The following is a 72,089-nucleotide window of genomic DNA, read 5'->3' on the forward strand; positions in this document are numbered from 1 at the left end:
GGCCAAGAAGAGCACCTCCAACCTCGTAAAGCGGCAAACGAGATCTGGAGAGTTGCACCACTGCATCATGGGATACCTACCTGTCACGAGCCAAGTTTGAGTCTTCCAGCTGCGTATTCAGCTGAGTTGGAGCCGAGGATTGGCTCTGACCCCATCCAAGTAAAATGAAGGTGAGATTGGACAACATAACATCAAAGGGTTCCTCACCCCTGACTCTAGAAAAACACTAGCCAGTGCTTATCTCCTTCCCAACCTCTTCTATAGCTCACAAATCTTTGCTAACCTTTAGTCTACTCTTCTCTCCAAACTTGAATCTACTTATAACAAAGTGGCCCGATTTGCTGCTAACTTGCCCTCCAAATCACCACTGTCTGGCACTAAGTTCACTTAACTGGCTGGAGTTTCCAAACCACATCAAACTATCCAAACTTCTCACTATTCACTTCATCAGTAGACCCTCTGACTGTCCAAGCATCTCCTCATGTGTCTCGCCTTATATCCCTGCCCATCCTCTCAGGAGCTCTGACCAACACCTTCTTCAAATACACAAACCTAACAAATCATTGCAGCTACTCTTCCCCCATCCAATGGAACAAGCTTCCCTTTATGCTAATAAGCATACCCCAGATTTATACATTTAAAAACTCACTCAGACAATACCTAATCAACCTCAGGATTTGTCCCTGTAATCTCACTCCTTGAATCTAGTCCTACTCTGGCTCACTCCTCTTCTCCCCTATCTTCCTCCTCATGCTCTATTTACTATCCCTCTTGTATATGCCACTTATATTACTACCTGCTTCAGACACTAACTATGATTAAACCTCTCCTCCCATCATCATTGTAAATGCTTCTGCTGACAGTCTCACTGCATCTCTCACTTACTGTATTCAGATCTATTATAGTTTTTGCCTTGAGCCTTACATATATATCTCATTGTATGGCACATGTACTGTAATGCTGATCTTTGTTATTATATGTACTTTGGAGCTTTTCTCCCCAGGCTTCCACTGAAAGAGGGCTTTGACCTAGTCAGACTATCCTGGTCAACAAATATCAAATAAATAAAATAAAAAATAAATAAGTAATTAAGTGACCATAGGACAAAGGTCGCTGACACATAGAAGCACTTTACAAACCTGTCAAATGCCCTAGACTCTCTATTATGAGGATGGACAGAGGTGCTACGCTCAGCTAGTTCATTTTCTGTGGCTGCCACAATAACCATGGCATCTACGGGAATTCCCTTACTCCAAAAGGGTCTGTCCTTGGGTGGAACTAGGATTTTGTCTCGGCAATGGGACATTGGTTCTGCAGTATCTGGTTCCTTTCATGCCCTGCGGTAGACAAGGTCTATTAATTCATCTGCTGAGGGGAGCTCAGGACACAGATAGGCTAGACCCTAATGCTTCTAGGAAAATCAACTCCTCCTGGGAAGGGGGTTTGGAGGACCAATCACATTTCTGGCAAAAGACCTCTAGAATGTCTTCAAAGGAGATATCTTCTGGTAATGACATGGTGGACCCCTCCCCTTCATCAAAATTGGTGTCTTCAGTTAGAGACTCCTGCGGGGAATGTAAATGTTTCCTTTTACACAGCCTCTTCTGGGGAATCTCTTCAGTGGGATGGTCTGGAGAGGTACTGGAAGAGATGGGAAGTTCCTGGACTGAAACTGCCTAGAAGCTCATAATGGCAAGTTGTACCTGTGGAATAGCATTTGAGACTCAGAAGCTGGTTTCAATGGGGGAATGGGGTTAGGATCCTCGAAAGCAGAGGGACTAGAAGAAGAAGAAGATGTCAACCTCATCAGAGCTGAAACTCCCAGTGTCGTCAAGCCCCGTCCTTGCCCAGATCTCTGCTTCACAGGAGGAGTCAGACCCAATCTGTCCAGTGCTGAAGCTCCAAGGAGAAGTGATGTCTCCAACAATCTCAGAGTCAAAGACAATCCCGCAGATCTGGCTCAGATGCTTTGGCTCCAAGACTCACTGTGCTCAAGGGGTGTTGGTGCCGAACAAGTCAGGGATGTGGTCAGAGTTGAAGATGAAACCATCTTCAGATCCCACATCTCAATTCTCTGGGTTTTCAAATCCAATGGCTCTGAAATCATTGGTCAGATCTGAGAAGATGTTGATGATGGGATAGAAAACAGGTTGTAGACAAACATTCCTCTTATGATGTGCTGATGATGCCATAAGAAGGCAGAAACATGCATGTCCACAGCTGGAGGGTTTGGCTTTATTGGCTTTAAACTGTTGATAAATAGACTTAAAAGTAATAAGTCACGGACATTCAGAATTGCCATTTAGCTGAAACACCTGATATCCTTAAAGATTAATTTGCATATATCCCATGATGCCTCTGTTACAAGAGGTTTAGGGTATCACACAGTGGAAAAGTCTAGCTTTACTATATTTTTCTTTTTACATTTTTTTAACCAATTGCTTTTCCTGTGTGATCTTTTTACTCATTGTTTTAGTTTATTAGTTGGGATATTTTGAAGACAGTCTCCAAACCTTATTTGTTAGTCCAGTGTATATGAAATAACTATTGAAATGCCACAGCACAAACAATTCCACAAGAAGTTCAGGCTCCAAATTTTTTAATAGTCCAGGATATATGAAAAAAAACCTTTAACATGTCTCAGTATAAACAATTCCACAAGAAGTTTAGTCCAGGATATATGGAAAAACTGTTAAAATGTTACAGCACACTCAATTCCACAAAAAGTTAAGTGCTTTCACTTAGGGCTATCCCAAGCTTCGTCAGAACATGCCATAAGAAGGTAGAAACATGCATGTCCAAAGCTTCAGGTTTGGATTTATTGGCCTGAAATTTTTCATATATAGACTTAAAAGTAAAAATTTGTAGATGTTTAGAATTGTCATTTAGCTGAAACACCTGATATTCTTAAAGGGTAATTTGCATATATCCTATGGTGTCTTTGTTACAAGAGGTTTAAGATATAATACAGTGGAAAGTATAGCTTTACTAGATTTGTCTTTTTGTGTTTACTTACAGACGTTGCAAAAGTAAAACTTTCCCATAGCTCAAGAGAGTGTGATCCATGTCTTAACTGTTTTAGTAGCAAATGATATTTGAGGAAAATAGTAGTAAGGGGTATTATGGCTAAGGGAGGTGCTTAAGAATTGGATTCAGAGTCTGGAAGAAAAGCATCTGAGTCAGATCCAAGGTTGGATCCAATAGCCATTCATTGAGAAATTAATGAAAATGACAATATCAGATCCTCTTTTGTTTACTAAGGTCAACATTTATAGTACCTGATTTTTGACAAACTAACAAAATATGAACCCCCTGAGCAGAAAGTCTGGCATCTCTGGCACAGTTAAAATTGAAGGTTAGCTTGAAGGTCTCTGGATATGGGATAGGTGAATCAGGAGATCTGTATGGCAGTCCAGTGTTCAGGGAGGATGTATCAGATACGGCCAAAGATAGGGTAACCAAACTTGATGGGGCCAAAAGGGAGCAATGAGGATTACTTTTGCCTTGCACCTCCCGTTTTTTGAAGAAGGTTTGTTATTGGAGGAAAAAGGGGGAAAGTCATACAGGAGATGCAGGGGCAGGTTTTGAATGAGAGCATCCCTCGGTGACTAACCCTGTGGAGGAATTAAGGAACGTAACTGTTGCATTTCTAGTTTAAGTAAGAGGAAAACAGGTGACAGCATGGTGGACCCCAGTGACTGAAGATTTGGTTTGTCACTTTCTGATTGAAGAACAATTCATGAAGCAGGAGAATGGATCTGCTCAGCTTGTGTTTTAAAACACTGACAGCCCCTGGGATATTTGTTGCTATTAAAAAAAAAGAAAGTGATGGGAAGACATCACCCATTGCCACACTCTTGGCTTCTGAGCATAAGAGATATACTGATATGTTGTCTGTCTTGACTGCAATCACACCTTCAGGAATACAGTCTTGAAAAGCATACAACACTAAGAGGACTGCTCTCATCTACAAAATGCTGATGTGAAGACTGGCTTCCATTTGTGACCAAGAACCATGGATCATCTTCCTTTCCCAGTGCTTCCCCACCCACTCCAACAGGGAAGTGTCCGTGGTAACTGTGGCTGTTAGAAGGGATGGAGAAAATAAGTCACCCTTCCAGGGTCAACCACCACTTGAAGTCAGACCTGTAAATTGGCATCAGATGAATACAAGTGTGAAGACAATGCAAAATCTGGGACCACTAAACTGACAGGGTCCACTGAAGAATTCTCATGTGATATCTAGACAGGGGAACTAACATGGCTGCCAAAGCCATCAGTCCTAGTAATCTTAGAATTAGTCTGTGGGAAGAAAAGGGTGATGCAGTACTTGAGCAGCTACCTGACACAGAGATAAAAGCCTGGACTCTGGAAGTTTGGGTATTCGACTAGTTGTATCCAGGTGACATCCAATGAACTCTATTTGTTGTGCAGGCATTGACTGACTCGTTCTTTCACTGGGATGCCTAGTTGAAGAAGAAGCTGAAGCAAAATGTCCTGTTGCTGGGTCAGAATATCTCTGGTTGGGGAAGTGAGGATTCAATTGTCTAAGCATGGAAAATGAGAGTACCTAGCATACCCACATCAGAAATGACAATCCTTTATACTTGGATTCTGACTGTGCCCCTTACTCTCTCAATTGAGTTCCTTACTCTCTCAATTACAACTATATCAGATTGGAATGAGTCTAGGAGCTGAGGGTCAGTGTCGGAACTCAGGGAGTTGAAAACCATAGCAGTCTGAGGTACACTGCCACTACTGCCATGCATTTGGTGAACACCCAGTGTGGCTGTGATGTGCCCAAAAGGCAGGGCTATGAATTGGAAATAACTGTTTCCTAGCTGGAAATGGAGAAATCTCCTTGACTGCCTAGCTATTGTGATATGGTAGCAGGCATTCTGGAGATCAATAAATCACATCCAGTCATCCTTCTTCAGTAGAGGCAGAATGGACTAAACTGTCACCATCTAGAACTTTGTCTGCCTGGTGGGACCTGCTGGATGACTTTTTCCAGCAGCATTAAAACTTCTAATGTTGTGGAGTTCATCTGAGTGGGTAATATTGTGAGAATCCTGCTGTTCTTTTGCAGAGGGGAAACAAACAGAATGATGTATCCTCTGGTGATTATCTTTAGCACCCAAGGATGGCCTGGCAGGCTTGAGGGTAAAGGGATAAGTACCCCAAGACTCCCTCTGAAGTGTGGCTGTCAGGCAACCCTTCAGGAACTATGGACAGATTTCTCATTAAAGTGACCATAAAATCCCTGGTTCTGAGGTCCACCCCTGCCCCTAGAATGATATTAATTCAAACAGCCCCCAACACCACCTTGGAAGGATTTGTCTGCAGAAGCATCTTGGTGAAACCCTTCAGATTGCCTAGAACATATCAGAACACATCCTCTTTCTCCCATCTGTTGTTCTTGGCAAAGATCCCTTGAGGGGGTAGAGAAGCAGATTTCAAAAGCAGATAAGGTCTTACCAACTTGTTTGCTCTGGTAACAGTCTCCTTTACCTTTGGTCTGAAAGGTGTTCGAACTGTCAAAAGCAGCATTAAGAAAGGACATCTTGAAGCCTTCCACAAAGTCACGCAATCCCATACAGCCATGTCGGCAGACAGCTATGCCAGTGCCTGCAGCTCTAGTCATACCACTGTCTACATTAGAAAGCAGACGCATGGATTCTTTAGATATTGAATGCAAGGTAGACAACTTGGACTCCACTGTTTTCTGTATATCCAACAGCAAGTTACCTGAGAAGGACTTGGTGAGCTCTTGATTCAAGTCCCTCTGGAACAGAGTCATACATGCAAGGTAGTTCAGCTCTCTGAGAGTGAAAGTTCTTGATGCATAAGCCTGTTTCTCAAATCTGTCCAATGATCCTGACTATCTTTTAGGAGGATGTACATAGGTACTCTCTTTGGATCGTTCTTTCTCAATGGCCACCACCACAACAACAGCGTCTACCTTTGGACCCCTGCTCCAGTGAGCTCCATCTTTCAATGCAACTAAAATCCTGTCTATTTTTTTAGGTATGGGCTTTGCCATATTAGGACCTTTTCAAACCCTCTGAGCAGCTATATCTTTCCATGCATCAGCAGGAGGTACCACCCAGGAAATAGAGCCATCTCCAAAGTCTTGAGGAACACAGACTCTTCGGGGGAAGGTGTATCCATAGACCAACCTGATTATTGTTTCATCAGTTCTAAAATGTCACTGAAGTTGACATCTTCTAGAGAGGATCTTGGGGAGTTTTCCCTTTCATCCAAGTCTGTGTCTTCTGTGATTGATTCTGGGGAGGAATCCAAATGTCTCATCTTGCAAGTCTATTTTCTGTGAACCTGCTCCAGTGAGATTTATGGAGATGGTTCAGAATCAGTCTGGCAGCCAAATGGTGAGCAGACCCAAGACTCAAAGAAACTGACTGTTTCTGTTGACCTGGATAGGGAGAGTCAGGCAAAGTGTCCAAAAAGGCTTAGGATGGAGTAGACCATGAGGTGACTGTAAATTCACCATGGGGGTGGTACCTATGCCGCTCATGGACTGGGCAGTCAGTGCTGATCACAAAATTACTCTGCTAACAGCGACCATCTAACTATGGTCAATAAGGGTGCTCAGGTTATTACATAGCTAGGCTTGTAAAGGCCCTAGGACCATTAGCCTAGTAACCGCCTATGAACCAATAAAATACCAGTTCTCTTGGCCTGACAAGAATCCTTTTGAAGGTCTCAGACACCAAAGTGGAGATCAGGGACACGGAGGCCTCCATATGATCTGGAACAGGTGTAGGAATAACTTCCACTGCCTTGACCCACCCCGACAACAAAGTCGCTATCAGAGTTGAGCTATCTAATGCTGAAGCCCTGAGTCGATATTGCTCCAAAAAGTTTGGAGTCGACTCGGATTCCCAAGTTCTGACACTGATGCCTCAGCTCCAAGACTCATCACAATCTGACAGAATTAGAGTAGAGACAGTAAGGGACACAGTCAGAGTTAAAGACTAAAGGACTGTCATCTCTGGAGTTGGTTGGTACTCTGGGTACACTCAGGCCTGAGGTCTTTGAAACCAATGGTCAGACCGAAATTTGAGGCTTTAATCACATTAATGAATGGGTGGTTGGAGCCGTTCTTAACATGTCCAGAGGAGACAGTACTGGGAGAACTCCTAGTTGTAGTTCTGTTTGAAGGAATCTCTGCATCATTTTGTCAACATCTTCCTCAGTCAGGCTACTCGTAGAATGAAAACATCAATAGGATGATACAGCTGAATGTGGTCTTGACAAGTGCCTCACCTAGAGAAAAGGAGAATGGAGTCAAGGACTTATTGGGTCTGGCAAAAATCAGGGTGGAGGTGTTTATGATCAGATCTGAGGAATTAGTGGATCCATTTGTCTGGGGACTTTCGGGGTCAGACCAGAGGGTTCTGATGTGACAAAGGACAGTTTTCTACACTTCTCTGTTTTTGTTTTGTTTTTTCAGAAGCCTAGTCCTTGTCCCTTGATTTCATTTTGTCTTTCTGTTTTAGTTTTTCACCCATTTTGGCAGGTGAATCAGATGAAGTAGAAGTAGACTAGGAAAAAGTACTTGGCTGTGCAGGTATGAGGCCCTTCAAACCTAGCTTATCCCTATGTCCCTGTAGGGCTCTGGTACCAAAAAAAGCACACACTTCGCACTCTACTTCCGAAAGTGCTGCTTCTAGGCAGTACATAAACATAGGGAGTGTGGGTCCTATGATGGAATTCTGTGGTCACAGACTGTACATTTTTTAAAGCCCTGAGCTTTGTCTGATATAAATTAGCAGATTATATACTGCATCACTTTACTAGAACCAGAGAAACAAACTCAAAACCAATATGCAAAAATGCACTATACGTATACTGACAAGTAGATAAATTCTAACAAAAAGAAATAGAAACAACTGTCATTAAAGACTAAAGATAGAACATAAAAGATTTTTTAGACAAGATTAATGAAAATGTGGGGAGATTTAGAAAGGGAATAAGTGTCAATATATGGTGCTAAATAGATGAAAATAGATAAAACACAGCTTAACCACAAAAATTGTCAAAGCCCTCATATACACAACTGTCTTGATCAGTTGGCAAATGAGATCTGTAGTATTTTGAGGAAAAGAAAGAATTATGATTGAAGAGGAGTCAGAGCCCTGGATCAGCAAATTATGAAAGGCGCTGAAGCCGGATCCACTTGGATCGGATATACCCAAAGGCTGAATTGGACGAAAAGAGACAACCATTGGATACAGTTTCTCAGCAGAAAAAATGGTTTTCAGTCACTATATACAACATTCAAACTCAAAAGAAAAAAAGAGTGTTCCCATTTAAAAGTACAGTACCGTCTCCTGGCAGTCCATTAAAACACAAACGCCTAGCTTTAAAATAACTTTCATGAAGAGTAAAGTATTAATAATAAATTTATTAAATGGAATTTTTCCCCCAAAGGGAACTTGTCTGCCCAGCAAAGGAACAACAAAAGTCAACCATCAATCCTTGAAAGTCACTGAGGAACATACTCTTCAAAAGCAGTAAAGCTCTGAAGGGTCCTGGCACCCAAAAATTGCATTTTAGTCAGCTCAGCTCATGCTGACTGACAGTTTGGGTGCATAGAAGGTGCCCTGAAGTTCAGAAGCTGTCCAGCTGTTATATCCTTGGCAGGAAATAACCTATACAGCTAAGGGCACTGCAGCACATAGTTGAAATCAAAGGAGGAGCAACTTGTTTACAAGGAGCCCTCAAGTGAAAAACTCCTTTCAAAAGCTGTATCACAACAAAAAGAAAAGAGGAGGATCCATAGGTAGACATGCTGAACTGGCTGCAAGATTAAATTTTACAGAGGAATAAGTAAGGCCAGAGGAAAGTAACTCACAAAAATATATGAACACCAGTAGTACAGAATCTCCGATGGTCTCTGGTTATTGGTTAGACACCAACTAGAAAATCACTTCCACTTGCCACTTTAGGAATTTTTAGTAGCAGGCTTGTTTTTGGCTCCTTTAGTACCTGCTGCACCAACTTTCGAAATAAGTGCCTAAAAGTTGATTGATATTGGGGTATACAAATCTCCCTCTGTCTGTGTGGTAAATGCCCTTGTCCAATTCCATAAGAAGGGAGAATCCATGTTGCCTGGGCCAAAAGGGGAACCTGCAATGATTTTGGGTACAGGCAGTCCACGGGTTAAGGATGAGAACCATTTTTAGTCTGTCCTTAAGTCAAATTTGTATGTAAGTAAAAAAACGTACATATGGTTCTTATTAAATGTCACCTAATCAGATGGTTGCCTCAGTCTATTATTTGTTTTACTTTTCTTTGCATATAAAACACTTTAACAACACTTTAAAAACACTTCCAAATAAACAAAAAAAATCTTAAAGATAATACTGTATACTGTAGCTATGCTTCCTTGCTTCCTATTAGCTATGCTTCCTTACTTCCTGTCAACAAAGCTGGTTTAAGGCATCTTGTTATTAAATGCAGTGTTTATGAAGACTTACACACACACACACACACACACACACACACACACACACACACACACACAAACACACACACACACACACACACACACACACACAAACACACACACACACACACAACTTTCACAGAATGTCCAGATTTTGGCCTCATATTTTTGGTCTCTTTTTCATATACTTCTGGTTTTCTGGCAAATTAGTGGTAAATCATTACATATTGCAGTTAGAAAATAATGACAGACATTTGAGTTCCAGACTTTATATCCTTCAGAAAATTCATGCCAATGCAAATCTTGTTATTCTATCAACTTTCTAAATTTGTAACAGCAATATATAAAAATTGTCCCTATTTTTGGGCCTTTGTCCCACTTTTATTTATGGCATTGTCCAGATTTATTGCTCTAAGATGTTGAGAGGTATGTCGCACACCCACCAGTGGCGGCTGGTGACTTCAAATCAAAGGGGGTCTTCAGGAGACAGCTAAATGGGTGGGGTCAATGGGAAGGGGTGTGACCAACTAGAAAGGGGAGGGGCTATGCTCAAAACCACAAAAACTAACTAAATACACTGCCCTGGGTGCCAAACCATCATTATGAGAGTCTAATCAAGACAAAATGAAGTGTAGAAGAATAAAAATATTTCAATGCATTGGCTGCATGACAGCTTACTTAATATCTAGATGGAAACAAAAAGGCTGCGAGGCATGAAAAAATAAATTACTTTTTAAATACATTAATGGAATGCCAGTCAAAATCAAGTATAAGAAAAACAAGCAGCACTCAACTCAAACCACTTCTTGCACTGCAGTTCTAATTATAATTTATATTCAGCTTTATTAAAGTACCAAGTAACATGCTGAAGGTAAAAATATCTGATGCCCCCACTTGTAAAAATGTTTCTTATCCAAAAAAAGACCTGCTGCCTGACAACTATCTACTTGTTTCATGGGGAAAACATGATCAAAGTAAAAGAAAAGCAAACAAGAAATAAGCTCAAGATACATTGCTTAAAAGGATTACTGTACAGGTTATGGACCATACGACTGGCAGTCTGTTTAGTTTACGGGTAAAGCCTGCAGAGATGACTGGAAGTCTCCAAGTGTAATGAGCTTCTTAAAATAATGTAATCCTGTCCTTTATTACAGATACTGTCATATGCATTTCAATACCCAAGGCTTATACATTATCTAGTTATTCTCTACATGGCAACAACAGAAAGGCTTTCAATGTTGGCAATTCTTTAACAGTATGCTTATTAAAGCTTACTTGCATCTTACGATCTCAGCCAAGCTTACCTGATGGTCATTAAAGTATTGCTACTTAAACGCAGAGCAACAGGCACTTTGAGTAATAAGCATAAATAAACAGTACAAAAAATATGACAGAAACCAAACCATTCTGCAAAAATCAAGGACAGATGAAAAGCCACTCTAGTACTTGTGTCTACCTTGGATGGGGGGATACTCTGCACATCTACACTGCATATCTACTCCTTGCCTTGCTTCGACACATCCAGAGTCACTACATGGGGGAGTGGGGTGCAACAAGTATATCACAATTTGAAATGTCTCTGGCTGACTGTGATGGCCCTGACACATTTGTCATACCTCTCAACCTCAGAGCAATAAATCTGGACAAAGCCATACAAAGAAGTGGGACAGAGGCCCAAAAATAAGGACAATTTTTAAATATTGCTCTTATAAACTTAGAAAGATAATAGAATAGGTCTTGCATTAGTATGAATTTTCTGAATGGTATGAAATCTGAAACTCAAATGTCTGTCATTATTTTCTAACTTCAGTCTTTAATGATTTGTCACTAATTTGCCAAAAAAAACACAATTTTATGAAAAATGGACCAAAAATGTGATGTAAAACTATAAAATAGCCACACAATACAGCTGGGAACCTGTCAAAGAAGGGACACTTTAATATTAGTACTGCTAACTTGAGCAGCAGACAAAATAAAATAATCTACATGCATTTCTGAAATAAAAGTAATCTATAACTCTGATTATTACAGTTATTTCTTAATTGTAAACCCTCCATGTTTTCTTCCAAAATTGCTATTTTGCAGAGGGATTATTAGGGGGAAGAGCAACATTTTGAGCCAAAATCAGGGACAGTTGAGAGGTTTGGCTATGCCTAATTCTATAAAGCAATTTATTTGCATATACCTCTCAACCTGTTAATGCAATAAATCTGGACAAGGCCAAATATATTGGGGGAACATATAAACAGTACTAAAAATTGCTCTTGTATAAACTGAGACAGTTAATAGAACAACAGGTCTTACTTCAGTATGCATTTTTCTGAAGGTTATGAAGTGTGAAACTCAGTGTGTCATTATTTAGTGCCTTAATTCCTAAATGATTTGCCAGAAAACCACAAATTTTATGAGGAACAAACCAAAAATAAGAAGCAAAAATCTATTCATTCTTTGAAAATCTGGACAGTTGGGAGGGATAGTTCAACTGGGGCTGTCTTTAAGTTTGCCACCCTTCCCCCTCACAAAATCATGGTCGAATGGAGCCTCCCCCTGCAGCCCTTCCAATGATCCATTAGTTGGCTATTTCACTCCATTTACCATAAACACTAATGTGCATACTGATTTACTTCTATGATTATTTGGACTTCATTTGAAAGTTTTATTTTGCATTTTACAGCACAAACACTAAGACATCTGCTAAACAAATGTAGCATTAAAACTTCTCTGCCCTTGAAACTCACATTCATTGAAACAGCATTGAAACCCACATTCAAAGAAAATACATTTTACCAGTGTCAGATAAAGATTAATTCTGGGCTGTTTTCAAATCATAGGCCCCTTGCATATGAAACATACATGTGCTCTTTGATACACCTTCCTATTGTTTTGAACATTTTTCCAGTAAACTATGAAACAAAACACATGCACCAATAATGACAAAATGGCCCAATTCAGAACATCTTTCCAGTAAACAATGAAACAAAATGCATGCACCCATAATGACAAAACTGCCCAGTTCAGAACATTTCCATCATCAAAGTCTACCCAAACTTCTACAGTCCACCATTATCAGTAAATATGCACAATTCTACAGTCCACCATTATCAGTAAATATGCACAATCTCTGAAGAAGTAAAAAAGTCATCTACATAATTCCACATTAAATAAATCTGTACCTAATGAAGAGGTTGCTGCTAGCTAACACCTTTATATTTCATGGTTTCATTGAAAAATAAAGTGTCCCTGAGGAATAAATTGCCTATATTACATTAAAAATGATAAGCTAGTAATATTGCAATAGGAAAGGGATGGCAAACTGATAACAGGCTCAAAGTTAGTATCTTAACTTTTTCAGTACGGCAGCATTCACCCCTTGTGGGAGTAGAACCAACAACCTTCTGCATCAAAAGCAAGTATACAACCTGTTGTGCTATTAACAATGCAAGCTGACTTAGCATAAGCAGCACTAAACGTCTCTTCCCCTGCAGCTCTCAGCTCCTTGTAAAATCTACTCAATACTCAACTGCATCTCAACTTCACAGCACAAGAAATCTGGAAAAAGCCAAATTTATTGGGGGGGGGGTCAAAAGTCCAAAAACCAGCGACACATTAAACATTGCTTGTATAATCTTGGAAAGTTGCTAGAATAAAATGCTGTGTTACCACCATAACTTTTACTGCCAAGGTCTCTGTGCAAAAGAGTCAGAGCAACATACCACTATGCCATATCAGCTGCTTTGTGAAAGAAAAATGCTGTGTTACCACCATACATTTTACTACCAATGTCCCTGTGCAAAACAGTCAGATCAACATACCACTATGCCAAATCACCTGCTTTGTGAAAGAAAAATGGTGTGTTACCACCATACATTTTACTGCCAAGGTTCCTGTGCAAAACAGTCAAAGCAACATAAGACTACGCAAAATCAGCTGCTTTGTGAAAGAGCGGAAGACTGAAACTTAAATGGCTATCATTTAATTAATTAATTTCTCACCATAGCTGTCGACCTCTTAGCACAAAACACCTGGACAAACCCAGTAATGAGTGAATACAGCCCTCAAACATATTCAGTGAATTCAATTCTTGCCATAGCTGTCAACCTTAGCACAAAAAACCTGGACAAAGCCAATAATGGGGTAATACAGTCCCAAACATAAGGACAGATTTCAAATATTCATCTTATAAACTTAGAAAATTGCTAGAATAAAAGGTTGTGTTACTATGTATTTTCTGAAGAATATGAAGTCTGAAATTCAAATGCCTGTCAATTTTACTTCTGATGGAACAAAAACAATTTTCAGCAGAGGCCCAGGGAGAAATACTGCAGACACATGTCTTTGTAAAATGTCAGGACACCAGAGCAAATCCACACAAACACAGGGATGAGATGCAGACTACACACAGAAGGCACCCCAGTCAAAAATCAAACCAGAAAACCTATAGCTATGAGGCAACAATGCTACCACTGTACCATAAAATATGTAAGGAATTAAACATTCAGAAACCTGAAGTCTGAAATTCAAATGCCTGTCAATTTTATTTAACATTTGTTAATCAGGACAGTCTGACTTGGAATAAAAAAACAATTTTCAGTAGAGGCCCAGGAAGAAATAATGCAGACATGTCTTTGTAACATGGGAGGACACAAAAGCAAACCCACACAAACACAGGGAGAAGATGCAGACCCCACACAGAAGGCACCCCAGCCAAGAATCAAACCTAAAAACCTGCAGCTGTGAGGCAACAGCACTACCACTGCACCATCAAATATCAAGCATTACAGCATTTAGAAGCCACAGATATTATGAGGAACAGATCAGCTCAAATATGAGGCAAAAATCTGCAATTGTTTTACAAATGGTGGTGGGTAGGGAATTCAGGTCCTTAACACCTGCATACATGTTACAGGATTCAAGCCTGAGGTGTTCCCTACCACACCACCATGAGTTTGTTCTAGCCACCAGTATATGCAACTGGGGCATTTACACACACGCACTTTCTCTCTCTCATTCACATGCAGTCACTTCCTGCATTCACTCTCCCGATCTCTCTCTCTCATACACACATTTGGGCAAATGTTTAACTACTTTAATATCAGGTTATTTAGACATTGCAACAACCTGTTCTTATCTATGGGTTATCCACATGTTGGATGTCTGTAACCCTGGGACTGTCTGTATCCTTTGAAATCTCCAGAATTACTCTGGATATTAGTGAAATGAGTGGAAATGTATAAAGGAACATTCCCTTGCAAGGGAATGAAAATCATCTATTTTCTAGGCTTGTTTGCAAGGAGCCCTGGAATAAAACTTGTTTAGTCATCTCTTTCAAAAGGAGGCAAACAGATCTATTTAAGGTGTTCCCCACAACTGGATCAACTACTGGAAGACTTTCTTGTTCAATTTCTATTTGTGAGGGTCTGTCCTGGTACTACTCAGCTTGTCTGTCACTATGTTTTATTCTTATGGAATGTAATTTCCTTGTAGGGTTAAGAAATGCTAATGAGCTAACTTCGAAGTCACTACTGACATCCTGCAGAGGGAATATGATCTTGTACCACCCTGTTAATTAGATACTACATGACTCTGGTATGGTTTATAATAATTTGAAGAGGTACTGAAAACTGAAAGTGATGGAGAGACTAAAAGGCATGGATCATAGCCAACATCTCTTTTAAGCTGACGTGCTTTGCCTTGTCAGAAGGATTCCACAGGCCTTGCACTTTTACTCCATGCATTTGGTGTGACAGATTGGTTTGGTGTCTGAGAAGAGAAGGGAGACCTGGCTTCACTTGAATTTGTTGTCTCCATAAATGCAGTTTACTTTTTTATAAAGTCTCCAAACTGGAGTTAGATATTCCAGTGCATGCAAATCCTGGGCCCATGTATTTCAAAACCATTGTATCATTTTCATGTGCAATCTGATTAGAGGTATGTCTTGTGTTAAAAAGGCCTTTTGAAGAGAAGAATCTAAAATGTAACCCAGAATCAAAATCCTCTGAGCTGCAATATTTATCTGTAAGCCCAGATTGGTCAGAAGAGACTTAGTCCATGTTAATGACACTAAACATATGGATAAAGACTCTGTAAAGATAAACAAGTTGTTTAAATAAGGAAAGATGTCAATGCTATTCAGTCCGCAGTGTTATGACTGGAGCTACACATTTTATGATTACCTTTACTGCTGTAGATAACCAAATGGGCAATGCAGAGAACTGATAATGTGATCCAGAAATAAAAAGCCTTAACATATTTTCTGAAGCCTATGGCCATAAGAATGTGATAGAGAGAGCATCTTTTAGGTCTAGACATGCCAAGTAGCTCATGTGAGGAATGAGGGGTTAACAGGTTCCATTAGAAAAACATTTACAACTTTGGAACTTTCACATACACATTTATAAATGAAAGATCTAGTACTGGTTTCTAAGAGGCCTTTTTCTTTAGTACCGGAAACATTAGGGAGTAGACGCCTCTGCCTTTTTGAATTCAAGACACTGGTTCTATGATCCCTGGGGGTGTGAAAACTGAAGAATCTTAGGAAACAATTCTATTTGGCTTGGGAGGACTGCCCTGAAAGGAGTTTTTTGTATCCAGTGCCATCTGTAAACCTCTTGCACCAGTTTTAACTCTCAGGAGACTTGAAACAATATTTTGCCAAAGGGGGATGTTAAGGTTCAGTTTTGGGACAGATTTGTAAATATATTGGCCAGGGCAGAGGAAAGAAGGTAAAGAATGCTGGCATGGTCATTCTGACTTTTGGTCTGCATCTTTTTCTGGAAAAAATGTATTTGATGTTGTTACCCACTGGCCATCTCTTTTTTGCATTTTGTTTGCCAGAAAAAAAGGCTGTTTCTGTTTATCTGGCTTTTTTATGTGTAAGAGAAGGAAGGCCTATAAGATTTGTATTTGGATTCCTGAAATATCTTAGAAACTCCCTGAATTAACTTCCCTCTTTCGTCATATTGTTTGAATCCAAGACTTCAGACTTTACCTCATCTGCAAACTTTTGATTATGTACCCAAGCATATTAGTAGTAGTGGTCCTAGACAGTTTTTTGCACAATTATGCACACTCTTCAAAGGGTGTTTAAATACCTGAAAAAGGCTAGAAACAGTTTGGTTAAAAAAACAACTGTTTTCTGTAGGAAGAATGGAAGTCATATCCCCCAGATTGTCTGAGACATAGCATACATTTACACATATATGCCTTATAATTCTGAATTCTGACAGATAAAGTGGAAGATACGGTCCAACACTTTACCCTCTTTATCACCAGGTGAAAGGTTCATATTGAGCATCAGTCTAATGCCAATATGAGACACAGTTGAAATGGTAGCTGGATCTGATCTAAGGTGAGAGAAAAGAAATGTATTAACTTGAAGTACCTTGTGCAGCTTATCTGCTGTTTTTAGGGACAGATGGCTGAGTATCAGGATGAGTACAGGCAACATTCAACACATCCTCCAGGGCTAGAGGCATGAGGTATATCCATTTGGAATGTATCATAATATCTGTTCAGAAGAATATGAAATTTATGTACTTACCTTAATAATAGATTTATGTTGTCTGATTTTCATCTGGTTCAACACTTGGGTTGTTGGATCTGACTGGATCTGACCATGGCACCAACTTTGAAGCTTCTCAGATCCAGGGCTCTCACTCTTCCCCTACCCATAATTCCCTTCACCCTACCTTAGTACCTCAGATTGACTTTGCCACAATTAAAGGTAACTTGTAATAATGACACTGTATTCAAGCTAAAACACTATCAGAAGTAATAAGCAGGACAGATGGTATTCTTTTAGGACTATACACAGACAGGGTGAAAATGAGAACTACCCGGTCACCAGAAGCCCATCTGTGCCATTCTGGAAGGGGCGGTAGGGAGGAAGGTTTGAGCTGTATGAAAATCAGACAACATGGATCTATCGTTATGATAAGTACATAACTTTTGTTTTCAATGCTGTTCATTTTCATCCAGTCTAACCATGGGACAGATTCCCAAGCTGCTTTACCTGGGTGGTATCACGGAAGACCATTCCTGAGACTGTTGGAACTGAAAGAAGAACATGACCTGGAATGTACATCCAGTCTGTAATGAGATACAAAAGTGTAAACTGTTGACCAAGTTGCTGCAACACAAATATCATCAATAGGTAGTTCACTAGTAAAGGCTGTTGACTTGGCCAATGCATTTGTGGAATGAGCTTTAGGTTTAGATTGTAGGGATAGCCCCTTTCTGTTATACACAAAGAAAATGCAGTCTGATAGCTATTTTGAAGAGTAACCTTGGAAACTGCTTTGCCTAAATTTGGTTTTGAGAAAGCAACGTACAATTAATCAGGTTTTCTGAACTGTTTTGTCCTGCTAAGGTAAAACCCGTGTTATTTATTATTGCTTATTTATTTGTCTTTGTTTACTGGGAAAGTCTGACTGGGTAGTACTTATTTTCATCAGAGGCTCAGGGAGAAAAGCTCCATTTGTTTACATTGTATTATTGTTAGTTCCAGTCAAACACAGAGTAGTTACATTTCTATTTACATTTATACACATACAGTAGTTACATTTATACATTCTAAGATTTTACAGAGATAGAAGTTGCTAAAGAGAAAGCCCATGTACAGCTTAGTGGATTGTACATGCAGTGGTTATGTATACATTTTTTTGCCATTTCAATGAGAGATTGACAGTATTCTGTTTAAGAAGAGTATTTGAAGATTATTGTACAGTGAGCAGAAAATCATGAGCATGTGCAGGACCAGGATTGGTTAAGACGTAGTGGTTTAAAACTATTGAGTTTATTGGAGAGTTTTATTTGTGTGGGGATACTATTCCAGAGTTTAGTAATGTTGGTGATGAATGCCCGGCATATATAGAATGCATTCACCTTTGTTTAAGAATTTGGGGAAAAAGGCTACTAGATTCACTGTGTGATTTAAGTTTGTTTCGGATGCCACCTTAGGGAGGAAGGATATGTTAGTCTTCGAGGAGAGGCTTTCTTTATGGAATAAGAAATAAGGAGATTTGCAAGAAAGGGTCTGTAACTCTGAGATCCATCTGGCTGACATAACAGTCACCAGAAAGATTATTTCCCAAGAGTTAATGCTTGTAGCATGATTGTAATATCTCATGGGTGTACTGGGTCTTTGACAGGTGATCATAGGGGAGTTACTCTCAAAAAGGCTTTAGAGACTCTTAAGGAAGCTATAGAATTGTCATTTTGCCCTATGTGGAACTTGAGATTGCAACCATTTGTACTTGGATAGTAGAATACCTTGAGCCACTGTTGAAAAGTTCAGACAAGAATTTCAATACAGAAGGAATGGGAGCAAAAAAGAGTCCAACCCCTTTGACATAGCCCAAATAAAAAATATCTTTCATTTGCTATGATAGACCTTTTCTGTGAATTGTTTTTGAGAGCCTGAATGATTTGAATAACTAATACTTAGAGCCTGGCATCTCTAGCTAAGGTTAGAAACCGGGGGTTCCAAACACTTAATTTCATGGATCTTTGGTCCAGAGGAGGCAATCCAGATGGGTGAGTTCATTAAGGGCAATGGGAGAAAGGCATAAAGGTTATCTGGGAGCCAAATGTGGCCCACAGCAACCCTTGGTGACCATTCTTGTGGAGGGATCAGGGCAAAGTTACTGCTGCATTTTTTGTTTAAGTAGGATGTAAAGAGGCTGCAGCAAGGTTGGCCCCAATGATGAAAAATCAGGGTTGTTACTGCTAGATTGAGGGATCACTCAGGAGGCATAAAGATAGTTCTGTTCAGTTTGCCCACTAGTACACGGGACATCCATAGTATGGCTGTTGCAATCAGAAAGCGGTGTGAAAACATAGTCCACTGCCAAACTCTTCTGGCCTCTCGACAAAGGTGACAGAAGTGGGTTCCTCACTGTTTGCTGATGTACCAGACTACTACCTTGTTGTCTGTTTGCATGTAAATCACTTCCTTGGGGAGAACATCCTGGAATGCCTACAGCTCCACAAGGACTGCCCTCATCTCCAAGATACTGATGTAAAGATTGATGTCTATATGTGACCAAGTCCCTTGGAATGTCCTCCCTTCAAAATGCCCCCCACTCTCACCCTAGAAAAGACGTGTCTGTAATCACTTCAGCCTCAGGTGGATCCATATGGAATAGACAAAGTTCTGTCTCTGAAGGAGACTTTATCCACCAAGAGATGTGATCTCTGCATATTTGAGTGATGTGATTTTTTTACATGCAGTAGATGAATGCTTTGAGACCATTGTACTGAGACAATCCATCAAAGTATTCTTATGTGAAAAGTGGCTAATGAAACCATTAGAATTGTGGAGGCCATCAAACCTAAAACAAAAGAATCACCTTTGCTGGAGGAGAAAGGTGTTGAATTACTTGTGTAGCTGTGAGACGCAGAGACAGAACTCTGAAGTGGGGAAGACTGGCAATCTGTTGTGCTGAGTCCAGGTGGCATCTGATGAATTATATTCATTGTGCTGGGTTTGGTAGCTTTTGGTCAGAATGAATTTAATTCCTAGATTCGGCATTAAGTGGAAAAGAAAGTCCAGATGATGTAACAGCAGTTCCTTCGAGGCAGCAGTTAGGAGACAATCGTCAAGATACAGGAAAACTTGGATCCCTAACAGACATAGAAGTGCTGCCATCACTGCTATTATCTTGATAACATCCTGGAGGCTGTGGTGAGACCAAAAGGCAGTGCTCTAAATTGATAGTAATTGGCTCCCAGCTGGAAATGGAGGAATCTCCTGGATCACTTCTCTATTTTTACATGATAATAAGTGTCCTGGAGATCTACAGAGCACATCCAATCACCTTTCCTTGGTGGAGGCAAAATGGACTGAATCATGGACATCTGCAATTCTGTCTGTTTTACAAACTGATTCAGATGATTCAGATCAAGAATGGGTCTGAGGTCCCCTGTTTTCCCGGGTACTAAAAAGAACCTTGAATACACTCTGTACTCTATTTTGTCTTTGGGAACTAGTTGGATTACTCTTTTTTCTAGCTTGGAAACTTCTGCTGCTGGTTCCCAATGATTAAGTGGAAGGATGGGATAATGGAACTAAATAGCCTTTGGAAATTATATTTAGCATCCAGGAATCTGTTGTTATACTCTTCCAGGCTTGTGGGTGCACGGATAAGTGCCTAACAATGGCCACCAGAGTGCAGCAGTCAGAGAATAATTCAAGACCACTGATAAGGCTTCTCATTGAAGGGACCACGAAAGACCTGGTTGTGCAGTCTGCCTCTAGGGTGATGTCCATTAGTGCTACCCCTTCCTCTGCCATGAGAAGGTCTATTCCCAGTTGTGCCCAGATAAAAAACACTTGTGATTTACAGAGCCACATCATCTTAACAGCCCTCTGATTCCTAAAAAAATGTTCTCTGTGGGGTGGAAAAACAGATACCCACTGCTGAGAGACAGTTTTACCATCCTGTTGACTCTTGTTTAGTGTGTCATTTACTTTGCATCCAAAAAGAGTGGAAGCATCATAAAAGACCTTAATAAAGGATGTCTTAAGGACTTCTGTGAAATGACAAAGACATATCTAGGTGTGACGATGCATGGAGATGCCAGTGCCTGCTGCTCTTGCCGTGCCATCCACTGCATTGGAAAGCAGTTGCATGGCTATGTTATGATAGGAAACTGGGGGGGGGGGGTCCCTGGTCTTCTGAACATCCCCAGGCAGAATACCTAAGAAAGACCTAGAAAGCTCTTCTGTCAAGTGTCTCTGGAATCTAGTAACATGGGCCAAATAATTCAGTGCTATGAGTACACAAGTTGCTGAAGCATGTTAGATTAGGGACTTCCATTTTAAAGTCGATATTAGACATTAGATGGGCTAAAGGGTAAAATAGGCCTAGAAATTTTGTTTCATTAATGCATAAAAGATAGTTAATAAGAAAGAAATATAACCTTGCTGGTCGAGCATGAGAGATAACAGTTCCCAAAGGAAGGCTACAGACTGTTCTTTTTCTGTTCTCTTTCTCAAGGGAAGAATCAAGAAAATGTTAGATAACAAGACAGTTAGGCACCTGCAAAACAAGACAAGGCCTGAGAACCAATACTAAGAAGGAATGTAAAGCATTACAGGGTTTTCATTTCTAAATGTGTTATTAAAGATACTTAGATGCAGTTAGAGAAGTCAGTCAGTTAGTTAGTTTGACCTGATATACAGAAAAGATTAAGCTACAATACAGATACTGGAGCATGAGTACAGAAGACAAGTTATATAAAAATAAGTTATGTTCTTACCATAATGTTCCCACTTTGTTGTTGATCTTCATTCATTCATGATGGATGGGTTTTGGGTCCATCCTAGGAATTGACTCCACTGATATAACAAGCTCTTGTCAGCCATATACTCTCAAGCTAAGGTTAGACATAGTGCCCCTCTCCTCATCTCCTCAGATTAAGTTTGCCCATAAGGATAAGAAAGTGGAGGCTTTGTCTGAGAAAATGCCCTATCGAGTAACTAGAGCCAAATCTGAACCTCCAGGAGTCTTTCGAGGGGATAGACAGGTGGGATGTCTTGAATGAATGAAGCTTGACAAAACAGATGGAACATTATGGTAAGAACATAACTTCTTTATCTGAGGTTGTCAATCTTCATTTATTCATGATGGATGACAAAGAGACCCTAGCTACTTTATGTCCCAGGAGGCCCTATGGAAGGATATTCATGAGCACCATTGAGCCAAAGGATGCTCTCCCCCTGGAGACCAAGTCCAATTTTTAATGAGTGATAAAGGTATGAGAGGTAGCCCAAGTAGCTGTTGTGCAAATGTCATCCATAGAAACTCTGGAATGAAATGATACTGAAGTAGCAACTGATCTGTCTGAATGTGTCTTGATTTTAGTTGTTAAACACATTTGATTTTGTTGATAGACAAAGGAGATGCAGTCTCTCAGCCATTTCACCAAAGTGGCTTTGGAAACTGATTTTCCCACCTTGGGTCCTGAAAAAGACAGGAACAATTGGCCAGATTTCTGGAAAGAGTTAGTCCTAAGTAGAAATGCAATTGTCTATGTACATCCAATAAATGCAAACAATATTCTTCTTTGTTAAAAAAAGTTTGGGAAGAAAGCTGGTAGGTTGATGGATTGAATAATGTTTAAGTCTGAGACACACTTGGGTAGAAAAGAGGGGTTAGTCCAAAGAGGTACTCTCTCTTTGTGGAAAACTATGTAAGGACACTTTGCACACAAGGCCTGCAAGTCTGATATTCTTCTCACTGAGGTAATGGCTAGCAAGAACAACAAACTTCCAAGACAAAAATTTTATATCACAAGTGGCAGCAGGCTCAAAAGGATGATGAGTCAAGTTTGTAGGACCAGCATCAAATTCCAAGGTTCAATGGGCTCTTTGAAGGGCAGTTTTAGATGCATGACTCCTTTCAAGAAAGTTTTGCAGAGATGGTGAGATATTAAAGACTAATCCTGAAAACCATTATGGAAGTTTGAGACAGCTGCTAAATGGACCCAGATCATATAAGCTGAAGCTTCTGAATGGAGAAAGTTGATAAATACTCCAACACTGAATTAATTGGAGCTAAGAAGGGGTCCAGTCCTTTGTCTCAAGACCAAAACACAGATCTGTTCCATTTACTATAATACATTTTTCTGGTGGCCAGTTTATGGGAAGCCAGAAGTATTTTTCGTATAGGGGAAGATAGGTAATTTTGCCTGGTGATTACCAGAGTTTGTCCGCAATCACACTGAAATTTCCAGGAATGTGCATTGCTACCAGAAAGCAGTTGGAGGCTATCCCTTACTGCCATATTCTCATGGCTTCCCGGCACAGTGAGTAGTACCTGGTTTCCCCTATTTGTTGATATACCAGATGACTGACATGTCTGAACAGATAGCAGCTGTCCCCGATGGGAGAGCAAACTGGACTGCTTGCAACACCAGAAGAACTACCCTCAGTTCTAGGACACTGATATGCAAATTGGCCTCTAAGGGGAACCAAGTCCCCTGGACTGTCTTTCCCTGAAAATGCCACCCACCCCATCAGGGATGCATCCATGGTCACTATAGACTTGGGCTGAGAGGGTGAGAGGGGATCATTCCATAATTTCATTTCTGACTTCATCCACCAATTCAGATCTTGCTTGCGTCGGTTCGTTATGTGTATTATGTGGGACATAGGATGTGTAAATAGAGATCAATGTGATGCTAGGAGCCATTGTAGTAACTTCTTATGGAGTCTTGCTAGGGGAACTATAGTAATCGTTGCTGCCATTGATCCTAGCAGTTGAAGGACTGCACAAGCTGGGACTTTGTCCTGCGAGAGCATCACTCAGAGTTGAGATCTTAGTCTCTGAAGCCTGTGAAGAGGAAGAGCAACAAGGCAAGACCTCATGTTGAATATTGCTCCTATGAATTTTAGGCTTTGAGTAGGTACAAGTTTCCACTTCTCTTCATTTACTGAGATCCCTAAGAGCTGTGCTAGCTGTAGGGCATAGTGCAAGGTGAGAAGTAGGAGATGCTTGCTGGTAGTGGTAAGGAGACACTCGTCGAGATATGAAAACACACAGAATCCTTGCAGTCTCAAGTGAGCTGTTACTACTGCCATACATTTGGTGAACCCTCTGGAGGCTGTGGGGAGTTCAAAGGGCAGCACTCAAAATTGGCAGTGATTATCTCCCAGCCGGAAGAGGAGATATCTTCTGCAGCATTTGTCCATTTTATATGGCAATATGCATCCTGGAGATCTGTCGAGCACATCTAGTCATCTTTTTCCAGAAACGGGAGGATAGACTGAACTGTGACCATTCGGAATTTGGTCTGTCTGATGAACTTATTTAGGATGCTGAGGTCCAAAATTGGCCTCCAGTCCATGTCTTTTTTGGCACTAAAAATAACCTTGAGTAAAATCCAGATTCTGTCTGTCTGCTGGGACTGTTTGGATGACTCTTTTTTTGAGCAGCTTTTGGATTTCTTGTGCTGCTATGTCCCTCTGACTGGGTAGAACATTGGGGATTCGCCTTTGCAGCCTCGGGCAACGATCGAAGGGGATATGACAACCTCTGGTAATTATCGTCTGCATCCAGGAATCTGTTGTTAATGAGTGCCAAGCTTAATGGTGCAGGGAGAATCGTCCCCCAACGGCTTCCAGAGGCAAGCAATTGAGCCACTCCTTAGGAGCACTGGTAGGGCTGCCCAGAGAATAAATCCCTGGATCTCTGTTTATGCAGAACCACTCTGCCTTGGGGGGCATCTTACGGATGAGCTCCATTATCTGTCCCATGGGGAAAACTTGCCAGGTGTGTCACGGAAAGGCCCTTGGGATTTCCTGAACCACATCTTTCCACTTCTCTGATTCCCAGTGTATGGTCATTGAGAGTGGAAAAATGTATGCCCAGAACAGATAGGGTCTTGCTGTCCTTCTCACACCTGGCTAACATGTCTAACTTTTGGACCAAATAGAGAGGAATCATCAATGGGAGGACTGACAAAAGAAGACTTGAAAGGGTCCACAAAGTGCACAAGAGCATCCAGGCATGACTTCTCATGACAACGCCTGCACCCACTGCTTGGAGGATGGACAGCAGAACTATCCTCTGTGAGTTCTTTCCTTGTGGTCACTGCCACCACCAGAGCATTTACTGCCAAGCCTTTGGACCAATGGGGGTGATCCTCTGGAAGGGAGAGAATTTTGTCCAGTCTCTGGGGGGATTGGCTCAATGGTGTCAGTGCCAATCCAGGCACACTGCATATGAACTTGACCAACTCATCTGCCGGTGGATTCACCCAGGAAGTACAGAGAAGGGCACAGAAAGCCTGTAAGAATACAGATTCCTCTGAGGAAGAGTTGGTGGGCTCCCAGTCACCCCTCTGTTTCAAGATCTCTAGTATGTCTCCAAAGGAGACATCCTCAGTGGGCGACCATGGGTACAATTCCCCCTCATCATAATCTGCATCTTCATGAAAGACTCCTCAGGTGAATCAACATGCTTCCACTTGCATGATCTCTTTCAGGTTGGCTCAACAGGGGGAAGGTCTAAAGAGGACTCCGAAGAGAGGGTACCCTATGGTAGGGTATCTTGTTGCTCCCATGCCCAATGTCCCAATGTAGTGGACTGTGGCAGCTGTGAGCCAGAGGACATGTGTACATGACATTCCAGTGCTGAAGGAGCCAAATGTGAGCCTGCTGAGGCAAGAACCCTCTTCATATCGTGGAAGGCATGCCCTCACAAAGAGGGATGGGAGTCAGGAACTGCAAAAGATAATCTCGGAACCAGGATCACACCCCACTCTGATGAGTCTGCCTCCACTGAAGGAGCCACCAGAGGACTTCGAGATACCAAAGCAACTGGAACTGTAGACAGCACCTTCAAAAAAATTGGTGCCATACTAGTGGTCACAGTGCCAGCAGACCAGTCATGGTCTCGAGGATGGGTCAGCTCTACTGAGCCATGGTTCACAGGGTAGGTTCTGGAACTATGGCTAGATCTACAAGTGGAACCAAAGAAGCTGGCACCATGAAAGGCATTGGCATAGAGGGCTCCAAGACCTGTGGGGAGCTTGAAGGAGGAATCTGGCTCTGGGTGGGAGGGGGTCATAGATGGAGTTGGGATGCCTCTGGCCACTAGGAGCTGATCCACAAGTCTCACTACATCGAGCTCTGAAAGGCTCCTGGTGGAATGAGTTGACATCCCCGATGTAGATTCAGACTGGTCAAGGAATGGACTAAGCTGCTGTCCAACAAAGGGATCAATGGACGAGGAATATTGAGTCCTGGCTAGTGTCTCAACCTTTGGCACCATGGTTGGAAGACCAGAAGGGAGTGACCAGTTTTAAGGGAGACGCTATTGTTGGGGCAGATAGGGTCTGTGGTACTGTGGAAGGTGTTGCTATCATGAGAATAGTGGTAGTTGGTTCCGTAATCAAGGATGGCACCATGGTTGGAGTTTTAGGCTCTGATGCAGAGGTAGTTGTTGGAATCATTTTGTCATGTTTTCAGTTCCATATGAACCTGGGCCTTTGTAGTTTTTGGTTCCTGTGACTGAGGAGATGATGGAACTGAATGGCTCCTCTTTGTTGACTAATTTTTAGGAGAGGTTGTGACCCCCACCTCAGGTAAAGCCTCCGAAAAAGAGGTTTTCAAGAGACCCTTTAAAATTAATTTGTTTTTGTGCTCAGTTAAGGTGCAGGCACTAAAGCCCTTTCAGAGCTTGCACAGAGGCTGAATCTTCAAATGTGGTACTCCCAAGGAATATACACAGGAGACATGCCCGTCAGAATTTGGCATCTTCCTGCCACATTTGTCACACTGTTTAAACCCAGTAGTGCCTTTCTTGTCAGCCATTATCAAGAATATAATTAGCATCAATTAAACAACAATTAAACAAGAATGAAGTATCCTGATACACGGCCAGGGATACATACACGCACACACAGTAAGGAAAAGATTTTTTTTTTTTTTTTGTTCATAATTTACCAACAATGGTAAAGGAAATATACCCAATGGGTAAAAAGAAGGGAAGAAGAAAAAAATACCAGCAATGGTATTAAGAATACCAAGACGTACAGGGAAGGGAGGGGCCTGTACCAACAATGGTACAAAGAAATACCAACAAGGTAAAGGGAGAGAAAAAAATCACTCACACAGAAAGGGAACTATATCTGCCTATATACAATTAAGCTGGAGAAAGGATTATAGAAGAATATAAAGCTAAATTTTTAAAATATTGTGAAAAATGGAACACTTAGCTTGAGAGCTGGTGTGATGCATCTTAAAACTCTATGCAACAAATGAGATCTGAGGAGATGAGGAGAGGGGCACTATGGGTAACCTTAGCTCAAGAGTTTCTGCCTGGCACGAGCTTGTTATATCAGCTGAGTAGGTTCCGAGGACAGAACTGAAACCCATCCATCATGAATGAATGAATATTGACAACATCAAATAGACTGTTTCTGTTTACATCATTTAGGACAATCAAAAGATATGTGCAGAAACTTTGGATATATTTAGCAGCATTGTTATTATCAGCACTGTTAATGAAGACAGTATTTGGATATTGTGAACATCTAATAAAGCCTTATTGAATGAACTACCATGTTTGGAAAATTAATTCTGAAAGTACACAGGACTTGGCCCATAAAGGAGAGACTGAAACCTGTTCAGCATGAGTCTGGCTAATTAACAGATAACTTTAGTTTCAGTCTCATTTCAGTTGTTTCCAGTTTATTCCAGTACAGTACAGTCTTATCAATTCTTACAATGGTGAGACACTACGAATGGGGTAAAACAGTTAAAATAACTCCCAAAACCCCATAGAAATCTTGCATCAGCAGTCAGACTATGTGTGTTCTACAAAGAATCTACATAATAGTAGTGTTTCTTTCAAGTACTTGTGTTCTACAGACTACGGAATAGCAGTGTTTTCATTCCCATGCAGCACTCTGTGTTACGTTCAACTACATATGTTCTACAGAGCAAGTATTCCAAGCAATCTTATCAGCAACACTTCAGAACTTGAACAGAAACAGTTGTAGCAAGTAACCCTTTCAAGTACAGTTTTTAGTGCAGCAGCCCAGCTTAACTTCAAGGTTTCATTAACAATTTATAGTGACAGCAAATGTTCCATTCCAGGCTTTTCAGCAGCACACTGGTACTTTTCCATAAATAAAGACTAAGAACTCTATGCAGAATAAGCCAGAAATGATGGCACTTCAGTTGCTTATTATAGAGTGGACCTTTCAGTAAGCCAGCACTACTTCATGCAGAAAATGGACACAGCAGATGACCACTACATACAGTAAACACAGTTGTTAATCAAAGTGCACAGCACCAGTATTTCCTTCAGAAAAAGCCTCAACGAACTTCAGCAGACCAGCATTAAATCAACAAACTAGCAGTGTTCCTTCAGAACATAAAATACATTATCCAGTTAACAGCTATCTCTACAAACTTTCAAGTTTCCAGTGTGATGTCACACAGCCAAGAAAAAAAAAGCTACAGACAACAGGACACATTCTTCCAGGATCATAAGGTTATGTAAGATATTATATCCACTTTTTAATTAACAGCTCAAAAAAGTTTAAATTCATCAGTAAAAGTCATTTGCATAAACATGTCAAGTAATACTTCTACAGTTAGGACATCAGTAAATCTCTGATTTAAATTTAAAACCTGGGTAAAGCAGTCTAAAAAAGCTGTGATTAGTTCAAGAATGTTAAATATTTCTAACTCACAGAAGCAGGCTACAAGAAAGCATTCACAACATAAATCAGTTTCTATCAGTACAGTTTCAGACTTAAATAACACAAATTATTGTGCACATGCAATTCAAAGTGCAGAATTATGTTGCAGTATTAAACATACAGACGTCAACACAGTTAACGTACATAATGTCCAGGTAATATCTCGATTTCACATTATTTCACATAGTTTCTTGTTTCCAGAAGCAAGTGCAAATATTGCATTGAGGGGGGATAAGATCAATCAGAGTGCAGATTTTGAAAATAATTCCAGTATAACTGAAAAACAGACTTCAGCGCAAAGTAAAATTGTTACTGTTTCAGGGCAAAATAAAGAAAAAAATGCATTCCATAGCTATCTGTAAAGGATGCTGCATTCCGTCACCAAATCAGAGCATTAATCTGTCATTGTTTAAGGTTAGAAGAAATAACAATATTTTATTGTTTACAGACAATTCAAATTCAGTTGCACATAGATCTTTATTAGAGGGCATAAATGCAGTTTTGTCAGGATTTAAAAGGTCAAAGATTATAGCAGCTAACAGTTCAAAGTGTAACAGCTCTGTACTAGGTATGAACATGTCATTAGAGTTATATGCTGTTTTACACTTCAGTGACTAGATTTATGCAAATGTACAGTTTTTAAAGAATTGGTTACAACAGAAACATGCAGATTTATGGGTTAAAGATCAAATAAATTCCAGTTCAGCTGAAACAGCTAAAGTGCTCAGAAAGACATAGTGGGTGTGGCCAGTTAAAAAAAGTGTAACCGTATACATCTGTGTCTTGTAAGGTATATTAGAAATGACAGTCAAGTTAATTCACAAAATAAAGGGTTTACCATTACAGATTTGGCAAATGTATTTTTTGTGTTATTGTTTGTTTAGCAGTAATTAGTTAAGAGCTTTGTATTAAAGTGTTGTAATGCATAAACAATATCTTAATACAGACAGACAGAGACAAAAAAAAATTCATGCATAAAAACAGGACATCATATGTGTCATTAAAGCCACAGGTTCATCTCTTATGTTATGAAAAACAGACATGTAAACTTATAAAATAAGATCAGTTTAAATCTGGTAATAAATGTGTTTATGCAATCAGTTTAAGATTGTATATATTTCATACAGAAATTTCAGTTTTCCAAATACAACAGATCAGATTACAGCCAGTTTAGCAAGCTGAATTAAAGACAGTACTGTATGCCATAATGCAGTATGGTAAAGATCAATTTGATGCATTTACATTTTTACTATTTATCCAATAAACTTGTAGACAGTATTGATAAATTCTTGTAGCATTCAGTACTACTGAAAAGTTAAATGACGTCAGCTAAAGAAATGGTTATGGTGAAATAGTGGGTGGAGTTTCACTCACAGAACAGTATGTTAAAATCTGAGGGTCACAAGAGTAAATGTAGAATGTTCCAGAGTTAAAATTAATTTTACATAGATGCTGAAATGCACAGTGTTACATTACTACTTTAGTTTCATTTGAGGTTATCAGTTTGCTTACAGACTTGCAAGAGTTTATTAGCAGCAAATGTTTATTTCATCTAGAAAAACATAAAGTCAGCAAAGTAAGCAATGCTATCAGTTTATAATTGTTAAAGCTGCAAATATTTGTTTCATGCAGAAAAATGTAAATAAGGTCAGGGCAATAAGCAAAGCTATCAGTTTTTAATTGTTAAAGATGCAAATGTTATTTTAAGGACCTGATACTAAATACAATCAAGAACTTTAGCCACCCAGCCTGGCACAAAAAATGAAAGGAAGAAGTTTAAAAGGCCTAACTATAAAAAGGACACCTTGACATTAAAGCAGGCCTTCCTTTACCTCATCAATTACTGGGACAATGCAGAGTAAACTTTGGCAAGAGCTGTGGTGCAGAAGTTGATTGTCTGTGTATTTCTGTTATTTCTTCAATGTTTGTTTAAAGCTAAAATATATGAGGTTAAAGCAAGTATGTATGTTTCAGACAGTTAAATAACAGTACTAGTTTCAGTTTATATTTTTATGTATGTTCAGGCAATACTGACAAAAAATATATAACAATAACAGATTTCAGTTTATGTGTTTTCAGGTAACAATGTCAAAATGTTCTCATGTTTTCAAACAATTGTACAACAGTACTAGTTTTCAGTTTATCTATGTTCAAACAATACTGACAGGAAAACAGATTTCAGTTTATTTTTTATCTGTGTTCAGGTAACACTGTCAAAATACTCTCATGTTTTCAGACAACTGTACAACAGTACTAGTTTTCAGTTTATCTATGTTCAGACAATACTGACAGGAAAAAGTACTAATCGCTTAGTTTTCAGAATATAACATGTACTAGTTTTCAGTTATGCTTTTATCTGTGTTCAGTTAACATTGGCAAAATATATTATTTTAGTATTGGTTTAGTTAGTTTCCAGATTATACACAGCCATTTTAAATGTTCAGTATATGCTAATGTAAATTTCAGTCAAGATACAGAATATGACATTCATACTTAGTTATGCGTTCAGTATAGTACAGTGCAGTCAAATCTCATATAAAACTAATAGTTACTTCACGTTATTCAATCATTAGTTTTAAGGGTAAAGTAACAGAATTACATTATTTAGTCATTAGTTAAGGGTAAAGTGACAAAGGGCAGCCACGGTGGTGCAGTGGTTAGCATTGTCACCTCACAGCAAGAGGTTCTCTGGTTTGATCCTCGGCTGGGGTGCCTTCTGTGCGGAGTCTGCATGTCCTCCCTGTGGTCGCGTGGATTTCCTCCAGGTGCTCTGGTTTCCTCCCACATCCCAAAGACATGCTATAGGTGGATTAGACACTCCAAATTGGCCCTAGGTGTGAGTGTGTGCATGTGTGTGCCTTCAGTGGAAGATTGGGCTGGCAACTCAACACTGTAAAACTCCACTGCCAATCATGAGTGGACAGGTGATCCGCTGTGGTGACCCCTAACCGGGAAAAGCTGAAAGAAGAAGAAGTTAAGGGTAAAGTGACAGACTTATTTGTAATAGGCTTATTACATCATATATTTCTACTACATCACCCTTTACATTATTCAGTCATTAGTTAAGGGTAAAGTGACAGAATTATTTATTACAGTCTTATTAAGATAAGTTATCTAACTAATAGGTAGTAGTAGTTATTCAGTATGCTCAAGGCATAATATGTCAGGCTTAATTTGTTGATTAATTTACAGATTACAGTACAGTTTACGCAATTGTTGTACATTAGTCAGAATGTTAAAAAAGACACTAACAGAAAATGTAAAGGTACAGACCTGAAATACAGAAAGCGTAAGTTTAGTGAACTATTAAGATAAGTTATCTAAATAATAGTAATAGTTATTCAATGAACTCAAGGCATAACAAATTAAGCTTAATTTGGTAGTTAGTTTACAGATTACAGTGCACATTTACAGATTACAGTGTACTTTACATAATTATTGTATATTAGAAAATTAAAAGGACACTAACAGAAAATTTAAGGGTATAGATCTGAAATCAGAAAGCATAGGTTTTAGTATACTATTTTAGCTCATAAATATTCACAAAATATCTCAGACACAAATTTAGGAAGCAGACATCTATTACTGCACAAAAAAGTTAAAAAAGGTAAGCAGCATTATAGAGCAAATATAAATAAAAAAATTTAAAGACACAAGTTAATACAGTACATGATAATTAAGACCAGAAATAGTTATATTTTTAGTGCCAATTTCAATTCATCTTCAGAAAACAGCCATCATGCCCAATAGGCTATATAATAAAAATAAACAGTACAATGTTTAAAGTTTTGAATCTATAAACAACCAAAAAATATTTCATTTTTGATAAGATAGAGACATCATGGTACACTAAGTCATCAGTTCATAAGGTAAAAAACATAGGCAATAAACAGTGTAATTTTACCATTACGGCATACAGAGATAGGGTAAAAATAGGCAGGGTTACCAGTTCATAATCTGTATAACTTAAATAAAGATTCACAAAGACAGGTTAAGGATGTGTACACTCATTTTCAGAATAATGTACAGGTCTTGGATTTATCACTCATACATCAGAATTTAGACTTAAAGACTCTAAAAACTATGAATTTAGGTAATATGGAAATTAAACCATAAAGTTAACAGACTTTAAGCCTAGTGGTCAAAATTAAAATTCACCAACTAAAGAAAAACTAGTGTCTAGTTATAATTAAACCATAAAGTTAAGAGACTTCAATCCAAAAGAGGCCATAAATCCTCAAGTGACACCTAATGGTCAAAATTAAAATTGCAAGTTTATTTACCAAATAAAGAAAACTTATTTTCAGATTATGAGTCAGGTAGCATAAAGCTGTATACAGTACTTAGCAATACAGATGTAAGGTAACTATAGAAGTAGGTCCCTACAGACTTTTGTCAGGGACCTCAGGGGCAACTGTTAGATTAGGGACTTCCATTTTAAAGTAGTTATTTGACATTAGAAATGCTAAAGGGTAAAATAGGCTTAGAAATTCTGTTTCATTTATGCATAAAAGACAGTTAAGCAACAAGAAAGAATAACCTTGCTGGCCAAGCATGAGAGATAACAGTTCCTAAGGGAAGGCTACAGACTGTTCCTTTTCTGCTCTCTTTGTCAAGGGAAGAATCAAGAAAATGTTAGATAACAAGACAGTTAGGCACCTGCAAAACAAAACAAGGCTGCAAAGCAAGACAGGGCCTGAGAATAAAGGCAAAGAAGGCATGTAAAGCATTACAGGGTTTTGGTATTATTAAATATACTTCAGATACAGTTAGAGAAGTCAGTTAGTTAGTCTGACCTGATATACAGAAAAGATTAAGCTACAACACAGGCACTCTAGCATCAGTACAGAAGACAGGTCAAATAAAGACTGTTTCCGTTTACATCATTCAGGACAATCAAAAGATATGTGCAGAAACTTTGGATATATTTAGCAGTGCTGTTATTATCAGTATTGCTAATGAAGACAGTATTCGGATATTGTGAACATCTAATAAAGCCTTATTGAATGAACTACAGTGTTTGGAGAATTCATTCTGAAAAGTACACAAGACTTGGCCCATAAAGGAGAGACTGGCACCTGTTCTGCACAAGTTTAGGTAATTAACAGATGACTTTCATTTCAGTCTGATTTCAGTTGTTTCCCGTTAATTCCACTACAGTGCAGTCTCATCGATTCTTACAAAGCATATGTCCATTTCCTAAACTTGTTCAAAGCACTAGACTCCCTGTTAGGGGAATGAAATGAAGAACTTTTGTCTGACAATTTCCTTTTAGCAGCTGCTGCTACCACCATAGCATCCACCAGGGGACCTTCGTCTCAATGCCTCCTGTCTTTTGATGCTACCCATATCCTGTCATGTTGTTTGGGTATTGGTTCCACCACATCAGGATCCTTACATGCCCATGGGCCATGAGGTCAATGAGTGGAGTCATCTGATGGAAATAACTAGGACAATGTTTAGCCAGAACCAAAGTCTTCGGTCGGTGGACCATCCCTCTTGTTGTTTCATCAATTCAAGGATCTCACCAAAGGCGACATCTTCTGAGGGGGATCTAGGACAGTCTTCACCTTCATCCAAATCAGTGTCTTTAGCAAAAGACTCTAGAGAGTAGTCTGTGTGCCTCCACTTACATGTCTTTTTCTTATGAGCTGGTTCTGGTGTTAGATCAGAAGTTTCTGAATTAGACTGAGAGCTAATGTAGCACAGAGTCTCAGAAGCCTATGGAGAAGACAGATGGGAAGAAGCAGCGGAATTCTGTTAGGGTTTGGATGAGACTGAGCTAAATATAACACTTTCTCCTTAGGTATAGCCAAGACCCTCTTGAAAGCTATAGGCATTTCCTGTTTGAATTGTGCTTTTTGTAGAAATATAAATACAGATAAATCTTTTGTCCACCCTGTTACTGGTAAATTATTCAACTTTAACACTTTTGCTACATGCACCACTGAGAATTTAGTATATATTGCTAATTGTGTTGCATGTAATAGTGTCAATATAGGAAAAACAAACTAAAAGTTAAAAGAAATAATAGCTTCCCATTTATCTTTAATAAGAAGGAGGATTCAAATGAATACCCTGAGTAGACATGCTATGGAGTATGGAGACAAGCATAGTTTCAAGTTCTGAGTAGTACAGAAAGTTAAACAATGGGTAAGGGGGGGGGGGGCACCTTGTAGTAAGAACTGAAGTTGCAGAGTATAATTGGATAAATTATTTCGAAGCAGTTAAACTTCCAGGTTTAAATACAAGAAACACTGTTAAGGCTGTTTTAAAGTTAAAAAAAAGAATGTATATGATGTTAGATTGCTGTTGTATTGTTATTATAATAGTTATTCAATTAATTTTTTGCTTTTTATTGTTTTTTAGATATTTTATAGGTCTGTTCTGTGTTATATTAATTGATTGGATTAATCATGTGATTAATTTGCTGGTTATTTCTAATATAATGTTGGGTGGGATGGATGAGGTTAACTTGCATTGAGAAAGAGTTGATGTAACTTGAAAGTTTTGCTTTTATTTTTACATTCCGCCATTTGATTGAAAGATTTTCAAACAATTTGGTTCCTGTTTCTACTATTTTTGGTTATATTTGTGTTTGGGACTTCTATCTGGTACTCATAGATTTTTTCTGGACTAGACTGGCACGGAGTATCAAGATGAGCATCACCCAAACAGTACACAGATAATGAATAGGGATCCTGGGGAGGAAGTTTGTCCCACATTCAGTACATTTTTTGAATTATTGGGTATCAAGACATAATTATGTTGGCTAATGGAAACAAAATGCAAATAGTCATAACCACAAAACACTCTAGAAAGAGTCACCACTATATCTAATCCAAAACACACATGAAAAACAGCCTGAAAAACAACACACTCTAAAACAGTTAAGTAATACTAAAAACTGGAACTACACACTAACACCTAAATGCTAATCAAACACTTCAAACTATTTTAGTCTTAACAACTACCTAAGTGCTATCTAATCCTAAAAAAAAAAAAAAACTACAAACTATGATACAACGATATCTATATTATATTTTTAAGCTAACAATAGAGAGATGAGCCGCTCAGTGAAGGTGGAGGAGACAAAAGGGTATTAACCCAAAGGATATGAATCTCTTTGCTAAGCCCTCATGGAACATGTTCAAAATCTTCAAGCGGCTAACAAGATCTGAGGTACTAAGATGTAGTGGAGGGAATTATGAGTAGGGGAGTCAGATCCCTGGATCTAAGAAGCTTCAAAGTAGATGCTGAGGTCATATGCGTTCAGATCAACAACCCAGCTGTTGAATTGGACAAAAACAGACAACACTTGATCATCTATTTCTTCAATTAAAATACCTCATTTAACCTGGCAATAGTCTGTTTAGAAAAAAAATCTTCTACAGGAAGATATGAATTGCAGTCTTGCTCACAATCAGAGTGCCGAACTTGGGAATCATCTGAAGATGAAGCCCTATCTCTGACAACATGAGAATCATTAAACCCTGTTTAACCATGAATACCTTTACAGGGAATGCCCATCCACAAAGGCTTCTGCATACCAGGATTTACTGCCTGTAATGCTTGTCTAGCCCAGGCAAGGAGCTTATCCTGTTCAGCAGTAATAACTTCATCAGAAGAACAATGTTTATTTTATTGTTTTGACTTAACGGGAGTTCCAGCAGAAGAGAACCAACTCAAAGGAAAGCATTCTTCCTGGTCTAATGGACTTTTGCCTCTTTTAACCGGCGGAGAATCTCTATTAGTATCTCCCAGACCTAGAGAAGAGAGTCCTCCCATGCCCATGTCCAACACAAGAACAGCTCACAATCAGAGTGCCGAACTTGGGAATCATCTGAAGATGAAGCCCTATCTCTGACAACATGAGAATCATTAAACCCTGTTTAACCATGAATACCTTTACAGGGAATGCCCATCCACAAAGGCTTCTGCATACCAGGATTTACTGCCTGTAATGCTTGTCTAGCCCAGGCAAGGAGCTTATCCTGTTCAGCAGTAATAACTTCATCAGAAGAACAATGTTTATTTTATTGTTTTGACTTAACGGGAGTTCCAGCAGAAGAGAACCAACTCAAAGGAAAGCATTCTTCCTGGTCTAATGGACTTTTGCCTCTTTTAACCGGCAGAGAATCTCTATTAGTATCTCCCAGACCTAGAGAAGAGAGTCCTCCCATGCCCATGTCCAACACAAGAACAGCAAAGAGGATGTGGCTGACACCTGGTTCATGCTGGCCAAAAGAACTAAAACAGAAGAAGCCATAAAAGTAAGTGAGAAGTCTGAGGAACAATTAATGGCCACTGCACTTTCACCAACTATCAGCTGAGGCAGAGACTGAGACCACAAAAATGACAATGACAACTTAGTAAGTGATTTTTTTTTCTTTTTAAGTACTGCTGGAGAAGAGTCAGACAGACTGGAGAGAGTACCCATGCTGTAACTGGGTAAAAAGCACCACAAGCAGTAAGTACAGCAAGAGAGAGTTGGTTGAAAGGTAATTTGCCAGTGAGTATTTACAAGCAGCAAACTTACATTCACAACACTTTCCTAGTTCCTTAACTTGTAAAACATAAAAGTAGAACAACATTCACTTGTCAGTACTTTTCAAATGCTCATACAAACACTGAGAATAAAAATGGCAGGTAGGTTGCCACAAAGTGTACATATTCATTACACTGACACAAATTCCCACCCATTTCTCTGTCCCATAAAATTCAGAGTTTACACAGGCAGGACCCAGTTTTTTACAAAATTAGCACATTAATATCTTAATAAACACTCTAAGCTGAAAACAATGGCCTCTGACAGGAAACTTTCAATACAAAAAAAAATAACAGGTTTCTTAAAGGAGAAATAACACTTTCAGTCACAAAATAGATTAAATTCTGTTCTCTTTAAAAGGGCAATCATTTCTTAGTGGAGGGGTTTCCCAGTGAGGACTTATCTGCCCTAAACAATGCTCTTAGCTGTTTGAAACTCATGTGTAGCCCAATTGATGCTTCTTTAAGAGAGGGGAAGAATGTGCTAAAGAAAGCTGTATTCTGCTGATTTCCCTCTTTATGATCAGAGTATCAAAAGTCAGAATGAATGAGTGGAGGTGCAGAACTTTTTGAAGCTGTCCGTTTGTTGTTTCCTAGCAAGGACAACCCGTATAGCCTAAGGACAACTGCAGCATTACTCCCATTCAAGTTAATGAAAAAACATCTCTTTTCCTTGTATGCTTAGAAGGAATCCTGGACCAGAATTTGTTTTGAGTTGCCTGTTTTGAAAGAGGCAAACAGATTAGATTAAGGAGTTCCTCACAAATAGATCAATTGATAACAGGCCCCCTCAATTTAATTTCCATTTGTGAGGGTCTGTCCTAGACCAGTACAGTCTGTTTGCCACTACATTCTGCTCTGATAGAATGCAGGAAGATTGGAGGGGTAAAATGTTTTAAACTGCGTCCTCCCAAACTTCCAAAGCCAGCTTGTATGGATGGTAAGACTTGGTACTCCCTCAAGTTTGTTTATGTACCAAATCATTGTATTTTGTCTGTGATCAGCTATAAAGGCTCTGGGGACCACAAGTGGTGAAGAAATTTGACAGCATAAATTACAGCCAAAATTTCTTTCACATTTATATGCCTGGACTGTTCTTTTTTTGTTCCAAATACCCTGTACGTTTCCCCTCACTGAAACAGCTCCTCATACAAAATCTGACGCATCTTTTGTTATAGACTGAGCAGGGGATGTGAACAGAATGGGACATATGGATTCAGAGATATCTGGTTTCTCCTCCAAAGCAACTTTCTTTCTTCACAAAGCCTAGCACTGGAATCTGAAATTCCAATCACTGAGAATACTGGGTCCAAACAGGCTTTAAAAACATTGATTTTTTCTTATCTGCAACTTGGCAAGAGCAATCATAAGACTCATAGATGCCATGATGCCTAATCTCCCAAGCTAGTTCCTGGATGATGTCTAAGACTGATTGGAGAAACTTAGGAAAAGTTACAGATACAAATCCACTTGCTCATGAAGAAGGAATGCCTTTTGTTTGGGCAGTTCCAGACGGTTCCCTATAAACAAGATCCTTTGAGATAGAATCAAAGAGTATTGCTGAATGTTTATCTGGAATCCTTGGTTGACAAGGATATTTCTTACTGATATAAGAGATTTGTGACACTTGAAGAAACACTCTGCAAAGATGAGTAAATTGTCTAAAGAAGGAAAGATGTGATTACAGTAAAACCTGAAAAGGGCTATTACAAGAGTTAGACACTTTGTGAACACCCTTGGAACAGCAGATAACCCAAAGAGTAATACCGAGAACTAATAATGTAAGCCAGATGTAGAAAACCTTAAAAACAAATGAAACAGGTGGCGGTAGGAATGTGAAGATAAGCATCTTTCAAATCTAGCATTACTAAAAAAACTAAACTGAGGAATGAGAAATAACAGACTTTAAAATGTCAAACTTTAGAACTTTGCTACTTTTACAAACTGTTTAGGAAAGGATTGGTCAAGAATTGGTTTTAAGAGGAATCCTTCTTTGGTACTGCAAAAACTCTTGAATAAAAAACTTTCCCCATTTATCTGTTGTCACTAGTTTGATGACTCCTAAGGAAGGCATTTGATAGATGACTGGAGGAAATAGCAAAGTCTGATTTGGAGAATGTGAGTGGGGGGGGGGGTCCTTGAAAAGAAGACAGGCTTTCCTACTGCCATCTGCAACCCTCCTGAATAACTCTAAGACATTTGCCTGAAACACTCTGATGCTAACCAGGCAGGTAGAGAACCAGACCTTGGGACAGATTTAAGGAAGTGGAAGGTTCCCTCTTTTTTCTTAAACTCGCCTGGACCTTTTTCTTAAAATTCTGCTTGCTACAATGTTGATAAGTCTACTTGTTTTGCCTTTTGAAAACAGAATCTGAGGATTTTGCAGACTTGGTGATGCAAGGTTGAAAACTCTTTGTGATACCATGAATCAATTTCCCTCTTTCATCAAATTGTCTTAGAACCTGTGTAGCAGAAGGACCAAACAATACCTTCTTATACAAAAGAGACTTTTAAATTTCATATTTTACATTTGCAGAAAACTTCTGATTGCATACCAAGCAAAACGTCTCATTGCAGAATCTGCTCCTGGGCACAGAGTTAGCAAAATCATATGCACACTTTAAAGAATGCTTAGTTAGCAGAGAAACAGAAGCAATAACACAGTTCAAAGAGGACCTACAGTCTGAATCAGGAAAAAAGACAGAGACGTTCCTCATGCTGATAAAACAAGCCAACCAATACTTTAACATGTGGGCCTGAGAAATTCAAAATTATGGAGGTTAAAGTGGTAGAAGAATGCATTCTCTTCACAATCCTGTCAAAAGCTTTTCCTTATTTATCAGATGATGACAGATTAGCATTTACCACATTCTTTGCTGCAGATGGACTAGACAGAGATAGTTGCAGGATCAGGCTCGGGGTAAGAAAACAAATACTTTTAAGACTGAGGAACTTTATAAAGTCTGTCTCTCTTTTTATGGGTTGAAGGTTGACTATAAATCATATTGCAGGCAATATCAAAACCATCCTCCAAGACAGGCAAAACAGGAGGCACAGGAGTATGCTATGGTACAGCCACTTGTAACATGTTATAATATTACTTCAAAGAAGAAGGAATTAACAGTCAGTGGTGCAACACATAGCACACATGTTTGGTGTAGAAGGCTATGGGTTCTATTCCCACACCAAATAGATCAATTGCTGGCAATGCAGTGCAGCATAAGGGATGTACTGTAATCCTGAGTGTGCCTTCCTTTGGATGAGACATTAAACCAAAGTCCCATCTGCTTAAGTTTGTGGAAGCTCAAGTGGATGTAAAACATCCCATGGCACTTATCAAAAATAGTATGGGACGTTTCCAGATGCCCTAGCCAAAATTTAACTAGTAGTATAAATGGCATCTTGGGTCTCCCCTGAAAAGAGGCTGCTAGCGTAGTGGGACTAACCTGGTCAACAAAGGATAAATAACTTTAACTTGCTCTCAATGGAGCATACTGGTCATCCTGTAAACAGTTTCAGAAAAGGAACATGCCTCCACAGGAGATTCTGAGAAAATTTCCTCAGACTCGGGGATATGTGCACAATATCACTATTATGTTCATCTGACAAAGAATCCTTAGAAATTGAGGAAAGTGAAATTTTTTCCATAAAAATTTCAGTCGTTTTCATTTTTTAAAAGCTGCAGAAAACCTTTAGCAAAAGTAATATAATCTCCCTTATCAATAGAGAAAGTATCAGGGGAAGACAAATGGTTTGTCACTTTTCTCTAGGGACATCTTTAGAAGGAAACTGACTCAAGATGGTACCTCGTCCTGTCCTGTCACTCCACTAGGTAGGAATATACACCCCCTAAATCTCCCATTACTGAAGAATGTTGTTCTTCCATGCTCACTAAGTACACCTGAACATCCACAGAGGGCTTGGCTAAGCCCTGGTCATTGGTGGCTGAAGGAATTACACTACAAGCACCAAAAAAAGTGAATGGTCTGAAGAACCAGTAATGTCCACTGCATTGTCTGCTACTAGCATATAAGACACTGAGTCTGCTGTGTTGACAAGGGCTGGTTCGCAGTTTTCTTCTTCTCTGCTGCAAGAGAAAGCAGAACCATGGCACCAGAAGGTTGTCCATGGCTCTTCTGAGATTGAAACCTGTTTCTCAGTTAATTCTGCTGGAAGGAGTCAGTAAACAGGTAAGTTGTCACAGGAGTGTTCAGAAACTCAATTAATATTCACATGTCTCCCCAAAAACACAAGTCCCAGTTAAAAGAACAGTTTATTTAAATAAATAAATTTACTAAAAAAATCAAAAATATGTGGAAGGTCATCCCTATAAGGAAACTATCTGTTCAGCATTAGAAGAATACAGCTGACAGTCAATCCACTGAAGCCCAGGATGAGCGCTCACAAGGGCAGCAGAATAGTACTAAATATTCTGGAGCCCAGGCTGATGCTTTCTACCTTGGGTGCTTGAGTTAACAGGAGCCTGGGCACATGTAAGCAAGGAGCCAAAGTGTTTGAAAGAATGACCATCTGTTATATCACTGGCACAATATACTGTAACTCAAAGAGCTTAGGCTACTGCAGCAGTGATTTATAATGACTGTCATATATGATCTTTATTTATTTATTTATTTATTTTATTTTACATTTGTTTACCGGGATAGTCCAACTGGATATATGTCCATTTTCAGTGGAGGCCCGGGGAGAAAAGCTCCAACATGATAACATCAGTTTCTTCAAGAATAAACACACAGATTATTTACATTGAAAAAGTTATACAGTAGTAAATATATAGTATCATAGCATTTGTTTACAAAAATCTCAGTTACATTAACAGTTACAATCAGCACAGTATGCTTGTAGAGAACGGCCTGCAAGTGTTAGAAAACAAGTTGGTTAGTTAGAGTGAACAATGATACAGCTTAGTCAGGGAAGGAGCATGGACAAAGCCAGTTGATTGTAAGATGCTGTGTAATGCTTTTTTTGAAAAGGTTTAAGGAGGATTGCAAGGTGATATGATTTGGTAGAGATTTCCAGGTCTTGGCAACAGAGTTGGCAAACAGAGAATCCCCTGCAGAATTGTTGGCTTTGTCTCTTCATAATAAATTGCTGCTGAACATTATATCTGAGTTATAGTGATGCTGAAAATACCTATAAGTCTTCAATATAAAGTAATACTAATAATTTATATTGAGGAATGCAAGACAAAGGGCATCCAAAGTTTTCAATTTCCTCAAACTTTCCTAAATGCAACTCATAGCCAGCACGATTTTCCAACATCTATCTCCTCCTCTCCATTATCTCCCTTAAGGCTTAACAGTCCAGTTCAGAGGAGTTCTTTAAATGTGCCTGCCAAAACTGCAACTGAAACAGCAATAGGCTCTGACTCCCAGTGTCACTCTTTCCATGCTGTCTTGGAGCAGAGCCTTTTCAATAACTAGACCCTGCAGAAGTAAGAAAAACATCATCTTCATAATAGAAACAGACCTCAGAAAGGTCATTGAAGAATGTCCCTCAACAGTAAAAGAGTGCTCTTCTTCAAGTTCTAGATAAACAACTTACCAGAAAAAAGGCAATATGGTACCCATACACTTTGTTCTTAATTACTGACCATGTCCAGTCTTTTGAGATGATTTTTACACCATTCATAAAAAGTATAATACAATTAATAAAGGAGTAATATGCCTGGATGTTAGAAACCTGAAGTCCTATATTGTGACTGACAGAATGCAAAGGGCTAGGCAGAGGCCCAACTAGGGACTATAAGCATCATTCATCCATTTCATTTAATCCAAATCTGGGTCATGTGGACTACAGTACATCCCAGCAAAAAATGGACACAAAACAGAAAACAGCCATGGTCAGGATTCTAGTTCATCACAAGACACACATAAGCACACGTGCGTGTGCATGCATGCACACACACACACACACACACACACACACACACACACACACACACACACACACACACACACACACACACACACACACACACACACACACATGCGCGGACACACACACACACACACACACACACACACACACACACACAAACATACACACACATACACACACACACACACACACACACACACACACACACACACACACACACACACACACACACACACACACACACACATACACACTCATCCATATAGATATAGCACCACCAATATACTTACCAACATGTCTCTGAAATGTTGGATAAAATCAGAGACTCTGATGCAAACCATATAAAACAAAGGAAAACATTAAACCTCTGAGCAGAAGGCACCCAAAGTGAGAATCAAATCAAAGAACTGAACACTGGGATGCAGCTGTAGAAATGATTTAACAAAAACAAAATTAATTGAGATAAAAGGATACATATAACTTGACTGCACTATAGTACGCCTGCCCTGTCTGAAGCAAGGGATTTACAGCATCCATTATGAGACTCAGAAATGCATTTTGTTACAAACAGACATGCTTACCTCTTTGGCCACCCTCTCTCTAGCAGGATTGGAATCTTTTAGTCCAGGCAAATCAACCAGTACAGCTCCACTCCACAGAATATCAGCTCTGGGAACACATAGCTGAACACATTTCACAATGGGCCAGTATTGTCCACCTCTTCCACTTTGGGAACTGTCCACAGAAGACACTATGAAATGTTCAATCTTACTACGAAATTCTGTAACCTATGCAAAAACACAAAGAATGTATAAACCAATGTTTTAGCAATACAAACATTATCAGTTCTTTGATGCATATAAATAAATCAAAGAACATCTAAATCCAGTTGTTGCAGTTTGCTCCCATGATGCTGCACTTCTCCCTGTTACACCACTCAGGCTCTACCTGTTGGTATATATGCCATCACTTTTTCTTGTTCTCAAGGATATCTATGTATGTATATTGTGAAGTTCCTGTGTTTTAGCTGTTCCCAAGGAGCAGAAAGATATTTGCCATCTGTGCCATGAAACATAATACAGTAGCATGCAATATATATAGTCTGTGAACATCATAGTACAGGCAGACAGACCTGTTAAAGTCACAGGAACACCAAAACTACATTTGACTATTTATTTATTGGCTGTCAATGTCATTTGTTTACCAGGTTGGTCCGACTGGGTAAGACAAAGTTGCTCCTTTTTGGTAGAGTCCTGGAGAGAAAAGCTCTGAAACAGAACACACAATACAATGCAAACATCATAACAGTGAGTTTTATGACATACATGTTGGGCATGTAAATTAACAGACTGAACGTGTATGTATAAATTGATGCAAGAAACATTGTTGCAATAATACTGGTTCATTATTCAAAAAGTCTGACAAAGTAAATATATGAAGATGGATTGAAACAGTAAGAAAGTTACAAAAACATTAAACCCTATTAATTAATTACATGAGAATAAACTATTAGGATATGCCTCAATAATGTCAGTTTTCTTGGTACTGGATAACAAACATCTGCAAGTAGCAAAAGAGATTAAGTGTTATCTTAGTACATGTGGTAAACAGCTGTGGAGTAAAATATAGTGAAGAAAGCAAGTACTGAAGAAGGTAGGTTAGATGTACCCAGTGAGCAGTGATCCTACAGATCTCCACAGTGGTGGAGAGGAGAAAAAAAGGAAGATTGTGTATGAACTAGAGTATATTATATATGGGAGTCAAATCAGGTGTGGAGAAGGGACATTTATTTTAAAGATGTTTTCTGAGTTTATCTTGAAAGGCTTCAGCAGTAATGTGCTGTACTCTACTAGAAGTTCATAGGTTCATAGGTTCATACTAGGCTATCTGCCCAAGGGCATTTATAAGCCTAGCCCATAGTTATTTGGCTTTCGCCACCCCTTTAGTTTGAATAAAACTATGCCTATTATTTTGCTGTGCCTCTGTCAAGCAGTGACACTGAAGTAATCCCTGGGGTATATCTGCGATCCCCCATCCATTGGTCAAGATTCCTCTTGAACAAGGCCAGCGAGGTGCTCTGCCTCACATGTACCGGGATTTTGTTCCACAGCATAGGGAGTCTCTGGGTGGTGAATCTGTCCCTCCAGCACATTCTATTAATAACCGTGTCAAGGTTTAAGTCTCCCGCCCTTGTGGTTCTGAGGGATCTAGATTTTTTGAGGTGAAGCATATTCATCAAATCAGGGTTTGACATGGCCTTATATGTCAGGCACAGGTCACCTCTGAGCAAGCGGTATGAGACTGAATAGAGCTGGAGTTCTTTCAGTCGGGCAGCATAAGACATATTTTTGAGACCCTTTATCCTTTTGGTGAGGAACTTTTGGGGCCTTTCCAGCTGCTGCAGATGTCGGGTCAGATACATTCCGAATGGGGCATTGTACTCAATCATAGGTCTAATGAGTGATGAGTACAGGAGGACGGTGACCTCCCTTGATCTAGATGTGAATCCCTTCATGATCAGGTGGGCAATGTAGAAGGTTTTCCTAACTACTTTAGCAACATGAGTGTCAAACGAAAGGCTACTGTCAACCTGGGTCCCCAGATCCCTGATGACTTCTTCTGTGCTCAGTGGATTGCCACCTATATGGTAGCTAGGGGTAACCTTGTTTTTCCCGAAGGGTATGACTATGCATTTCTTGGCATTTAACTTTAGGCCATGGCTCTGGCACCAGTTATCCGTTTCTGTAAGGCCCTTCTGAAGGATATCTGTGTCAGATGTGTTTTCGACTATGGCCCAGTTTGCAGTCATCTGCAAACTTTGTCAGCCATAACCCTCCTGTGTTTGCTTGTACTTCAGAAAAGTAGATGCCGAACAAGAGTGGACCCAGGACTGAGCCCTGTGGGACACCACTTGTGACAGGCTTTGAGTCTGACATGGCTCCAACAACTCTGACCCTGTGGGTTCTGTCACTTAGCCAGTTTGCAACCCATCTTGTGATGTATGGGTTTACATTCAAGCTGATGAGTTTTTCGATGATACCTGAGTGGGGTATTGTGTCAAAGGCCTTTGCCAGGTCAAGGTAGGCTGTATGGACTGCCTTTCCCTCTTCAATGGCCTTGGTGACTGTCTCGAAAAAGTCAACCAAGTTTAAAAGGCATGATCTGCCTTTGACAAAGCCAAACTGGGTTGGATCCAAAGTCTGCAAGTTCCCTATGTCTTTATTTATGAGTTCCATTATGATCCTCTCCATGGCTTTGCAGATAAGGCTTGTCAAGCTAATGGGATGGTAATTTCCAGGGTCGGTGGAGGCACCGCCCTTGTGAAGTGGGACCACAGTCGCCGTGCTCCACTCCTTGGGTACGTATCCTGAGGTGAGGCTTAGATTAAACAGCTGTCCTAACTGCGGGTTTAATTCCTCATTGAGTTAAGTGGAGCACACAGCCGGGGCCACCATCCCGTCCCATGGATGCTGTGTTTTTTGCTTTGGAGAGAGCAGTTCTCACCTGGGCGTTGGAGATGTTTGGGGGGCTACAGTCCTCTGGTATAGATATCTCTCCTTTTGGGGAAGGGGAAGTTTGCACTGAACCTGTCAGCCAGTATGTTGGCAATGTGTGTAGGTTCAGTAATCTTCGCATCATTTTGAACTAATTCTGAGCATATCTGGGAGTTTTCTCCTAGGTTTCTAACATAGCTAAAGAAGGCCTTATGATTGTCTTTTGAGTCCTTGGCGATTTTTCTCTCAAAATTTGCCTTGGATGATTTTATGAGAGCTCTTAGTTTTTACTTATAATGATCAAAGGTGTCTTACCTTTCAAGGATTTTGCTCTATCTTGTAGTAGCTTCCTCCTTTTTGTTGTAGAGCTTGTTTATGGCTGGGGTCCACCAGACTGGATGCTTGCCTTTGGTACAAAGAGTCTTAGTTTTGTTTGGGATTGCCTGATCCATGCAGTCCTGTAGGTGCTGGTAGAAGGCATTTGTAAGTGATTCAGCGGTTTGAGTAATGTTTACCACTGGCTCAGGGGCCTTAAAGGAGACCACACTAGTTTTTAGAAGTGTGAAGTCGGCTTTTGAGAAGTTTTTCACTGTGGTCTTTTTTATTTCAGGTGGGGGCGGGATGAGGACCTCCAGCGAGATTAGTTTATGATCTGATCTCACCAGTCAGGGGTATACTTCTGGTGTTGAACATTGTGATCCCATGATCGTGATGATGAGATCAAGTATGTTTTCTCCTCTTGTGGGGATGGTGACTAGTTGTTCCATGGCATTTGAGTTTATGAACTCCAGGAACCTTTGGGCTAGAGTGTTTGGGCTTGAGTAGTGTTCCCAGTCTATATTAGGGTAGTTGAAGTCACCTAGTATGATGGTGTTTGGAGATACATTTATCCCCTCCATTGTTTTCAGGAAGGCCATGTGAGGTTCCTGAGTTTGAGAGGGTGGCCTGTAACATGCTACAAATTGCAGAGCAGTCTTGCCTATGGTTAATTGCACCTGGATGGTCTCCGATGCATCGTGCGTTGCCACCAACCTTGAGGTGTGGGTGTCCTTTGTGAATATGGACACCCCCCCTCCTTTCTTGGTGTTGTCCGGATTTTGGGGCCGGAACGCATGATATGAGGTGAAACCTGGTAGTGCTGGGGTGCTCTCAGGAGCCTTGAACCAGGTTTCTGTCACAGCACAGACATCGATGTTCTCCATACTGAGAAGGGCCTCAAGTGTGTGCATCTTGAGATTGAGACTTCTGGCATTGAGCAGCATTACCCTTAGTTTTTTTACTTTTTTGTCTTCTAGGGTGGTAGGTTTAGAATTTGAGCCTTGCCTAAAAAAGGCACTATGGGGGTGGCAAGAGCCTTTGCCAATATCCGGAAGCCTAGGGGTGACAGGTGCAAGCCGTCCCTTGCGAAGCAGCGTGGCTTGTCCAGCATGTCATCCCAGGCAGACAGACATTGGATCCCCTTTGAATGACACCAGAATTTAAGCCAATTATTAAAGCTGATCATCTTATCACTGTATTGTGGCATCATTCTAGTAAGATTAATGTTCCCCAAATGTAGGTGGCTAAACTCCCTGACCCCTGGTTCTGTAGGGTGGCTAAACTCCCTGACCCCTGGTTCTGTAGGATCACTGCATCACCATGGTAAGGTGAAATTACCCATTAAGTAACTTCTTTCAAATATGTTTTTGGTAAATTTGCTAAGCACTATGATTCAGACATGAATGAGCTTTTAATGCTTGGTTGCTATTAGCCTATCAGTAACAATGATTGTCAGTATCTTGCAGCTTTCATCTCTCACATATGTACTTTCATCCTTTCCCATTGCCAGTCCCTTCAATACACACTAGTCCCCAACAGTACTGTGAACAAAATATGGTAGGTCACGTAATAGTTTAGTGGCTTTTCTATGTTAATGCCATGATATATAGTGGTTTGGTCATTTGTTCCTGAACTCTAGTGCTGTGTATTCTGAAAAATCAGTTAAAAATATGACAGAAAATCACTTTATGTTCATCTCCTGTTTTGGTACATTGGTAAACCTAATTTTTACATGTCTGACACTTGGTAGTATGTGGTATCAGAATGATTTAGATGACCAGAAGTTAGACAGGAAAGTAGGAAAATTTACTTCTTTGACATGAAATATAGTACAGCTTCAGCCACCAAGAAATCTCTACATCAATTTATCTGAGAAAGTACAGTTGTGTAAGTAAACTTACCATAACAGCACAAGTCCAAATGATCACGGCTGCAATAGCCTTAGCTATAGGGGTTATATCCTGTCAAGGATATAGCTGCCAGCCAACTTCCGGAGCTTCAGGGTACCTTCCAAGCACCAAAACTGTCAGTCAGCTCGAGCTAAGCTAACCTAAAAAGACAGGTTAAGGCACCAAGTCTTTGAGAACTTTCATGCCAACAGAGAGAGAAGGAGGCTGAGCCCTGAAAAAACAATGCAAGCAACAACAAAATAATATGAATTCACATTGTAGCATAAACAATGCACCAAACAACAAGAGGAATGGAGGGAGGGAGCGGCTAATGCAGCACTGATCATTTGAACATCTACTATTATGACAAGTTTACTTACACAACTGTACTGCTTTCATCATATTGTTAACTGCTGCAGTAGTCTTAGCTATATAGGTAGATTACCCTAGCTTACATCTGGGAGGTGGAACAAGAAGGGTTCAAGAGCTCCTGGAGAATGGTCCTAGCAAAGCCTGATTTAGAACTACAAAAGGAATCAAGCTTTTATTGCTTTGAAAAAGTATGCAGAGAGGACTGAGTTGCAGATTCTAAAACACTTCTAGAACCCGAGCCTTTCCAAAAAGTCACAGATGAAGCAAAAGGCCTGGTAGAATGGGCCTTGACCCCACCTGTAGACAATCATTTGGAAATAATCTGTTTTGCCCCTTCTTCTTACCTTTGCAAGAAATGAACAATTGATCCAAAGATTTTTATGATTTAGTTCTGTCAAGACAGTAACTGAGTTGTCTGTGGACATCCATGGTATGGAGTATCCTTTCTCCTTCATTTTGGGGGTCAGGAAAGAAAATTGTGAAATGGATAGTTTGGTTTAAAGTAAATTCAAATACCCGTTTTAGACATAAAAAAGTTTAGTTCTTAAAGAAGTCTCTGTGTGAAAAATGAGATAGGGCTGACTCAACATAATAGCTTGTAACTCGGGTACCCTTCTTGCTGATGATAGAGCAATAGTAAAACTCTCTTCCATGTTTAAAAACCTCAAGGCAACCAGGTTAGGTGGTTCAAATGGAGTAAGTCTTAATTTTTCTAACACAATATTAAGATCTCAAGGAAGGGCCACCAGCTTTCTTGCAGATCTCTGATGCAAAACCCTTTCAAAAATATTTTGACATGAGAATGCATTGAAAGAGAAGGATCCATGGGTGGACATCCTAAAATGAAAAAATAAATTAACCTTGAATGAGGAGTAACAAAGGCCATAGGACTGTAAGTCACACAAATAATGTAAAACCAGAGAACTATCCCCTAATGGGTGCTGGTTATGTTGTTGATACCAACTAGAAAAACTTTTCGATTTGCTAATATATGATTTTCTAGTAGCAGGATTTCTTTCCTCCATTAGTACCTACTGCATGGTGGCTAAAAGAAAATTAAGACCCTATCATCCAGTCAGCTGAAGTTGATTGGGGTATGGGTGTATCAAATACCCCTCATCTTGTGTGAGCAGATCCATTCTGTGAGGACGCACATTGCAACTACACAATTTCCTTAAGAAGGGAGAACAATTGTTACCCTGGCCAGAAAGGGAATCGCCACAATGATCTTGGGGGACTTCTTCTGACTCTTCAAAAGTACCCTGGATAGCAGTAAAAAGAGTAGAAAAGCATGTAGGAACATTCCTGTCAATGGAAAAAAGGCACCTGTCTTCCAGACCTTCTGGTATGACATTCTGGAGCAGAAACTTGCCAGCTGATTTACACAGGAGGCAAAGGAGTCTACTAAAGGAACTCCTCACAGATGGATCAAATCCTAAAAGATGCCCTTATATAGTTTACATACATGATGGTTTTCCCTGTCCAGTTTAGCACATAATACTGCTCTGATGGAAAGAAAGATGCTTGTAGAGTGAGACTGTGTTGTAAAGCTATATACCAAGCTAACATGACTAGTCTGCGAGGGAGTATGAAGTGGTCTCTCCCTGCTTGCAGATGTACCACATGACTGTGGCATTGTCTGAAATTAGTTGAAAAAGTCCTGGGGACAAATGACTATTCCAAGAGTTGAGTGCCTTAATCAGGAAATAATCTATTTTATATTTATTTGATAGCATCTGTCCTAGGTGTCTCCCACACCATGCATAATTCTCCCTCCTCAGACTGCTTCCCAAGCAAAGTCCAAGGTGTCTGTGATGACTGACTGTTTTGTAACAGAGAGTGAAAAGGGGAGTCTCAAATTTGGTGATATTTGCTGTCTCAGCCAAGTACTTTTTCTTATGATAAATCCCAACACTGGGATTTGAAAGACAAGGGATGATGATGATGATGATGATGAAATCAAAGAGACTTCAGATATCATTGTATCTTTCTCATGTGGAGTCTTGCCAGACTTATTATGAGAATCGTAGACACCATGAGACACAAAAACCTGGGGTATTCCCTAACAGTTACCAAAGTCTGAGTGGAAAGCCTTACAAATAGATTCAGACATAGATCATTTTTTCCTGTGTCACCTCACCTCAGGCACACAATATTGTATGAAGGAGTCAAAAAAGAATTCTGAATATTCTTTGGAATCCTAGCTTGTGTAAGAGATCTTTCACCCAAGTAAGAGATTCCTGACATTTTGAAAAAAACACTCTGCAAAGACAAGCAAGTCATCTAACAATGGAAACAAGAAAATGGAAACCCTGTAGCCTGCACTGAGCTATAACAGGAGCTAGACACTAAGTGAACACTCTTGGTACAGTGAATAGTCCAAAGGGTAAAGCAGAGAACTGATTAAGTGACCCAGACTCACAAACCTTAAGAAACTCCTGAAGTCTAGATGAAATGGAATATAATAAGCATCTTTTAAATGTAGAGTTACTAGGAAACTTGGAAGAGGAAGAATAGGTAACATATTGTGAAGTAACATCTTTTTGAAGTTAGGCACTATCGCAAACAGGTTTAAGTAGAAAGATCCAGACCCAGTTTCCAAGCATCTTCCTTATCTTCCTTCCTTGGCACTAAAAACATCCCTAACCAAAAACCTTTCCCAACTTGGGAAGGATGAGCTTGTTCTATCACTTCCCGGAACAGCATGCAATGAAGGAAAGGTGGAAGTACGAGTCTGGTCTTGTGGATGAGAATTCTCTGGAGTACCGTCCCACTGCCATCTATAACAATGAATGATCCTCACAACCAATTTGTCTGAAATTATCCCCTGGATTCAGTACGCTTGTGCAGAGGGCATGTTCAAGCAGTGCATGGACACTGAACACACCCCCTGCACTCAGAAAGTGCCATACAGCACTTTCTAATCATGATCCGGCATAATATTAGATAATTTCTCTAATATTATGCCAGTATTTCAGTATCCGCAGATACTGAAATGAAATATGATCATTTTGGTGCCCGCGGACACTGAAATACAAGCATACCTCTCAACCTCTCAGAGCAATAAGTCTGGACAGAGCCTAAAATGATGGGAGGACAAATAGGGATGGATTCTAAATATCGCCCTTACAAACTTAGAAAGTTGACAGAATAATAGGTTTTGCATTAGCATGAATTTTCTGAAGGATGTGGCATCTAAATGCAAATGTTTGTAATAATTTAATGACTTCAGTCTTCGGCTATGTGCCAGAAAGGGACAGATTTCAGGAGGAATGCACCAAAAATATGGGGCAAAATCTGGACATTCTGTGAAAACCTGCACAGCTGAGAGATATGATACAAAGGGACAAATCCAACATATTGCCCCACACACTTAGAAAGTTGATAGAAAACAGGGATATGCATTAGCAGGAATCACTGAAGGATTGAAGCCTGAAAGCCAAATGAATGCCATTATTTCCCAATAGCGGTCCTCAATGACTTGTCAGAACACCACAATACTCACTTACAGAACATAATAATATAATAATAATATTATAATTTTTTTTCCTAGGTGAAAGAATGTTTAAGCATAGCTAAGATAATGTGTGTGTTATGGCTCACTGTTTACCTTAGCTTAAACATCCCATAGGAGATAAATACAAATATACAAGTGAAATTTCCAAGCTGAAATAGTGTAGTGGTTAAAGTCCTGGCTTTACAAGCAGGCATTCATAGTTTGAGTACTAACACAGGCAGCTTATTTTTATATGGGAAAGTAGTATTAAAATTATTTTTGTAAACTAAAATTATGTAGCAACTGTTTTTTGTCAACCAGGGTAGTATAGTTGGTGTACAATGTAAGTGTGAGTGCATATAACATGTGAAACCACCAATGTACACACAAGTGCCTCATACAGTTTAGTCACACCCCTTGCCAATGTAAGGAAAGCACATAGAGGGATGTCATGTAAAGTATATCATATACACTTAATAAATGAAGTCAGTCCTCTGATCCATTTAAAAAATTAAAAGTGAGCAATGGTTAGCAATGCTCAGCTATGTTTAGCAAGTGTAACCATTGCTAAGACATGAATGCTAAGCAGCAGGTAGCTCAGCTAAGTGGATTTGTGAACTGTTAAACAATGCTCAACAACTTCCCTTTTAAGCAGTGTTAAAACCAGCTGAGTGGGTTTGTGCACTGCTTAGCAGAGCTTAACCTTTTCAAAATGGTCCAATGACAGCAAAAGGTGGGAATTTTGCACTATTTAAATGGCACAGGTGAGAATACAGCCATAATCTGTTATAGTCCATCTGTGCAGATACAATGGCTGACATAGGAGAGGGAGTTCGCTTTTGGGAACAATGCTGAGCATTCGGGAGTCCAGGGTCATGGTTGGACTCCTAGTTAAAAACCATGAGGAAAGACTGCTGCAAGGCCAGTGCCAGGGTACCCAATACAAAGCAGAGGCCTGAGACTGTCTCACATGTGACCTTACCAGTGCTACTGGCATCCCCCGGACTGGTGAGCAGGTACAGCACCACTATGCTGATCTAAAGCATAGGAAGGGGGTAATCTTAGACTAGTGGATCCAAGATGGACAGGCCCAGAATGCTCCAGTAGTGTGTAAGTATCACTATCAAGTAGTTTGTAGCAAATACTAGCCTGAGAATGTGAGAGACAGATATGCATAATGTGTGTTCTTCTCCCCTACAGCTGCAGCAGAGAGGGCTGTGAACATGGAGGCCCATGATGACAGACTACTGAGACTGCACTGACAGACTGGTGAGTACAAATCCATTTTGCAGTATTTTTTTAAAATAGCTGAGGAGTACATTGCTTACTGCTAGTAGGTATACTGTTACTGTGTGAACTGTATAAATAAAAGAGTATGACATGAATACTGAAGTACAATAAAGACCTTTAAAAAAACTGTTGTGTTTATTCTGATATGTTGTTGTAGACAAATATGGCTGTGACAGTATACATTAACTGAGGTGCATCTGTGAAGAAGCTGTTTGGAGAAACCATAGATGGTGTAGCTGTAAAACGAGATATACATGAAATGTGAAACATATACTGCACTAAGCTCTGAACCCTGAATAGTAATATGGAAAATATCAATGTGTGTACCATGCAGCATTGCCTTGTGTTAACCTTTGCTTTCCAGATTGTAGTAATCCAAAGGAGTAATGCACAGTACAATAACTATCTGTCATACATGCATCACAGGATTAGAAGTTGAGACTGTCTAAACAATAGACTATTAGGCAGAAAACAGTGAAACAAGAATTAGTGTGATGAAAAATAGCTTAATTGTTAATTTTGCACACCCAGACATGGTTCGAATCCAGGGAGTGGAAGTAAGATGTGTACATATCTACACACAAGGAATCAGGAATAAATGTAAAAACAGTCAGGTAGTGCTAACATATATTTTTCTACAGGTTTTAAAGGTAAGGAAATGTTGGCAGTAGCTATATGAAGGGTATACTAATAAACTGCATCCAACTGTTCAACTGTCCCACCACATGCCAGCAAATGGCCTGTGTTAACCTTTGCTTTCCAGATTGTAGTAATTCAAAGGATTAATGCACAGACATACCAATGGAAGCATGGAGGTGCTTAGGAGAAATGGCAGTGGAATTTCTAACTAGATTGTTTAATGAAATTTTGGAAAGTCAGAGGATGCCTGAGGAGTGGAGAAAAAGTGTTTTGGTGCCTATCTTTAAGAATAAGGGTGATGTGCAGAGCTGCAGTAACTACAGAGGGATAAAACTGATTAGTCACAGCTTGAAGTTATGGGAAAGAGTAGTGGAAGCAAGGTTAAGAAGGGAGGTGATGATTAGTGATCAGCAGTATGGTTTCATGCCAGGAAAGAGCACTACAGATGCAATGTTTGCTCTGAGAGTGTTGATGGAGAAATACAGAGAAGGTCAGAAGGAGTTGCACTGTGTCTTTGTAGACTTGGAGAAAGCATATGACAGGGTGCCTAGAGAAGAGTTGTGGTATTGTATGAGGAAGTCGGGAGTGGCAGAGAAGTACGTAAGAGTGGTACAGGATATGTACGAGGGTAGTGTGACAGTGGTGAGGACTGCAGTGGGAGTGACAGATCCGTTTAAGGTGGAGGTGGGATTACATCAAGGATCAGCTCTGAGTCCTTTCTTATTTGCAGTGGTGATGGACAGGTTGACAGATGAGATCAGACAGGAGGCCCCGTGGACTATGATGTTTGCAGATGACATTGTGATCTGTAGTGAGCGTAGGAATCAGGTTGAGGAGACTCTGGAGAGGTGGAGATATGCTCTAGAGAGCAGAGGAATGAGGGTCAGCAGGGCTAAGACAGAATATATGTGTGTAAATGAGAGGGGGGTAGAGGAATGGTGAGGATGCAGGGAGTAGAGTTGGTAAAGGTGGACGAGTTTAAGTACTTGGGATCAACAGTTCAGAGTAATGGTGAATGTGGAAGAGAGGTGAAGAAGAGAGTACAGGCAGGGTGGAATGGGTGGAGAAGAGTGTCAGGAGTGATTTGTGACAGACGGGTATCCGTAAGAGTGAAAGGAAGGTCTACAAGAGTGTAGTGAGACCAGCTATGTTATATGGGTTGGAGACAGTGGCATTGACAAAAAGGCAGGAGTCAGAGCTGGATGTGGCAGAGTTAAAGATGTTAAGATTTGCAATCGGTGTGACTAGGATGGATAGGATTAGGAATCGGTATATTAGAGGGTCAGCTCATGTTGGACAGTTTGGAGACAAAGCAAGAGAGACGAGATTGCGTTGGTTTGGACATGTGCTGAGGAGGGATGATGGGTATATTGGGAAAAAGATGCTAAGGATGGAGCTGCCAGGTAAGAGGAATAGAGGAAGGCCTAAGATAAGGTTTATGGACGTGGTGAGAGAGGACATGCAGGCGGTTGGTGTGACAGAGCAAGATGCAGAGGATAGGAAGAAATGGAAAGAGATGATCCGCTGTGGCGACCCCTAACGGGAAAAGCCGAAAGAGAATGATGATGATGATGATGACACAAACTGTCATGCATGTATCCACACAGGATTACAAGTTCAGACTGTGTAACCAAGAGACTATGAGACATAAACCATAGAAACAAAGAATAGCAGTTCCGCATTAGCTCAGTGTGATGGGTAATTGCTTAATTGTTAATTTTGCACACCCAGATATGGTTCGAATCCAGGGAGTGGTACTAAGATGTGTGCATATTTACAGACAAGGAATCAGGAATAAATGAAAAAACAGTCAGGTATTGCTAACACATATTTTCTCCACAGGTTTTACAGTTAAGGAAATATTGCCAGTAGCTGTATGAAGGGTATACTAAAACTGTGTACGACTGTTCCATTGTCCCAACACATGCCTGCAAATGATAGCAGGGTATGTACATACAATATGCATTCTTCCCGAATCATACCTCTCAACTGTACAGATATTCACTGAATGTCCAGATATTTGTCCCAGAGTTTTGGTCTGTTTTACATAAAGTAGTGGTATCATGGCAAATCAGTGGCAAATCATTATAGAATGGAGTTAGAAAATAATGATAAACATATAAGTGTCATATATCATATCCTCCAGAAAAGCCATGCAAATGCAAAACCTGTTAATTCATCAACTGAGTTTGTAAGAGCAATATCTGATAATGGTCCATATTTATGGGCCTTTGTCCCACTCTTATGTATGTTTTTTGTCCAGATGTCATGCACTAAGAAGTTGAGAGGTATGTTCCCAATACATGTCTTTCAAGTGTCATGCTGTCATGGCTAGTGGTCACTGCTACAAATAAACCTGGACACAGACAGGAAACCAGTTGATGTATGCCAGGCAGGAAACCAGTTGACATATGCCAGTAGCCCACTCACATAGCAGCAGTTCAGAGTACCCCTCCTGTGCCACATATTTAACCCTGACATTTACGAGTCCCCTCTAGTCATGTACCCAGAGATGTCACAGTTTTCCTCATACCATTCCAGCCTGACAGTTTAATAGGTATGTTTGTACTACAGAAGTTATGGGCCATAGGTAGATGTAAAGTGAGGGCAGACCCATAGAGTATTGAGCAGTACTGTTGTGGAAAATAGCAGGATAAACAGTTGTCAATGGACTCTTTCTCACCCCCCCACCCCTCATCTGCATCAATAATTATTACCCATGTACTACAGGTATGTTTTGCTCCAATACTAATGTTAGGACTTGTGTTATCTTATTGTTAATATGTTTGATTGCTTGCATGTTATCATACCTTCTTCAAATACCATTGTTGGTGGCCTGTTGCTGTCAATGTTACTGGCATGCTGTTACAATGCATACTGTTGTTCCATTTATGCATGTGCTCTGTTTGCTATGCAACTGTTTCAAGTCTGTTTTATGGGGTTAATTGGAACACTCATGCATGCTGTTATAACTAATCTTGAATGTGTTGTTCATGACTAACCAACATACTTTGTAAAACCTCAACACCATAGCGCATCTGGGAAGACAGATCCCAGTGGATCTGCCTGTCCCACCTCATCTGGCAATGGCACCGGGCCCCAGCATGTCTGGGACTCAACTCAGATTTGCATCCTCTGCTGGTCCTGCATCACCTTTGGGTGGAACTGCCTCAGAGATGGGGCCCACCCCCCCGGGAGCAGGTGCTGACAGGAGGCTGTCACCCACATCCAGGTCCAGGGTTTGGAGTGCAGCACCCTGGAATCTGAGTTTGGGGATCAGCTGCACTGGACTGAGGGCTGCCTGGTGCACCCTGAGGGGCAGGCCGCCCCTCCTGTCCAGCCCCCAGCACAGCCATCTTTGGGGCCATGAAGGTGCAGTAGTGACTGGCTATGGATGGGGATCTCAGTCACACTATAACCATATGGGGGCCCATAGGCTTTGGATTTCCAACCACCCTCCCCATCAAATGTGTTTATCCCCCACATATGTCATATACCCCCCTGTCTGCTGTCTTGTCTGTCTCGTCTTTATCACTACCCAACCTACCTCCCCAGACGTACCTACAATCCTTCCCTAACATCCCACTCTCACCTTATAAAAAAAAAATGGGCATCTGTCCCAAAAAACAAATATCGCCACATACACAGCTGTCCATTTCACACACATGTCCACTGGACACATCTAATCTGGTCCAATTGGCTAGACAACACATTTCTGTTGTCCTCACCCCTCTATCTGGGTTTTAAGTGTCCAAATTAACCTCCAACCTCTGTACAGATGCACAGCTATTGCTGTATAAAAAATGTACAGCTATGGACCTTCCCTACACCCGTCCTGCACTTCCCTAGCTATCTTTCATATTGTTTTTCCCTCTGAGCATCCCTTTTTCACCACTTATCTACCATACTTTATTCTTTTCTTTTAATGAAATTAGCTCGGGTGTAAGCGGGAGTAAGCGCATTTGCGCGATGCTAAGTGAAGCCAAACAGAGTAAGCATCTGTACATTTAACTGTATGTAAGTGCTTAGAGTCACGAAAATCCACTCAAACTTGCTTACAACTGCTTAAAGCTGCTTTAAACACTCTGTCTCCATCAGACAATTTTCTGCCTAGTAACAAAATAATCAGTCCTGCCAAGTCTCAAACCCAGGGCACTGTACATCATAGTCAGAGCAATGTACTATTACACCATTTGAGCTGTATGGACTCTTGATGCTTTTTCAAACATATCATGCAGTAAAGTCATTCAACAGTAGGGAAAAGATTCTGTACAATCAGTCAGGTTTAGTATATATACTGCACATATACACCTGTATATATGTATGGAGATGCATATATATTGAAAAAATATACATAATATGCACAGACAAGCGCATATAAAATATATACATATAAAATATGTACATATACATACATATATATATATATAATATATATATATATATATATATATATATATAAATATATATCTACATATATATATATATATATATATATATATATATATGTTCATAGGTTCATAGGTGTGTACTGGGCTGACGGCCCTGGGGCCTTTACAAGCCTAGCCATAGGATTACCCTGGCATCGTGCCACCCGACTTTAGATCCCAGTACTTCTGTTGAGTACAGCCATGGGAGTTATCCTCGGGGTGAATATTCTATTTCCCATCCACTCATCAAGATTTCTCTTGAAGAGGGTCAGTGAGGTTCTCTGCTTGACATGTACGGAAAGTCTATGTAAATATATATATATATATATATATATATATATATATATATATATATATATTTATTTATTTACATTTGTTGACCAGGAGTGTCCGACTGGACGTGGGTCCATTTTCAGCGGAGGCCCGGGGAGAAAAGCTCCTCAGTAAAATAAACAGACAGTAGTTACATTGGATTACATAGTGATTAACAATTTAACATAGAAATTACTTACAACATATTTACAGATGAAGAACATAGTACATCAGTAGACAACTAGAATCTTTATTTGTGAAGTACATAACAGGCATTAACAAATGTAACAATGAGAAGTTCCTGCTGTATAATAAGTACTAGGCTTATGAGCATCTGAGCTTGCTATCATCAAGGTAGTTAGTGGAGGTGAAAGAAAGGTAGTAGTTGGATGGGTGGATGATATTAGAGTGGGAGTTGCAAGGGCATAGCCAGCATGTTTTTAGGTGCATGATGGTACGGAGGTAATTGTGGGTGGGAGTGAGTTCCATAATTTGGCTATGGCGCAAGAGAATAGTGCTTCACCAGCAGAGTTATTGGCTTTAGTGATCTGCAAGTGATTTTTGTTGCTGGATCTTAGTGGTCTGGTGGTGCGATAGGGTTGGAGTAGATTCTGGAGGGATGGGACATTTAGTGGATGGTTTACTAGTTTGTGGGTGAGTGAGAGTTGATACCACTGAAGGAGGTGAGGGAGTTCAAGCCAGCCCAGTTCAGCAAGTGAGAGACAGTGGTGACTACGGTCGGATGCCCCTGTGGTGAATTTTGCGATTTTGTTGTAGCAGGTCTCTAGCTTGTTTAGATCACATTGCCTTATGTTGGTATATACTGGAGAGGCATAAAGTAGGGTGGAGATAAGGTGGGAATTTGCTATTGAAATCTTTGCTGCTTTGGTGAGAAATTGTTTATTTCTGTATAATGCTCCTAGTTTTTTGTGGACTTTTTTATGATCATGGATATGTGAATGTCAAATTTTAGTTTATTGTCTATTTCCACTCCTAGCAATTTGGTGTGTTCAGTTGGGTATATAGTGGTGTTGTCTTTTGCTGTGATGTTAAAGTGAGAGTTGTTTTGAGTATGTTTGGTGGGTTGGAAGATGAGTAGTTTAGTTTTGTTTGGGATGAGCATTAACTGGGCATCGGATAACCATGTGTCAAAAGAGGAAAAGGCTTCCTGTGTTACTTTTTGCAGTTTGGGTAGGGACTGGGCTGAGCAGATGAGGGTAGAGTCATCTGCGTATTGGTTGAGTGGGTCATGTTTGGTGGCAGAGGCTAGATTATTGGTGTAAACAGAGAAAAGTAGGGGTCCAAGGATGGATCCTTGGGGAACCCCTATGGAGACAGGTAGTTGGGGAGATATGTCATTCTGCCATACAACGGATTGTTGGCGGTCAGACAGGCAACTCTGAAACCAGTTGGTGACTGATTGTGAGAAGGATAGGTTATTGAGGACAAAGATAAGTTGTTTGTGTGGGACCATGTCAAATGCTTTAGATAGGTCTAGGAAAGTAGCAGAGGAGAGATAGCCATTGTTTTTATGCTGAAGGATAGTGAAAATAGGGACATATCTGAAATACTGTAGTAGATCAGCTGACATAGTTGCTGCAGTAACACACTCCTGTCTGTCCTAACATATATTGACTGAAACAGCACAAATCTAACACTCAATTACTTCTCACTAGTTAGTGACTTAAATCCTCACATCATCCCACTGATGTGTCAGAAATACACATCACTTATGGGGGCCAGGCAGCACTATTATGATACTAGTTATGTCAACCACATAACACTGTCAGGCTTAAAATCACACAGAAATGCCATGTCCACACAAACCCTGTTAAACTAGCATGAATTTATGTATTTATTTAACATTTGTTAACCGGGAAAGTCTGACTAGGTTACACAGAGCCTGTTTTCAGCGGAGGCCAGGGGAGAAATGCCCCAGACGCATGTCTTTAGAATGACTTCAACTTCAATTGTCTAACAGCAATGCTTAGATTCTGTCCCTATGTCTGGAACATTCTCCCCCAGTTTGTTGGGCTGTGCCAACAGTTTTTGTTGTAAGAGGAATTTCCAACTACCCTCTGTGATGTTTTTCACACACCTCCATGAAGTCCTCCTCACAGTCAAGGAAAAGGGGCGATGCCCACATAAAATACTCAATTATAGGAGTGTGTTGTCATTCCATTGGCTATAGGAATAACACCACATCTTTTCTGCATGCAAATAGCAAGTGTGGGACACCAACTGGTGCACAGGCCATTAGCTGCTCATGAGCATGACCTACAAAAGGCAAGCTGCTACCTGTGCAAAACAGATGTATACCCTATCTGGGAGAGAGAGAGAGAGAGACAAACAAACAAACTACCCCTGCATGGAAAAAAAAAGGTATGACAAACAAGTAAGCATGTAATGGAATGCAGTACGGGGTATGCAATAATGGGAAATAAGAAGTTCAACAAATATGTCTCAACAAAACTTGCTGTACTGATATATTGATGATCAGAACTTATGGCCATAGCATCTGGGTCTGTATGCAGTGACATAGATCACAGCTCAGACCCCTGAGTCACCCCAAAAAAGGATGGCTCACATATGACTACTACTATAGTGTGTTGAACAATACTGACTGACACTGCTAGGCCAGCTACTGGGATGTCGTAGATATCCATATGTTAATTGTGAATACAACTATGATATACATCTTTGTCTCAGAAATGTGAGGGACCTATACAGGGTATTTGCATAGTGAAATACTACTGCAGCTGTGTGTGTGTTGAACTGCATGTGATATACTGAGCTCATGCCATTCAACCGTCCAGTGTTATGCACACTGACCATATGTTTGCATCATAGTTGTAGTCATTTGCTCATAGAATTGTGTTATGTCTGGCAAATCACAGGCAACCTGTGAGGACTGACATTACAACATCTCCTTCTCTTTCTTTTGGCTGTTCCCATTAGGGAACATCTGTCCCCATTTCTTCCTGTCCTCTGCATCTTCCTGTGTCACACCAACCATCTGCATGTCCTCTATCACCACATCTATACACCTTCTGATCTTAGGCCTTCCTCTTTTCCTCTTACCTGGCAGCTTCATCCTTACCATTCTTTTTCCAATATACTCAGCATCCCTCCTCTGCACATGTCCAAACCAACATAATCCTGCTACTCTCTGGCTTTGTCTCCAAACCATCCAACCTGGGCTGACCCTCTAACATACATATTCCTAATCCTGTCCACCCTCGTCCCACCCAGTGCAAATCTTAACATCTTTAACTCTGCCACTTCCAGCTCTGACTTCTCCCTTTTTGTCAATGCCACTGTCTGCAACCCATATAACATAGCTGGTCTCACTACCCTCTTGTAGCCTTTCCTTCTCACTCTTAATGGTACTCGTCTGTCACAAATCACTCCTGACACTCTTCTCCACCCTCCCCATCCTACCTGTACTCTCTTCTTCACCTCTCCTCCACACTAGTCATTACTCTGAACTGCTGATCCCAAGTATTTAAACTCATCCACCTGTGCAAACACTATTCCCTGCATCCTCACTATTCCTCTATCCCCCCTCCCATTCACACACATATATTCTGTCAGTCCTGCTGACCATAATTCCTCCCCTCTCTAGAGCATATCTCCACCTCTCCAGGGTCTCCACAACCTGTTCCCTACTCTCACTACAGACCACAATGTCATCTGCAAACATCACAGTCAATGGGGACTCCTGTCTGATCTTGAATGTCAACCAGTCCATCACCACTGCAAGTAAGAAAGGGCTCAGAGCTGATCCTTGATGTAATCCCACCTCCACCTTAAATGCACATGTCACTCACACCACAGAACTCATCGCTGTCACACTACCTTTGTACATACCCTGTAGCATTCTTACAGATTCCTCTGCCACTCCTGACTTCCTCATTCAATACCAGATCTCCTCTCTAGGCACCCTGTCATATGCTTTCTCTAAGTCCACAAAGACACAACGCAACTCCTTCCCACCAAGTTTGTACTTCTGCATCAACACTCTCAGAGCAAACATTGCATCTACAGTGCTCTTTCTTGGCATGAAACCATGCTGCTGATCAGTAATCCTAACCTCCCTTCTTAACCTAGCTTCCTTTACTCTTTCCCATAACTTCATGCTGTGAGTGATCAATGTTATCCCTCTGAGGTTACTACAGCTCTGCCCATCACCCTTAGTCTTATAATCGGTAAGCAAACATTTTTTATCCACTCCTCACGCATCCTCTCACTTTTCAAGATTACATTAAACAATCTGGTTAAAAAGGCCATTGCCGTTTCTCATAAATACCTTCATGCTTCCATAGGTATGTCATCTGGACAAACAGCCTTTCAATTCTTAATCCTCTTCATAGCTATTGTTACTTCCGCTTTGCTAATCCATCACACTTCCTGATTCACCATACCCACATCATCCACCTTCTCCCTCCCTCATTTTCTTCATTCAACAGCCCCACAAAGTACTTTCCATCTGCTCAACACACTCTCCTCGCTTGTGAGTACATTTTCCTCATTATCCTTTATCACCCTTATCTGCTGCACATCCTTCCTAGCTCAGTCCCTCTGTCTAGCCAATTGGTACAGGTCTTATTCTCCATTATTAGTGTCTAACCTTTCATAAAACCCTTCATATGCCTCATCCTTAGCCTTCGCCACCTCTCTCTTTGCCATGCACCTCATATCCCAATACTCCTGTCTACTTTCTTCATCTCTCTGACAATCCCACTTCTTCGCCAACCTCTTTCTCTGTATACTCCTCTGTATTTCCTCATTCTACCACCAGGTCTCCTTGTCCTCCTTCCTCTGTCCAGATGTCACACCAAGCATCTTTCTAGCCATCTCCCTTACTAGCTCTGTTTTAGTTACACAGATATTCGGTAATTCTTCACTCCCACCCACTGCCTGTCTTAACTCTTCCTTGAACTCAACGTCACAAATACCCTTTTTCAGTTTCCACCATTTGATCCTTGGTGCTGTCATCACACTCCTCCTCTTCTTGATCACCAACGTCATCCCACAGACCAACTTTCCATGCTGCCTAACTACACTTTCCCCTGTCACCACTTTACAGTCTTCAATCTCCTTCAAACAGGCCTTGCTGCATAGGGAATAAGCAACCTGTGTGTGTAAGAGAAATAGTATTCTGTTTTGCAGTATATACACTGTCTTTCCAAAACTGTTGCTAGCATGATTATTAGCTTAAATAAAAAGCTGCAAGAATGATATGACATATAAAGGGTTAATTTAGAATAGTATAAAATGCAGAAAATTAGTAAGTCTGCAGGCAAGCATATATAGCTTAGTTAGATTTTGGCATCCACGTAAAGGAGTATGTTATTGAGAAACAAAGTCTGTAAAAATAACTGCGCAGATGGTGGCTGGAAGGACATCAACGAAGTAAAGAGATGTAACATCAAGCAAGATAAAGTTAGAACATCAAGTTTCAGATAGTGTGGGACACCATGTTTCAGATAATGCAAGACTGAGTTTCCATGGACCACCGAACTTGAAAAAGAATCAAGGACAAATCATAAATTAAAAGAACAAAGAAAAGTGTTATACAAAAAAGACTGTAATACATCACACCGAGAGACTTTCTGGTATAAATATGAGTGTGTATAAACAAGCTTTGGGAATTTGCCATACAGAGCTGACATCATTTGTGTTGCATGTTTGTAGATCTAAAAGTCAAATGTAAATGTAAATACATACTAGCTGAAGCAGTTTGTCTCAGTGTATTTATTGTACTTAGTACAATACAGTATTAAAGTAGTTGGTCATACTAAGAGTTAATATGCTGTGGCATGGTTGCATGCAAAGGTAAGTAACAGCAAGAAACCAACAGAAGGCAGTATATAATTCTTTAATGGTGAGCCACAGTTAATGGACCAAATGGTTTCTTCTTGTGACAACTACAGCTTCTTTTTTATTTTATTCAGTTAGTACATCCAGTTGCAGTGCAAATGTTTGCCTCCTTCTTATGCACAGAATCCAGTAGCAGAACAGTGCATCTCTGCAAGTTCCACAGGTTCTGTACATTCGTGTAGCTGAATCTGTCAATGATTTATGTAAATGCATTATGTTTGACTGGTATCTTAAACTGCAACATCATTGGTATGACAGTAAACATTCATTGTGCAAGTCATATGATGGTAAACAACCAGATGCATTATGTCCTGTCACCACATGTAAAATGTGAATTTCAAAGTTACAATATCAGTCAAGTCAGTTATTTGCAAAATCTTCTGTACATCTTGCTAGACAAAAGTGGCATAAAACCATTGCACATTACAAAACAGAAGAGAACAGAGATGAGGTTCATGGTGAACTGACAAAAAGATTGAATAAACTTCTAAGCCACAGAGTGAGGTCAAAAAGTTCAAACATATGCAAACACTTTTTCAAAAGTGCTTAAGAGCTTTAAAGTCAGCAGAACAGAATACTGACAAATATAAGACAGCCCATGCAAAATCACAAGACAAAAAGAATCTGGTTAGTAAAGAGATAAAGCAACAGCAGTTAACTACACTGATAAAAAATAATTTACGATGTACTATTCTACCTTTAGAAAATGGTTAAGCGTACACAGCACAAGCTTTCATTCAGTCAGAGCAAGGCACTTAAATGGTGATTTTAAAACCATTTCAAATAACAAAACAGTTCTAGGCCATACAAATAAAAAATCAAATGAAAGTAGTTAAACGCAGTAAAGACATGATGTCACAAGACTGACATGCATGTATTTTATTTTCATCTAAAGTGCAGCAAACTGCAGGTAACAGCAAATGTAAATCATGTAAATATATGATTTAAGCATGTGTTAAAGTCAATATCTGTTTTGTGTCTTACAATATTTTGTAATTGTATGATAGCATCAAAAATAAGAGATACTCCAGAAAAAAACAGCATTCAAAAGCAATATTATGCATAGTTAGGCAAATTACAAATGTTTATAATTCTAAGAGTTTTACAATTGCATTCTAATATCAAATTGCAGGTATATTAATGAATGACTGAAGGTACAAGTAAATGCTAAAGGAGTTATGGGTTAACCGTCTGGAATGCACATAAAAAAAAAGTAAGTAATATGAGCTCAAATCTTTCCAGGCTGGAAAGGGTAGTTACAAGGAATGTTGTATAAGATAAAATGTTACTGGTACTAAAATTTATAAGGTCAAGGAAACAAGACTGGTTGCCAGGCCAAATGGCATATGTTTTCCTAAAACATTATTGTTAAGTATTCATATACAGCATTAAGCAAAAAGCACAACTGTTTACAAAAATCCGGTTTAGTAATTGTAATAACATGTCACAATTGTGCATACATGTCATTAATCTGTTTGCAAGTAAATATTACACCAAGTCAGTACATGGGCTATGGTGGGCAGTTAAAATAAATTATGCAAGCCCTTTACAAAAGGGAGGGCACAAATAGCTACTATTAACAGTAGACATCTTTTCAAAATGGGTAAAAGCAATTCCTACTACAACTTTGACAGTTCAGGCAACAGCAAAAGCTTTATAAAAATATTTTCTGTTTTTAAAAAAGGCCAAAAAATTATCAAATCAATGAGCAAATGTGTAAGACCAAATTGTCACAGTCTAGGTAACAGACAAAGGGCAAGCACACATTAAATTCTCACAGCATAAAGCAAATAAACAATACTGCAATAAAATGATGTATACTACAGGGGGGGAGGGCATGCTTTCAATTTTACACTAACTGTGTAAGCAGTACTGCAAAAGGGACTGAAGTAAAAGAACAATGTGTTAATACCAAAACTGCATTTTAATGTTTCAAGCAATGTAATTAGCAGGCTTCAGTTTAATGCTAAGTTTGTAAACTGGACTGAGTGTACATTGCAGCCATGTATGTACAAATGGAAAAACAATCTGTACAAGCAAGTGTATTCTGTACATTATATAGTAAATGGTTTAAACAGCATTTTTCAGTATATAAACCATGTTTTTATCTGTGTAAATAGACAGTTTTGCATTCAAGTGTTAACTGTTCACAAAAATTGCTTCTCAATTCATTTATATGAATGGCAACAAGTCAAAGCTTGACATTTGTGACATATGTGTTTTTTCCAAAAAAGCAAGACTGCAATGCCTTTGCAATAAAATACTCAAGCATTGTCAATAAATTACTGTATAGGACATCACTGTATAGCAATTGCAAAATACAGCTCATAACTGGTAATGCTTGTTATCATTGTGCTGACAATATAAAACTGTGTTAACTTGCTGTATTAAAAGAAAACTAAAGGTTTTGTTTCTCAATGTGTTTCTAGTTAATAGCAATATAACTTCCATAAAAAGTACATACTAATGTAGACAGTTTTGTATTTAAAATAAAACAGAGGGGAATGTATACAGTGATAAATATGTTTAAAATGTATAAATGCATGTGCACATCTATTTGCTAGTTAGATGCATAAACACATCTGTTGCTATAATATATGTAGATATAATATAGTTAGTTAAATACATGTATTTCTGTTTGCTAGCATGCATATATTATGGTACAGCTTGAGACAAGCTGAATGTTCAGTGTCTGGAACATGCTTCAAGGATTATAGATAAAAATATTGCGAGACAAAGCACGCAGCATTCAATACAGACATCTGCATTTCATTTGCATCATTCTGAACATCAAAACAGGGGGAATTACAATATTTCATAAATAAAACATAGTTGGGAAAATGCTACACAAAATAAAACTCAAGACAATTTCAGTTGTGGAAAGCACACAGCATGTACTTTTGGGAGGATAACATTTAACACCAATATAACAACATGGTTAGCTGAACAAGGTCAGGCATACATAAAAATAGAGGAGAAATCAAAGACTGGCATAAACATTTCAATAAACAGTTCTATCTCTATCAGATGCTGTACATTACCCCCTGAAAATGTAACAGTTCTGACAAGGGAAGACATCATGCAAAAATGTCACAGTGTGTAGACAATAACACAAAAAAGGGTATGATTTCTACCAATACTCTGTTTATTTGTGTAAACAACACAGTAATACAAAAAAGGACCATGGGTTAAAATACTTTCCATTTTGGGTAACAGGCCGGTACTTCATACAGATCAAATGGTAAAAATACCATCCACTTTTACTATGATAGGACAACAATACCAAAAACAATATTGCACTTCAATATTACATTTTCAAGTTTTAAAGATACCAAATGTAGATTTAAAAGAGATTTGTATGAAAACTAGTAAGACAAAATATCTCACAGATTATACATTTACAAGCACAACAGAATTCTACTATTTAGTAAATCATTACAAATATCTTTGATAGACAGATTACAATTTAGTACTAATGTATCTAAATTTGTAAATTAAACAAAATGTATAAATGGACAATATTGACTTCAAATTTAAAAAAAAATGTTTGTTAAAGTGGCACCACAGTTTGTATGTGTGGTTTCAAATAACCCAGTGTTAATAGTAAAAGACATAAACAAAAGCTGACACTGCCCATAATTGGTGGGACATATTTACAGGGTGGTCATCATCTGTAACCAAATTGTTAACAGTGGTTACTACATCCGGTGTTGGTAGTCTTAGGGGGTCATAATAATAATAATGACAGATTGAAATTGTTTAATATGCTGCAGGTTACAAAGTGTTGCAATAACTCAACAAGTCATAGCAATGCTGAACTGAAGTTTAGTCCATTTCTTCAAATATATAAGAAGGGGAAACTATAAGAGAAATAGTATTCTGTTTTATAGTATATACACTGTCTTTTCAAAACTGTTGCTAGCATGATTATTAGCTTGAATAAAAAGCTGCAAGAATGATATGACATATAAAGGGTTAATTTAGAATAGTATAAAATGCAGAAAATTAGTAAGTCTGCAGGCAAACATATATAGCTTAGTTAGATTTTTGGCATCCATGTAAAGGAGTATGTTATTGAGAAACAAAGTCTGTAAAATAACTGCGCAGATGGTGGCTGGAAGGACATCAACGAAGTAAAGAGATGTGACATCAAGTTTCAGATAGTACTGAAACACCACATTTCAGATAATGCAAGAGTTTCCTGGACCACTGAACTTGAAAAAGAATCAAGGACAAATTATACATCAAAAGAGCAAAGAAAAGTGTTATACAAAAAAAGACTGTAATACATCAGACTGAGAGATTTTCTGGTATAAATATGAGTGTGTATAAACAAGCTTTGGGAATTTGCCATAGAGAGCTGACAGCATTTGTGTTGCATGTTTGTAGATCCAAAAGTCAAATGTAAAAGTAAATACATACTAGCTGAAGCAGTTTGTCTCAGTGTATTTATTGTACTTAGTACAATACAGTATTAAAGTAGTTGGTCATACTAAGAGTTAATATACTGTGGCATGGTTTCATGCAAAGGCAAGTAACAGCAAGAAACTAACAGAAGGCAGTATATAATCCTTCAGTGTGCATCTTCCTTCACTCTTGTATGTCACCCTATGCTTCTCTGTCTTGTTAAAATATGTATTCACCACAGCCATGTCCATCCTTTTTGCAAACATCACCACCACCATCTCACCTGCTGAATTCCTTTGCTTAACACAATACCAGCCCATCACTTCTGCATCTCTTCTGTTCCCTTCACCAACATGCCCATTGAAATCTGCTCCAATCACTACTCTCTCACCCTTGGGTACAGTCATCACCACTTCATCCAACTCACTCTAAAGTTTTTCTGTCTCATCCATCGCACACAAAACTAGCGGAGCATATGCACTAACAACAGTCAACATTATACCATCAATTTCCAGCTTCATAAACATCACTCTATCTGACACTCTTTTTCACCTCCAAAAACACTCTTGGCATACTTTTCCTTCAGGATAACCCCTACACCATTTCTCCTCCCATCCACACCTTGACAGAACTATTTGGACCAGGCTCCGATACACCCTTCCATCTGGTCTCTTGCACACACAATATATCAACCTTCCTTCTGTCTATCATATCAGCTAGCTGTGTTCCCATACCAGTCATACTGCCAACATTAAAAGTTCATACCCTCACTACCACACTCCTGGCCTTTCCTTTCTTTTCTTGCCATATGAGCATCAGACATCCTCCAGAGTATGTTTGCGAATGCAAAGGCTACTGTGCTATCAAATGACTCAAGTGTGTTACAGCAATATTATGAAACTGTCACTAATTTTGGCCCATCACCTCCCATGTATGTGTGGCGTCCTCCAGATGTCCTGCTCTAACAGGTTGACAGGAATGACTGAGCAGCAAGAGTGTAAATACAGTGTGCCATGCTGGTATAGAACAGAAATGTATATCAGGTATTACCTGTGCATATGTATGTATGAGTAGGTGTACCTGGCCTCCTCATAACAACAGACACGGGATGCAAAACATCAGGTAAATAAGCTGTACATGTTGTACACTTGTGTAATATTAGTTTCTGTGCATCCAACAGAGTTAGATTTCTACAGCTACTGGTTGTTGCATTGTCCTGACACAGACAAGGATAGCAGAATAAGCATGATTATCAGGTTGAAATTTCAGAGGTGTCCAACTGTGTCATGACCTTGTGCCCATGCCTACTACAAACAGCCATATGACCACTGACATAACTGTATGGACTCAGCAATAACTTAGTTGTATAACCTGTCTCCACCAAAGTAGAGTAATCCCTTTTGCTGGACAGCAGCAATACACAAACTACATAATTGGTCACTAAGCTAGCTGTACAGCGCAAAGTAGGAGCAGGCACCAACTTGGCAGCACGTCAACCTTTGTCTGAATGAGCATATAAGATCACAGGTGGATTACTGTAAGGCTAACTATGAGTACAAATTGGACACATCCACCAATGGCAATCACAAGGCCATCTTTACATATGTCTGCTATCTCAGAGGCAGCAACCCAACCCACCCTGTAATGGTGGTTAATCACACCACATACACACACACCATAGCTATAGCCAACCTGCTGCAGACAGGTTTAGGGCAAACATCACCCCCCCCCCGGCTCCCCATCAGTATAGGTGGATATGCACAGCACCTGCACCCCTCCCCTCATCATCAGGGAGTAGGTGCATACTGCCTAATCAAACAAAAGCAAGTGTCCGTGGGACCTGATAACATTCCTCTCTGCATCCTACATGAACTCAGCCATATGCTTCCAGCTCCATTCCACACTGTATGTAAGCAAAACCTCAGCACCACTGGCATCCCATCTGCAAGGAAGATGGCCACTGTCATCCCTCTACACAAACATGAATGATGAATGCTGGTTTATGCAATGTACTAGCCCTCATTGGGGGGAACATGACACATCAGGACCAGGAATGCAATGCAGGTTCATACTGTGTTGATAGATGACGGGGGTATGATGTGGTTGGAAGTGGTGGCTAATGATAGGCAATATTGATGTGCTGGCTCTGTAAATAATTCTGGGCAATGTCTGAGATCCTGTGATGTACTTCCCTGTTTATGTCTTCCAGTTGGTATGCAGCATCAGCAAGCGTGCACTGCAGAGGCGAATGCAGCTGTCACTGAGGCAATAATACAGAACCATGCGGTGCTGTTCGGTCAGAGCCGACAAAATGTGCAGGACCAGATTGACCTGTGGGAAGACCTTGTCCACAGAGTGAACAACTTGGACCACCATGGCCGCACATACAATCAGGTCAGGCATCATGCAACTAACCTGATATGT

Source organism: Protopterus annectens, chromosome 3.part1 (genome assembly GCF_019279795.1).
Source record: "Protopterus annectens isolate FY-2018-M chromosome 3.part1, PAN1.0, whole genome shotgun sequence".
In the NCBI taxonomy this organism is placed as follows: Eukaryota; Metazoa; Chordata; order Ceratodontiformes; family Protopteridae; genus Protopterus; species Protopterus annectens.